This window comes from Aquarana catesbeiana, linkage group LG12 (genome assembly GCF_042186555.1).
Source record: "Aquarana catesbeiana isolate 2022-GZ linkage group LG12, ASM4218655v1, whole genome shotgun sequence".
In the NCBI taxonomy this organism is placed as follows: Eukaryota; Metazoa; Chordata; class Amphibia; order Anura; family Ranidae; genus Aquarana; species Aquarana catesbeiana.
In genome coordinates, this window is record NC_133335.1 from 80678007 (window position 1) to 80750095 (window position 72089).

At 42.9% G+C, this 72089-nt stretch overlaps 1 protein-coding gene across 1 annotated transcript; it reads left to right on the forward strand.

The window, feature by feature from the left end:
• Nucleotides 1–33495: 33495 nt before the first annotated feature.
• Nucleotides 33496–38242, forward strand: LOC141113348 (avidin-like). Its single transcript, XM_073606410.1, has 4 exons — nt 33496–33561; nt 36856–37072; nt 37775–37889; nt 38197–38242. Exons 1-4 carry the CDS (start codon nt 33496–33498, stop codon nt 38240–38242), a joined length of 444 nt encoding a protein of 147 aa, XP_073462511.1.
• Nucleotides 38243–72089: the final 33847 nt, after the last annotated feature.

The window sequence follows — 72089 nt, forward strand, 5'->3', positions numbered from 1 at the left end:
CTGTCCATTATTCCACGCAGCGTGTGCTCCAACAGGTGGACGGGGGGACAGTGTCACTGATGCATGCACTATCACTGCTCACCATCCTTGTGGCCTCCTCAAATGGTGACAGGACAGTGCATGCCTCTCTGATCATGGCCCACTAGCGTGGGGAAAAAAAAACAAGCTCCCCTGACCCTGTCCTGGTGCCATAGTCGCACAGGTACTCATTGATGGCCCTCTGCTGCATGTGCAGCCGCTGCAGCATGGCCAACGTTGAGTTTCAGCTGGTGGGTATGTCACAGATTAGGCGGTTCTTGGGCAGGGTAAATTCTTTTGGAGGTCAGCCAGCCGAGCACTGGCATTATATGACCTGTGGAAATGCACACAGACTTTCCTGGCCTTCCTCAGGACATCCTGTAAGCCCGGGTACCTGCCCAAGAACCACTGCACCACCACATTAAGGATGTGAGCCAAACAGGGCACATGGGTCAGTTGTCCCTGTCGGAGGGCGGAGAGGAGGTTGGTGCCATTGTCGCAAACCACCATTCCTGGCTGAAGCTGGCGTGGTGTCAACCACCTCTGAGCCGGCCCCTGCAGAGCTGATAGAATCTCTGCCCCAGTGTGGCTCCTGTCCCCCAAGCACACCCGTTTAAGCACCGCATGGCATCTTTTGGCCTGCGTACTTGCGTAGCCCCTTGAACGCCGCAGCACCGCTGGTTCCGAGGACAAAGCACAGGAAGAGGCCATGGAGGAAGAAGAAGAGGAGGGGGTGGAGGAGAGAGGTGTGTCAGAATCACCAGTAGTAGCATTTTGGAGGCATGGTGGCGGAACAACCTCCAACACTACTGCACCTTGTCCTGCATCCTTCCCAGCTGCCAGAAGAGTCACCCAATGCGTCGTGAAGATAGGTAACGTCCCTGTCCATGCCTGCTGGACCATGAGTCAGCGGTAATATGCACCTTACCGCTGATGGCCCTGTCCAGCGTGGCCAAGACATTGCCTTCCACATGCCGGTGGAGAGACGGAATCGCCTTCCTTGAGAAAAAGTGGCGTTTGGGAACCTGCCACTGAGGAACCGCACATTCAACAAACTCACGGAAGGGGGCAGAGTCTACCAACTGAAAAGGCAGCAGTTGAAGTGCTAGCAGTTTAGCCAAGCTAGCATTCAACCGCTGGGCATGTGGATGGCTGGGAATGCAGGGAAATTTGCCTGGCACAATCTGACATCGGTGTACCGATAGCAGATTTCCCACAAGTACTTGGCTGTGACACACCTAATTCTACACCTTCATTCCTCTCAGTGCAGGTCTCAGAGAGGACTGAAGGTATAGTGGGGTTGGAGATCCCAGCTGATGAGGAGCAAGGAGAGGTCCTCTTTGTTCTTTGGTGTGGGTCTTTTAGGTACACTTGCCAACGAACTGCATGGCAGGTCAACATATGTCTGGTCAAGCATGTGGTGCCCAAGCGGGTGATGCTTTGGCCACGCGAGATACGCTTGAGACATATGTTGCAAATAGCAGCGGTGGGATCTGATGCACTTGTCTCAAAAAAGGCCCACACCAAAGAACTTTTGGAATAACGTACAGAGACAGCAGCGCCCTGCCCATGCAGAGCTCTGCGGTGTGATGCAGTCGGTGTGCTGCCCTTAAGCTGGCCCCTGGGGGGCATCCTGCCTCGTTGGTGATGTGCCTCCTCCTCCTCCTCTCTCCTATCAGGCGCCCACGTGGAGTCAGTGACCTCATCATCCCCTCCTCATCACTGGAGCAAAGCTGGCAGTATGCTTGAGCTGGGGGAACATGACTGCCAGATTGCTGTCCTTCTTGGGCACACCCTCTGTCTGGGCTCACATTACTGCCTTCCTCTAGCTGAGTACCATCATCGGAGCCTTCAAAATGCTGGGCATCCTCTTGGAGCATGTACCCAACACTGCGGTCAAACAATTCGGGGGACTCCTCAGGGAGACATGGTGGGGCTAGGGAAGGAGTGACTGATGCCATTGAGCCGAGGGAAAAGGCAGCGTTTGAAGCTGCTTTGCCAGACAACCTACCCTGAGCCTGGGTGAGAGAGTATGAGGAGGATGAGGATGGCTTGGTCATCCACTCTACCAAGTCTTCAGCATGTTGGGGCTCAACACGGCCAACTGCTGATGAGGATGCACCGTGTCCACGATCAGCACTGTTGCCTCTAGACACAGAGCCTGCTTACCCTCTTTTATTGGCTTGTGACTGTCTGCCTCTCCTTGTTGGCCTTCCAGACATACTAATGGCCTGCACTGCAGTGAGATGTAGCTGCACAAAACTGGGATTTATATATATACGGATTATACAGCAGCTAGCAGAATGCCTGCCTGTGGTATTAATAGGATCAGAAGAAGCACACCAGCACTTGTCTTCATGTAGCTATAGGTGCAACTGTGCAGGGTACACAGTACACTAACTGTAAATACTTCAAGAGCCTGCCTGTGCTATTAATAGGATCAGAAGAAGCATACAAGCACTTGTCTTCAGGTAGCTATAGGTGCAACTGTGCAGGGTACACAGTACACTAACTGTAAATACTTCAAGAGCCTGCCTGTGCTATTAATAGGATCAGAAGAAGCACACAAGCACTTGTCTTCAGGTAGCTATAGGTGCAACTGTGCAGGATACACAGTGCACTAACTGTAAATACTTCAAGAGCCTGCCTGTGCTATTAATAGGATCAGAAGAAGCACAGAAGCACTTGTCTTCAGGTAGCTATAGGTGCAACTGTGCAGGGTACACAGTACACTAACTGTAAATACTTCAAGAGCCTGCCTGTGCTATTAATAGGATCAGAAGAACAGAAGCACTTGTCTTCAGGTAGCTATACTGTAGGTGCAACTGTGCAGGGTACACAGTACACAAACTGTAAATACCGTAAAAACACCTGCCTGCCTGTCAGTATATTAGGAAGAGAATAACAGGAACAGATCTAGTTAAACTGAATACAGTGTATATATATATATATATATATATATATATATATATATATATATATACACAACACCTGGGATGCATATATACACAATACACTGTGCAGCTAACTGACTCGACCTGCCTACTCTATCTAACTTAAATCAAATGACACTGTCTCTCTGTCTATCTATCTCTCCGCTGCCACAACACACTAAACAAGGCCGCCACTCAGGCGGCCTTATATAGTGGGGGGCGTGTACTAAACCCCCTGAGCCATAATTGGACAAAGCCACCCTGGCTTTGGCAAATTACAGCTCTCTGTACACACGGCGCTGTGATTGGCCAAGCATGCGGGTCATAGTGCATGCTTGGCCAATCATCAGCCAGCAATGCACTGCGATGCCGCAGTTAATTATGGGCCGTGACGTGCCACTCGAATTTGGCGCGAACGGCCCATATCATTCTCAATTCGACGAACGGTCAAACAGGCGATGTTCGAGTCGAACATGGGTTCGACTCGAACTCGAAGCTCATCCCTACTTTCTACCCTTCCCTGCAGCCTTCCCTCCACCCTTCCCTCCACCCTTCCCTCAACCCCAGCAGAGGCTGATGAGGAACAACCTGGGCCGTTCATCCTGGAAGAAGTAGATGCTCCCAGCGGGAGCGAGGTATATTATTTTTATACATATTTATTGTCCTAATATTAATGATGTTAATTAGATGTTATAATTATTAACAAATTAATGATTTAAAAAAAAGTGATTTACATCAGTGATTTAGACAGTAGTGGCCAAAAATGTTTGGGACAAGAATGAAAAATGCTGGGGTCAGAATGATAGTCTTTTCTATTTATTAGTAAGTTAGGGGGTTATTCCCGCGCTATCAAATATGGAAGCAGCTAGGAGTGCATGCACCGATATGGTGAACACCAGACCTTTTGGGTAAATGATAAAAGTGGGTGGTGCTGCGCTAATCCAAAGCAATTAAAATTGGATAAAAGTGTGTGTGAATGAATAGATAAATACGTGTATCACAAATTCCGTGCAATTTCTTAAAAGAAAGTATATATGTGTAAAATAGTCAATTACTTAGATGACTGGTGCGAAAGTGGCATACATACATTATAGATAAATAATCACTTAGAGAGAAAAAAAAAAAAAGTTGGTATAATTATAAATACAAAAACGTGATTAATGAGACTACCTAAACAACAGTAGCTAAGATTCAGTTAAACATAAATAAAGTGCAAATGTAAACAACGTGCATCTACAATAAAACTAGCAAAGTGTATAGTGCAAACACAAAAGTGCAATGTGCAACCTTAAGAGGTAATATCTAACTCTTATTCATATAATGCATGTGTGTAGAAATGACATCAAAGAATAAAAAGGAAAAAATGACAAAAAAAAGCGCATACAAAAAATGCATAAAAGAGTCTGTTTATAAAATTGTGACAGCAACGTCCTGGCATGCACACGTTGCAATTAAAGTGCTGAAGTGAACCACATCAAGTGTTTTCTTCGTGTACAAAAACCACTCGGATAGGTAATGGCCCCTTACCTTAAGGTAATAGGGCAAAAGCATGTGTCAGGATAGTTGTTAGGGCGTCCACCTATAGGCTCCAAACACATCCCTCACTGTCCTAGATCCAAGGATGAAGTTCCCTCAAGTAGGATGCGGGGGGGTTGTATGTATAGGGGGTAATCGGCAAAAGAAAAGCCAATAGTGTAATCCTGTTTGGTGAATGATTTTCTCTTTATTAATAAATAATATAGGTACTCACATAAAGATTAAAAAACAGCGGTATCAATCCGACGAGTGGCGAGCTCGTATGCCTCTGTTAGTGTATTCAGCCTGTCTCGTCCCTACGCGTGACATCACACCTCGTGACTTCATCAGGGGATAAACACTGGCTGAAATCATGTCCTTAAATAGTCTAATATTAGCCAATATGGGGCGGCCATTTTCCCGGAGTTTAATTGAATTGATGCGGCGGCCATTTTCCAATAGATTTTTTCATTTCCGCCGTTAGTTCCGCCTTAGATGTGTGTCTGTGTGGAGGTGTCAGCTGACATAATGGGGCCAATAAGCACCATCTCGCTTAGTTGTTAGGTAAGGTGCTGTCAGCAAAGGGAGTCACACCATCTCTTATGCACAGATAATAGAGGGGGGGAAGACTGGAGGGGAATATTACAAATTAATAGATGGAACTAGCATAATTGCTAACAATAGAATTTTGCCTTAATGGTTAAGAACTACGGGGCCCGGGGAACGGGAACAGAGAGGCAGCAGACACTGACAGTGCTGGTAATAAACATTGTAAATGGTGGAAAAAAAAATTAATTTAAAAAAATATATAAAAAATGTATACAATATATATTTAACATGGATTATGGCCACAGCCGATGTATCAGCCTTATACACCATTATTCCCCACCACAGGGCGTGTGAAGCAGTTAAATGGGGTTTAAGGAAATATACTGAACTCCCATGCTCACAAAGGAAGTTTCTGATCAAATGTTTAGAATTTAGTCTTAAAAACAACTATTTTTGGTACGATGGATCCTACTACCATCAGCAAACCGGGGTAGCCATGGGCGCCAAGTTTGCCCCGAGTATAGCTGGCATATTTATGGCACAGTGGGAAGAATACAATGTTTTTGGTGATCGCCCTAGTCAACTCATCATATATAAAAGATATATAGATGATATTTTCATTCTATGGGATGGAGAAGAAAAAGATCTAATCAAATTCTTTGAAAAACTTAATGATAACGACAGAAATATCGCATTAACCTGGGACATCAGTAAAGAAGAAATCAACTTCTTAGACCTAGAGATTTCACTAGACGAATCAGGATTTAGTACTAAAACGCACTTCAAAGAAGTTGACAGAAACAGCTATCTCCCCACCACAAGTTGCCATCACCAAAATTGGATTTTTAATATTCCAAAGGGACAACTGATGAGAATAAAAAGAAACTGTACCAAAATTGAAACATATTTTGAACAAGCAGAAAAACTAGGTGAAAGATTCAAGTCAAAAGGCTATGATCACAAATTTATTAAGGCTAAAATTGCCGAAATTTCCACACTCGATCGGAACCAATTGATCAAAGAGAAAACCATACAACAAAGAAATACAGTTGAAGGAATACCTCTTATCCTGGATTTCAACGTGCAATATAAAAAGATTGAAAGGATAATCAAGGATCATTGGCACATTTTACTGGCAGACAAGCAACTACAAGACTTCCTCCCTAAGAAACCAAAGTTCATATATAAGAGGGCACCTACTATTAGAGATATAGTAGTTAAAAACATAGTAGATCCCCCCAAAAAACAGCTTTCCTTTTTTACTGGTAATGGTTTTTATCCTTGTAAAAGGTGTTTCGCCTGCCTCAGAACGAAACGACCAAATAAGAAGGTACTTAATTTCAGTTCAACCAGCACAGGAGAAAATCATGTGATTAAAGATTTCATCTGTTGCAACACTGAGGGGGCAGTTTACGCATTAGAATGCAGTTGCAGCCTCCAATATGTAGGCCGCACAAAAAGACCCCTGAGAACCCGCATTAAGGAACATGTCCAAAATATACTTAAAGGCTATGACAAACATTGTGTGTCCAAACACTTTTTAACCTGCCATAATAAGGATCCCACACAGTTGAGGTTTTGGGGTATCACCCCATACACCAGACATTGGCGGGGGGGCCACAAGGTGAGAACTCTAAGCAAATTAGAATCCAAATGGATCTTTACCTTAGACACCTTCTGGCCCCGTGGCCTAAACATTGAGTTTGACCTAAACTGCTTCCTAAGTGACTTTTAATTTCCATCATTTTCAACAGAATCTTATCTCCTAATTTTTTAGAGCTTTTCTCTTTCCTTTAATAAATATGCACTATATCCGGTCTATTCGATGCAATATCTTTTGCTAGGGCCTATACGATCAGATTCTCTATGCGCCACCTAATAGTTATAGAACTAGCATATACTCTGTGGCAGGATACCCCAACCAAAAGATCTTGGCTATTCCTGCACACATATACCTCATATATTTAAACCCATTAGAAATATATATTTTATACTAGTAATATTTACTATATGCTATGTGTATTTTTTAAGTGCCTTTTAATACCTTTATTAATTTTTTTTTTTTATTTATATTTTTTACATATTTTTATATATATTTTTGTTTTTCTGGTTCCTCTGCTATTTTTATCTAGTATAAGCCTACTACCATTATTTTATATCATTATGGATCAACCTGCCTTTTAATAGGCTTAATATAAGTTTTTTGGTTAAATATATATTGTATACATTTTTTATATATTTTTTTGAATTAATTTTTTTATCCACCATTTACAATATGTTTATTACCAGCACTGTCAGTGTCTGCTGCCTCTCTGTTCCCGTTCCCCGGGCCCCGTAGTTCTTAACCATTAAGGCAAAATTCTATTGTTAGCAATTATGCTAGTTCCATCTATTAATTTGTAATATTCCCCTCCAGGCTTCCCCCCCCGCTATTATCTGTGCATAAGAGATGATGTGACTCCCTTTGCTGACAGCACCTTACCTAACAACTAAGCGAGATGGTGCTTATTGGCCCCATTATGTCAGCTGACACCTCCACACAGACACACATCTAAGGCGGAACTAACGGCGGAAATGAAAAAATCTATTGGAAAATGGCCGCCGCATCAATTCAATTAAACTCCGGGAAAATGGCCGCCCCATATTGGCTAATATTAGACTATTTAAGGACATGATTTCAGCCAGTGTTTATCCCCTGATGAAGTCACGAGGTGTGACGTCACGCGTAGGGACAAAACAGGCTGAATACACTAACAGAGGCATACGAGCTCGCCGCTCGTCGGATTGATACCGCTGTTTTTTAATCTTTATGTGAGTACCTATATTATTTATTAATAAAGAGAAAATCATTCACCAAACGGGATTACACTATTGGCTTTTCTTTTGCTGATTACCCCCTATACATACAACCCCCCCGCATCCTACTTGAGGGAACTTCATCCTTGGATCTAGGACAGTGAGGGATGTGTTTGGAGCCTATAGGTGGATGCCCTAACAACTATCCTGACACATGCTTTTGCCCTATTACCTTAAGGTAAGGGGCCATTACCTATCCGAGTGGTTTTTGTACACGAAGAAAACACTTGATGTGGTTCACTTCAGCACTTTAATTGCAACGTGTGCATGCCAGGACGTTGCTGTCACAATTTTATAAACGGACTCTTTTATGCATTTTTTGTATGCGCTTTTTTTTGTCATTTTTCCTTTTTATTCTTTGATGTCATTTCTACACACATGCATTATATGAATAAGAGTTAGATATTACCTCTTAAGGTTGCACATTGCACTTTTGTGTTTGCACTATACACTTTGCTAGTTTTATTGTAGATGCACGTTGTTTACATTTGCACTTTATTTATGTTTAACTGAATCTTAGCTACTGTTGTTTAGGTAGTCTCATTAATCACGTTTTTGTATTTATAATTATACCAACTTTTTTTTTTTTTCTCTCTAAGTGATTATTTATCTATAATGTATGTATGCCACTTTCGCACCAGTCATCTAAGTAATTGACTATTTTACACATATATACTTTCTTTTAAGAAATTGCACGGAATTTGTGATACACGTATTTATCTATTCATTCACACACACTTTTATCCAATTTTAATTGCTTTGGATTAGCGCAGCACCACCCACTTTTATCTTTTCTATTTATTAACATTCAATTTGCAAGTCATGAGCTGAAAATTGTGTGTGATTGAACCAAAAACTAAAACTATGTCCCTTTTTTATACACAGGATGAGCTCAGCCAAGAGGAGGGTCTGGAAAGTGTCAGCCAGGAGGTGGGCGGGCCCAGTGTCAGCCAGGGTATGGGCCCAGTGTCAGCCAGGAGGTGGGCAGGCCCAGTGGCCTCACCCTATAACAGGTGGCTCCCCTCCGCCTTACAACAAAAAGGCCCAGGAAGGGGACGATCACAGAGGAGGCAGCACTGGGCCTCATTAAGGAAGCAAGTGATGTCCTCAGAAGCCCCCCCGACACTGAAGAGGCCTATAGCTGCTATCTAGCCACTAGATTGCAGAAATTGAAGGAGGGCCAATGCTTCCTCTGTGAGGGAAGTTTTGCTCAGGCCCTTCAGAAGGGGTTGAGGGGCCAACTGAATGAGAACAGCCACGTAAGTGAGCTCGCTCATCCTCCTCCTCCTCCTGCCACAAGTCCACCACCAGAGCTACAGCCTCCAAAGACGGCTGCAGGGAAGGGTGCAGGGAAGCGTGGAGGGAAGGCTGCAGTGAAGAGAATAAAGTGATGACCTTTGTTCAGTCTGGTCTGACAGAAGACACAGGCTGGTGTAGTACCACAGCCTGGGGACATAGATATCATCTGCTGCTGGTCCTGATCTCTGGGAGTCCTGGACCAGATTGGGCTCCAAATTATATGGACTCCTCAAGCTAACAATTTTATTTTCCACAGACTTGATGTCTGCCCTGGGGTACAAAGGCTTCGCAAATTCCAAAAGTTTCTCCAGGGTTGCCTTCCTCTTTATTTTGTTACCCAGAATAAATGGAGATTTTATTTTATGAAAATACTTGCCTAGTGTTTTTCTACAAAAAGGACAGTATGTTTGTGAGTAGGCAGGTACATTTCAAAAAGACAATGTCAAATTAACAAGATACACCAACCAACCGCCTTGAGGTTAAAAAATAAAAGAAAATAATGCTACTGTGGTAACTTGACACACAAAAAAAAAAAAAATTATTAGAAAATAATTTTTCAATAATCCAAAAAAAAAAGGAGATCTTGATGAAATTAAAAAAAAAAAAAGATGACTATAAAAAATAATTGTAAACATTATTATGGAGATCTGGCTTTAAAAAAATAAAAGATTATTCATGAGATCACGAGAAATAATAAAGAAATCAGTTTGTCAGAACTCTGTGTGAATATCAGCAGCAAAACAACTTCATTATTCTAGCATTATAAAGCACAAAAGAATGCGCTGCATTAAAAGATCACAGAATTTGCAGCATGAAGAATGTGCTATCTCCATTACGAACGCTAGTTTTACCAGACCGAGCGCTTCCGTCTCGTACTTGCTTCAGAGCATGCGTCGTTTTTGGTGTGTCGGAACAGCATACAGACAAGCGGTTTTTCCGATAGTAATTTTTTCCGTCAGAAAAATATAAAACATGTTCTCTATCTAAGTATGTCTGAATTTTCGACTGAAAAAGTCCAATAGGGCATACACAAGGTCGGAATATATGATGAAAAGCTCCCATCGGACTTTTTCTGTCGGAAATTCCGAGCGTGTGTACGCGGCATAACAAATCTCTGAAAAGGATTTATAATGCCCATATCTTGTCTGAAAGGCCATCTTCCATTCATCTCCAGGTCGGATGCGAACAAGATTATATGCACCCCGCAGATCAAGCTTGGTAAAAATCTTTGCTGTTCTTAGTTTCTCGAATAGTTCTGGAATTAATGGAAGTGGGTATCGATTCTTGACTGTCATTTTATTTAATTCTCTGTAATCAATGCATGGACGCAGGGTTCCATCTTTCTTTTCAACAAAGAATAGCGGGGCTCCAGCAGGGGAAGTTGAAGTGTGGATAAACCCCTTGGGCAGATTTTCTTGTAGAAAGTCCCTTAATGCTTTCAGTTCTGGCTCAGAAAGGTTGTAGAGGAGACCAAAGGGAATTGGGGCACCTGGTACAAGCTCTATTGGGCAATCATAGGCTCGGTGCAGTGGCAATTGGTCTGCATTTTTCTTATCACAAGTTTCTTTAAAAGTCTTGGTACTGGGGGAGCAAGCTTTCCAGGTTAGTCAATGTCACTACGATAACAGTGGGTGAGATGTCCTTTTTTAGATAGTGTAACTGACAATGTTCAGAAGAAAAGGCAAGGTTTCTGGCCTGCCAGTCAACAGTGGGGTTATGAACTGATAGCAATGGTATTCCTAAAATAACAGGAAATTGAGGAGAAGAAATCAGGTTGAAAGATATTAACTCTTGATGTCTAGGCTTGATACTTAACTGCAGAGGAACAGTCTCATGAATGATTAATCCGGAGGGGAGTAGAGAGCTATCCACTTTCTCCATATTTACTGGGGATGGTTTAGGTATTTGGGGAAGGCAATTTTCTTCAGAAAACTTCAAATCCATAATGTTACCACCAGCCCCGGAATCCAGCATTGCTGAGGTGGAGAATAACTGGTCTTTATCTTTAAGAGTGACGCTTAAAGTAAAATGCGGGCGATGACAGACAATCTCGTTTTCTCCTTGTGTTATGGAAGACAGGGTTGTGTAATGGATCCTACTTGTTCTCTAGATGCGGGCAATTCTCTTTGACCGGCTGTTGCAATGGTTTGTCTTGGTCGTCTTGTTTATTTTGGACACCTGAGGGTGTAGTGATCTGACTGACAGCAATAGAGGCAAAGATTCAGTTCATGTCTGCGTCTCTTTTCAGCAAAGCTGAGAGCTCCAATCTACATAGGTTCGGGTTCAGGTTCATAGCTGGCAAACGATTTAGCTGTTGGTTGATGATTGAATGGGGAACTAAAGTCAACAGATCTTTGTTTCTCAAATCGTCTCTCCATAAATCATCTATCGATCTTAATGCTCAATTTAATAAAGTCATCAAGACCATTGGGCGTATCTATTCTGGAAAGTTCATCTTTTATTTTCTCAGAAAGTCCTTTTCTAAAGTGAACGTGCTTCGCACTGTTGTTCCAGGTGATATCAGTTACCCATCGGCAGCATATTCAGCAACAGGACGTCTTCCTTGGCGCAAGTTCAGTAAAACAGTTTCAGCAGTTGTGCTGTGATTCGAAACATGGAAAATTAAACTCGCACTGTCGTTCCAGGTGATATCAGTTACCCATCGGCAGCATATTCAGCAACAGGACGTCTTCCTTGGCGCAAGTTCAGTAAAACAGTTTCAGCAGTTGTGCTGCGATTCGAATCATCGAAAATTAAACTCATGGTTGTCACAATCCCCTCAATCTCCTATAATCTCATGCTCTTGCTCCAAGTATGGGAAAACCCATGCCATGGCCTCATCAACAAACAGAGATATAATAAAGCCTGTCATAGAGTGTGGGGTTGCAAATCGGTAAGGTTGCAGCTGAAAGTGCAGTGACATTAAATCAGGAAGCCTCTATAGAGTTTAGGATCCCCATTGAATTTATCAGGCAAAGGGAAGTGGTTTGAATCACTGTTAGTAGCTGTCTGTTGGCGTTGCTGCGCAAGCTGTGTTTGCAAATCAATTTCCTTGTAACTCTTGCACTCATTCTTGTAAGCTTTGAACAACCTCAGTTAGCAGGACAACATGTTCATTCAGGGATCGTGGAGGTGCGGCTGTCTCCATGTTGTGGCCAGATTATTCTGTTAGGAGAATACCTGTAATGAGTGGAGACCAATGGCCTACAACGTCAGACAAGCGCAGTTCTCAGGTCTGCGAGAGATAGGGAAGTCTGAATAGCTAGACCAATAATCAGTGTTGGGGTCACAAGCCAAGATCAGTGCAGGAGAGAGCACTGTAATCGAGGTCACAAGCCAAGGTCAATGCAGGAGCATAGTCGGGGTCACAAGCCAAGGTCGATGAAGGAGGAGAGTTTTGTAGTTGGGGTTACAAGCCAAAGTAGTTTCCAAACAGCAATGGAAGTCACTCAAGTAGTAAGCAGGATCAAACCACAATAATCTGGCGACTGGAAGTGCAGAGGCAAGGCTTATATAGGAAGTTCATGGGAGGAGCAAGGAGTTCAGGAGAAGGTTCAACAGCAATCAAGACAAGACATTGTCCAATGGATTAGGCAGGATTGTCCAATAGATCAGGCAGAGGGTTGTCCAGCATCCCAGATAGTTCATCAGGAAGGATCAATGCCAGACACAGAAGAAATCCCAGGTTCGAGCCCAGGTCCTGACAACTACTGTGTCCTGTTTTTATTAGTGATGCCCCGTAGCGACTTAGGAGGTCTGCGGATGGAACCACAGCATAGAGAGAGGAGCCATAGTGCCAACCCATCGGAAAGTGTGATCTCATCTTTGTGTGGCATCAGGCATCATCTTAGGACAAAATGTACTTCCTGTCTCTGTTTTTCTGACAGCTTTCTTTGGGTGCTGATTGGATTCAATTATCTATTTAATTTCATAGTGTGCTGCTATTTGGAAAAAGGTTTTTTAAAGAGTAGACATTAAAGTTGTAAAAGTGGTTTGCATGTGCTGTTGAATATTTTATAATGCAATTATTGCTTAAGTGGACCGTGACAGAAGCAGCTTGTTCACAGTTATCTTTAAAGAAACCTATGTGTCTAGTTCTTTCTGAAACCCTCAATGATTTAACCTCAAATTTAATATTTTATTTACTCTATTATTTCATGGCATTTCACAGGGTCATGTACGTCTTAGATACTGTAAATAGCTATACTACAGTAAAAGGATATAAGTCACCATAAATATATGGGTTATGAATTGCAAGTACTATGCATGTACAAAGCATCCCGTGAATAAAACCCACAGTTAGAAACAGTTAAAACACCCTGAAACACCCTGTAAGGGTGTTTTAAGTGTTTTCAATTGTGGGTTTCATTCATGACATGCTTTGAACATGCATAGATGATTTGTTTTATTTTTAATTTTGATTTTTAATTTTAATTACTGTTGTGGTGGGGACATTTGTGTAGACATGGTTTATTTTTGTGTGTTCACTATTCTATATTGGTGGCGCTCTATCTGCACACTCAGTGGTGTTAACAAGACATCTTAGCTTAAAACAGAAGCTTTATTGCAGCCTTTAACTAAGGCTAAGCTTTGTTATTTCTTCAAATGGCATGACAAAGTATTGGAATAAATAGGTGCTTAATTATTATCTGAGAAGACGTGCCACCTCATACTTGTCAGGGCATATTATAATGCAAATACGAAAATCATAAACGAGAGATGAGCTTGAGCCTTCTCTTTCCACCTTCCATTTCTTAGTATAGAACTGTGAAACTGCTACTGCAGTGGGCTAATGGTAAGGGCAGAGGGTTAGGGGGGACCAAGGGTGGCAGGCCTGAGTTCAACTTCTTCAATGATAATGAAGCTGGCATTGCACCCACCTCCTTCTGTGCCTTCCTATAAACTCATTGCTGTGAGACATAAGTAAGGATTCAACTTATGGTCTGCTGCCTTGGTGGTTTTAAAACCATTACTCCAATTTCTTCTTAGTAAATCACACTTGCAGAAGTGTGGTTTTCAATATCAATGGTCAATGGTTATTAATATGTATTATATACTATTGTGAACATCACTACCTTTTTCAAACATGCATTGCTCAGCTTTGTTAAATAATTTGGGTAAGCCAAATTATTCTGCAGCCAACCAGTTCTTTGTTCTTATAGGGCGTACACACGGTCGGACTTTGTTCGGACATTCCGACAACAAAATCCTAGGATTTTTTCCGACGGATGTTGGCTCAAACTTGTTTTGCCTACACACGGTCGCACAAAGTTGTTGGAATTTCCGATCGCCAACTACGTGGTCACGTACACCACGTACGACGAGACTAGAAAAGGCCGGTTCAGAACCAAGCGCGGCACCCTTTGGGCTCCTTTTGCTAATCTCGTGTTAGTAAAAGTTTGGTGAGAGACGATTCGCACTTTTTCAGACTCGTGGCTTTCAGATCGTTTTCTGACGTTCAGTTTGTGCTTGTGGGTTTGTATCTGCTCTTCAGTGCGTGCAGTCAGTTCGTATCAGAGTTTTCTGTGTGATCTTGCCTGCTCGTTGCTGTTTTTCAGGTCGCTCTTCACAGGCCTTGCTGTTCTTCAGTGCATTCTGTTACTTCGTTCTGAGCAGCCATGTTTCGTATGCGTACTCCTCGTAGAGTTCGTGCTGTGCGGGGGCTTGGTGTTGGGGTCCTGACCTTGACACAAGTCCAGTCCATGAACAGGGTGGGGAGGAGTTCATGGACCAAGAATTGGTTGCTTCAGCGTGACCAGTTCTGTCATATGCCTTTGCTCCGTGAGATCCGTAAGAATAATCCTGATGATTTCAGGAACTTTCTCAGGATGACGGATCCCGTGTTTCACCGTTTGTTGGCTTCGCTGACCCCCTATATCAGCAGGCAGGATACCTGCATGAGGCAAGCCATCACTCCGGAGCAGAGGTTGGTCGCTACCCTGCGGTATTTGGCCACAGGGAGAAGTCTGCAGGACTTGAAGTTCTCGACAGGCATCTCCCCCCAGGCTCTGGGGATCATTATCCCAGAGACCTGTTCTGCCATCATACAGGTCCTGCAGAAGGAGTATATGAAGGTAAGATTTTTATCCTTTTATATCACATTTTATTGTCTTTAATGTTTGATAATATATTGCTAATTACCATGCTTGTAATATGCTGTGAATGCCCCCTTTGTCCTCATGCATGCTGGATTTTTATGTAATTATTATTTAAGGTCCTTCATACATATTTGCCCTTCAATAACCTCCCCAGCATGGTGTCTCCTGCCCTATATTCACCTCATGTAGTCACTTAACAATGTATTTTATCAGCTCCATAGTAGTGCTTTACCCCAAACACCCCCTAAAATGTTTGGTAATGTTATTTTTTATTTAAATTCAGGCAGAGTGCCAGAGGCTTTTTTTGTGGTGTCCCCAAATAATTTTTAGTAACCCTCCCTCCCCCAACTGCTAAGTCAGCTGATCCCAATTCTCTATCCTCAATCATCTATCTGCTGACTTTGCCAAACCCATACACACTATACCCATCTCTTTTGTGATCAGATTTATGGCTGAATTACCCAAAGCATGTAGTGCAAGGGCCTGCCTGTATACTTTCCAATGGTACTGTTTAAAGTTTTTGTATCCTATTATTATCTTGATAGGTAATAGCAGAATGTCCAAATGTCCTCAAATGTGTACAGTGTGTATTTATATCTTTGTATTATGACACTTCTTACCTGTCCAGTGGGCTGCCAATAGTGTAACTAAGGAGGGGCTGTTCCAAGTAAGACCCATTATTTAGGCATTCATCTCTCAATGAAGTGAAGAGGGTTACCTGTCCAAGATTTCCACACACCCCATAATGTTAGAAATGGCCCATGAGAGGGGGGGGAGGGGGAATATGATAGGTGTACCTTATACTTTGGCCTTGTTAAATTCCCCTTAATAAATGCTATCTGGAGGTTGCCCCGTAATGTTTGTGTCTAATCTGCTTGCCATGTTTCAGAGTAAAAATAGTAATGTTTATTGTTTTTTCCTCAACAGTTTCCTTCCACGCCACAGGAATGGCAGACTGTGGCCTCCCACTTTGCCCAGCGGTGGGACTTTCCTAACTGCGGAGGGGCAATTGATGGGAAACACGTCCACATCGTCCCACCACCCAACTCGGGGTCGTACTATTATAATTACAAGGGGTTTAATAGTATAGTGATGTTGGCGGTGGTGTCGGCTAATTACGACTTCTTGTATGTGGACGTGGGGAAGAATGGCCGGATGTCCGATGGTGGAGTCATCGTCCAGACGGAGTTCTACAGGCGTCTCCAGAATGGCAGCTTGGACTTAACAGCTCCAGAGGACAATGTGGAAGGACTCCCATTTGTGTTCGTTGCTGATGAAGCATTTGCGCTGGGGGACCACCTGATGCGGCAATTCCCGATGAGGACCCTCACCCCGGAACAGAGGGTTTTTAATTATGGGCTGGCCAGAGCCCGAAGAGTGGTGGAGAACACATTTGGAATCCGCCTATTTCTGACACCTATCCATATGGCAGAGTATAAACTGAACCATATAATACTTGCGTGCTGTGTTCTCCATAACTTTTTATGGAAACATTCGGCCAACTATGCTGGCTCAGTTGGGCCTGAGGCCGGAATCCTACATCAAACCACACTGACGGCGCTTGAAAGTGGCCGTCCTGGCTTGCCCTCCCTGAGTGCCCGTGATGTCCGGTTACGCTACCTGGAGTTCTTTGCGGGTAGGGGGGCTATCAATATGCCAGACAATATGTGAAGCCTTTTTAAAATAAAAAAAAAAGAAAATCTAGGTGGACATTTACTGCTTGTGTTTGTTTTAGCTGACCCTGACAGAAATGTTTTGAGTGCAGAAAATGTCGTGATTGGGTAACCTTATACAAAGCACTGTTGGCTGTTATTTCCTAAATGCAAAAACACATTTCACTACAAGTGCACTTGCAACTGCACTGAAACTGCACTTGTAGTGCAAAGAGGATTTGCCCTTAGGAAATAACCCCCACTTTTGCATAAAACAGCTATTACATCACCCCAAAAGTGTTGTAGTGTTGAGACAATAATCCACACATTCTTGAGTAAGCCACTTTTTTATACCTGCACAATCACATGTGCATTTACCAAAGGTTTTTAAAACAAACCAACATGTTTGTTGTATAACAATTTTTGCAGTAGCATTATCAAAAATTGAAATGTCCATTTCAGATAAAACAGGCCTGTGTAAAACCAACAAGAAAGCCAAAAAACTTGAACTTACAAAGTTCACATTAGGTAAAACCTGAAGGCTATATCAGACATCAGTATTTAGGAACTGGGTTTGATATAGCGTTCAGATGGGGGGAAATCACCCCTGGAAAAACCAAATTTGGAAGATGCACTCCAATTTCCCAATGTCAACATGTGCTATCTGCCATCAGGGGGGATCAAGGGACGTGTTTTGGGGGAGCAAGCCCTTCCTCAACACGACTTTATAATTGAGGAAGGGGTTGCACCCCCAAAACGCGTCCATTGATCTCCCGTGATGGCAGATAGCACATGTTGGCACACTGTGTGCATCCTCCAAATTTGGCTTTTCAAAACATTGCAAAAAAATTTAAAAGATTGAACCACAATACAAAAAGTGATTTTGTGGGGTTTTAAATTCGCCCCAAAACATCAATGATGTTATTATTTTTTTTAATAACATCATGGATTTTTTGCTGGATGTTTTGCAGTTCGGCATTACACCCCATGATCTCCCAGATCAGGATCTGGGCACTTTCTGAAGTAAAGCGTTCTCTATCCCTCACATCACGATCACCTAAAAAGAGATAAAGAAAAAAAATACAGGTCTCAAAAATCTGCCACCATCCATCACTTTTACCTGAGCCTGTGGTCGCAGACACTCACCTGATGTGGTGCCAATCTCCACCACATCTTCTTCATCCTCCTGCTCAGCTTGTGTTGGTGTAAGTTCCCCTTCTTCCAGAGGTGGGGGGTCTGTGGTCTCCTCGGATGAGGGGTGTCCTCCGAGTCTTTTCTCCCCTATGTAAAACAAAAATGGTATAATTAACACACAGATATTTGATGGCAGAACTAGAAATAGGAAACATTGCTTGGAAGTGGGGTACAATTGTCTATTTTAGCCAAGTTCCAAGATGTATTTTTTTTTATTGCCCTTTGTCAAGGTGCAATACTTTACCTGTTTAGTACAAGCTTCACAGATGTAGCCCCCCCTATAGTATACACTGGAGCACCTGTGTGGCCCCCGAATAAAAATGGTGTTCTTGTGTCCCACACTAGTGCTCCAGTGTCCAGATGTGAAAACAGCTGCTCAGTGTCCTCTCCTTACACACAATCTAGTTTGCATTTCATTCTAGTAACAAACCCATCTACACAAACAAATATTTGGCATCCAAGTAGGCCCAAAAAAAATGTGGGAAAATGCATATGGCCTAAACAATGGTGTTCTAGAGGCGGAAAGAAAAATGTTTGATACGAACGAATAATGGGCCCATGAACATTAAAATTGCCCTTTTAAACGTTACAATTAATAAAAGCATATGGAGCAGCACGAACGTAATAAAGACAGAAAGAATAGGAACACAGCACAACTACTTACTTTTTTGCAGCACTCTCCGGATCTTTCGGTACTGCTCTGGCGCTCTCAACTTCAGGTCCGACCACCGCTTCCTGAGCTGATCTTTAGATCTTCGTACCCCGAAATTCCTGTGAAGGCTTTTGACCACTTTCGCCATGATCTTGGCCTTTCTAATGTTGGGGTTGGGGTAAGGCCCATACTTTCCGTTATACTCTGACTTCTTCATGATGTCGACCATCTCCAACATCTCCCCAAAGGACATATTTGTGGCCTTAAAACGTCTCCTTCTGGATCAGGATGTGTCCGGATCCGGGCTTTCCTCCTCCTCCTCCTCGTTGCTAGAATTAGCATGCACCTGTTCTAACTCCGCCATGTGCTCTTCACCCACTGCGCCGAACGAAAAGGGGCGGGGAATAGACTAGAAAGAACGTCAGGGGCGGGCGGAGTTACACGCATGCGCAGTGTGTATAAAGCGCAACACGCGTGCGTATTACGTACAATCTGTTAGCGGAGGAAGGAGCATTGGACGCGCCGATCGTAAGAACGAAGGTAAGAGACAAACCTGTGCCTATACTGCTTCTAGATTGAGGCCTATATTGTAACAAGATTAGGAGAGTTTTGTCTGACATTAGGCTTTGTCTTGTGTTGTGTCTTGCAGTGAACATGGATATGCTACTCAAAGATAATGACTTCATGTCAGTATTCATAGATATGTTACGGGAGCTGCCCTGTCTGTGGGAGATTAACCACTCCCATTTCAAGAACCAAACAAAGAGGAAGGCAGCACTGGTGCAATTGTGTGAAATTGTGAAGCAGGTGATCCCCACGGCAGACATCACCTATTTAAAGATATTAATTGGTTGCCTGAGGAGCACATATCTAAGGGAGCGCAAGAAAGTCCAGGATTCGCAGAGATCCGGAGCAGCAGATGACATCTATGTCCCCAGGATGTTGTACTACGACAGGCTGCATTTTATGGCAGGCCAGACTGAACCCAGGCCATCCCTCTCCAGTCTTCCTTCCACGCTTCCTTCCCCCCCGGCTGAGGCTTCTGACGCCCAACCTGGGCCTTCCAGGCCACATGTGGAGGAGCCCAGATTGAGCCAGGTATAGCATTCCTCGAAATATTTCTGCTTGTCCAATCAATGATGTTAACTAGATGTTAGTTGGGAGTACTAATTTAGGATTGGGATTGATGAAGCAAAACATTACAACCATGTCTCTTTTTCATACACAGGGATGTCTCAGCCAGGAGGTGGCCGGGCCAAGCTGGCTGGCTGATCTGCAGGTCCCTCCACCCCCCCTGAAAAGAGAAAGTGGCAGTAGGAGGAGTGCCCTAGAGGAGGCTGCTATAGGATTCTTTTGGAGGGCTACAGAGGACCTGGGAGCACCCCACACCATGGAGGAGAACATTGCTGCCTTCATTGCATATAAAATGCAGAGGATGGAGGAGGGCCAACAAGTCATGTGTGAGGCCCTCATATTGGAGGCTCTTGAGAAAGGTATGAGGGGCCAAATGACACCTCAGACACACCTTTGTGATGGTCCTCCTCCTCCTCCTGCAGGTCCTCCTCCTCCTCCTCCCTCTCCTCCAGGTCCCCCCAGTCCTCCAGGTCCTCCCAGTCCTCCTCCAGGTCCTACTCCTCCTCCTGCCACATCTCCAACTGCACAGCCACAGCCCGGAAGGAAGCGCGGAAGGAAGACCAGACAGTGATTGCCCTGGGTTCAGTCTGGTCGACCAAAAGATGCAGCCTCTTGTGGTACCACAGCCTGGGGACACAGATGTCATCTGCTGCTATCCGGATTTCTGCGAATTCTGGACCAGACTGCCCTCCCTTACATATGGACTCCTCAGGCCACCAATTTTGATGTTGAAGAATTGATGTCTGCCGTGGGGGTCCCAGGCTTCGATAATTTCTCCTGTTGATCCAGTGTTGCCTTCCTCTTTGTTTGGTTCTGATCCCTTAATAAAGGATTTTTGTTTTGAATTATACTCTCCTATGTGTTTTACTTCAAAAAGGACAGTTTGTTTGTGAGGATTCAGGTACATTTCAAATATACAATGTGAAATGAACAAGGGACACCAACACCAAACAATCTCCTTGAGATTAAATAATAAAAGATATCAATGGTGTTGGGGTAACTTGACACACAAAACACACCCAAAAATATTCTGGAGTAAAAATAAAAATAACATTGAACAAAGATCAGCCTTGGAAAAAATCAAAACATTAAAGAAAAAAAAAGGCTGAAAATCCAAAAAAAAAAAAAATAATAATATAAAACTGTCAGATGTGACAACTAATAACAATATATTCAGGGAATCCCACTAAAAAAACACATATAAAAGTTTGTGAGAAGTGTGTGTGTGAATATGAGCAGCAAAACTACTTAATTCTTGTCACATTATAAAGAAGAAGAGAGTGTGCTGTATTAAACCATTTTTAACATTGCAGCGTGACGAAAGTGCTGTATCCATTGCGAACGCTAAGTTTACCAGAACGAGCTGTCCCGTCTCGGAATTTCTTCTGAGCATGCGTGGCACTTTGTACGTCGGAACAGGCCACACACGGTCGGAATTGACGCGATCGGATTTTGTTGTCGGAAAATTTTATCTCCTGCTGTCCAACTTTGTGTGTCGGAAAATCCGATGGAAAATGTCCGATGGAGCCCACACACGGTCGGAATTTCCGACAACACGCTCCGATCGCACATTTTCCATCGGAAAATCTGACCGTGTGTACGGGGCATTAGTATCGATAGTTCAATTTAGTTATGGCTCACTGTACTCAGTGGAGCTGTAGTTTATTGTTAGGCAAATTTTGTTTATTCTAGTTTGTTCAGTGTTTCACTTTCTGCAGGTTTGATTGCTCTTTCTGTTTTTGTAGAATTGTTCTGGAACATAGGTGTGGAGCAACAGAAATGGGCAGCATGCATATTTATACAGCCCTGGCTAATCCATGGGAGCGTGGCCCAGATGGGTACTGGCAGCCTGTATAAATACCCTGAGACACCAAGCTTCCAGGTCTTTTTCCTTGGAAGGGGATCACAGCCTAAGGGAGACTGCTTGCCCCCTCGGGCCATCCTGCCATGTGCCTGTGGGATGCTGAGTCCTCAAGTGGGCAACCTAAAGGCCTGCTTTGCTGGAAGCTGCAGAAAGCTAACTGAGGGATTGTGGTCTGAGGATCTAGTATGGTATCACAGGTCACATGGATGATGGAAAGAGGCAACCAACTTTCCATGGACATTTGTGAGTACAGACTGGTGAGAGAGATCCTAGAGACTGTGGGTTGCTGCCATCCCTCTGGTGCTAGAGAGTCAGCTGTGAGTGTGGAGAGAAAGGGGACATTGGCTGGTATACTGAAGAGCTCAGTCTATTTAGTTCTTTGTGAAGGGACTCTGCTCAAATTGCTCAATAGAGGAAGCTTTTGTGCTTTTGGCTACTACTACAAAGCCAAGTCCACTGGCCGCTTTTACCAGGACTTTGCTTACAGTTCTACAGTCCAGTGTCCTCGCTTTGTACATACAGTGGGGGCGGAAAGTATTCAGACCCCCTTAAATTTTTCACTCTTTGTTATATTGCAGCCATTTGCTAAAATCATTTAAGTTCATTTTTTTTCCTCATTAATGTACAGCACCCCATATTGACAGAAAAACACAGAATTGTTGAAATTTTTGCAGATTTATTAAAAAAGAAAAACTTAAATATCACATGGTCCTAAGTCTTCAGACCCTTTGCTGTGACACTCATATATTTAACTCAGGTTCTGTCCATTTCTTCTGATCATCCTTGAGATGGTTCTACACCTTCATTTGAGTCCAGCTGTGTTTGATTAAACTGATTGAACTTGATCAGGAAAGCCACACACCTGTCTATATAAGCCCTTATAGCTCACCGTGCATGTCAGAGCAAATGAGAATCATGAGGTCAAAGGGACTGCCTGAAGAGCTCAGAGACAGAATTGTGGCAAGGCACAGATCTGGCCAAGGTTACAAAAAAATTTCTGCTGCACTTAAGGTTCCTAAGAGCACAGTGGTCTCCATAATCCTTAAATCGAAGACATTTGGGATGACCAGAACCCTTCCTAGAGCTGGCTGTCTGGCCAAACTGAGCTATCGGGGGAGAAGAGCCTTGGTGAGAGAGGTAAAGAAGAACCCAAAGATCACTGTGGCTGAACTCCAGAGATGCAGTCGGGAGATGGGAGAAAGTTGCAGAAAGTCAACCATCACTGCAGCCCTCCACCAGTCGGGGGTTTATGGCAGAGTGGCCCGATGGAAACCTCTCCTCAATGCAAGACACATGAAAGCCAGCATGGAGTTTGCTAAAAAACACCTGAAGGACTCCAAGATGGTGAGAAATAAGATTCTCTGGTCTAATGAGACCAAGATAGAAGTTTTTGGCCTTAATTCTAAGCGGTATGTGTGGAGAAAACCAGGCACTGCTCATCACCTGTCCAATACAGTCCCAACAGTGAAGCATGGTGATGGCAGCATCATGCTGTGGGGGTGTTTTTCAGCTGCAGGGACAGGACGACTGGTTGCAATCGAGGGAAAGATGCATGTGGCCAAGTACAGAGATATCCTGGATGAAAACCTTCTCCAGAGTGCTCAGGACCTCAGACTGGGCCGAAGGTTTACCTTCCAACAAGACAATGACCCTAAGCACACAGCTAAAATAACTAAGAAGTGGCTTCACAACAACTCCGTGACTGTTCTTGAATGGCCTAGCCAGAGCCCTGACTTAAACCCAATTGAGCATCTCTGGAGAGACCTAAAAATGGCTGTCCACCAACGTTTACCATCCAACCTGACAGAACTGGAGAGGATCTACAAGGAGGAATGGCAGTGGATCCCCAAATCCAGGTGTGAAAAACTTGTTGCATCTTTCCCAAAAAGACTCATGGCTGTATTAGATCAAAAGGGTGCTTTACTAAATACTGAGCAAAGGGTCTGAATACTTAGGACCATGTGATATTTCAGTTTTTCTTTTTTAATAAATCTGCAAAAATGTCAACAATTCTGTGTTTTTTTGTCAATATGGGGTGCTGTGTGTACATTAATGTGGAAAAAAATGAACTTAAATGATTTTAGCAAATGACTGCAATATAACAAAGACTGAAAAATTTAAGAGGGTCTGAATACTTTCCGTCCCCACTGTAGTTCTTTTATGGAGTATCCCATTCAATTCCCTAACTCTATGTAAGTTACCCAAAAATAAAAACACCAAAAGAACTCCCTAGACTGTTTATTGAGCCAGAGAGAGACTGTGACTGTGTTAGCTGTGGAGCAACTGCTGGGAAAACGAACCCTGGCAGCTTTCTAGCATCTTCGACAGGGGTAGCACTACATGTATACTATGTGTTTCCTTATAACAGATTTGTCTTTTAAAGTGAAATTGAAATCAAAAAGTGAAGATCTGCTTTGTTATAGGGATCCTCTAGAAATGGTAATTGTGCCTAAGCAGTACCCTGAAAAATGTACCTGTTGCCTTGAATTCCCCCTGAAAAACAGCAGTGCGCTTCCAGGTATATGAGGATGCCTAGGCAGTCCTGTGCCTTTGTTAGAAATTCTATTTATAGCCCTACAGAACAGACAGACAGTGCACAGTCCACTTGGGCTTTGCTGCTTGACTGCAGACAGGTTACAAGAACTATTATTATTATACAGAGAAAAGACATGGCGTTTTACCACAGAGATCAGTCATCTACTGGCTAATGTAGATTTTGCACACAATACATAAACAATGTATTCCAACACCCCCTCTCAACAACTACTCCTTATATTAGTCCCATTTCAGATCTCAGTTCTATAGGTCTTTTTCTTTTAAGCGGTTTTGTCAAATGCTGTGATCCACTTTTGTTTCTCATGAGTTGGAAGTCTTTGCATCTAATCCCAAGAATCTGGCTCTGGTTTTAATGCTCCACAAGCAATATGCTTCTGGTGGATTTCCTGATTGAAGCCTCTTGTGGCCTGGTTTCTTCTTTTACAGTGTTTGAATTGTATGCATTAATTTCTATTTCTGTATCACTTTGTTGTTTATCTTCATGTGACACGGATGTGTAATTTCCCTCTGTTTGAAATGTTTGTGTTAGTTCATGAAATTTTAAACGCGCTGTAGTTTCATCGACAATTACACTTCCACTGATGGTTACTTTGTTAGTGCCTTGGTGTAGAATTCTGTATCCCTTTTGAGATTCACTGTGCCCCACAAGTACACCTTCCTTTGCGCAAGCATCCCATTTTGTACATTTTTCTTTTGGGATGTGCCCTTTCATTCAACAGTTCATATGGAGTTTTATCAGTTGATCTTACTGGTAATCAATTGTGGATATAGCATACGATCAGAGGAAAGAGGATAGGAATCACCCTGTGGCCGATCTGGGATTGCCATCTGTGACTAGTGCTGGAGAGGAAATTAAACTTCTTAGCCTGTATGACCTTCCATAATAGAGGGTCCAAGTTCTTTGGTAAGAGTCCATCTCTAATTGTGTTGTCAGTGAATTCACCTGGTGGAGGAATTCTGATTTATTTTGAATGCAAGAGTTTTTTTTACTTCATATGACACATTTGAAATCCATGGTCTAACCAAGAGACTATTGACACTTGCTCTTTTATTTTGTCTTTTTTGTACATGTTGCTCTTCTTTTTTTATATATTAGTAGCACAACACATTTATTGTACATTATCTACTGTGTAAAAATATCTCACGTTAGTAGTACAGCTTTAAATACATTTTTTTTGTTGTTGTTGTTTTGTATCACAAGCGTAATTTTGTTTAGAGCTTTCAAATATTATGCCATGCCTTTTGCGTGCTCTATAATAGATGACTGACATGATTACTATATTCAAGATGAATGGAATTGTAATCGATTTTATATCATATTTGTAAACCACAACCCTTTTGTCTAAAATTAACTTTTTATATTGTTATTGTACACATAGTAATTTATTAAAATATTTAAAAAAAAAACAAAATCCATAGAAATCACTTGTCATCATGAGTGTAGGGGATAAGCCCTAAAAAATTTAACAAAGTTATTAGGATGCATCCCCTATACCAGGAGTAGGTAACCTAGGTCTTAAGTCTTGCAGTACCCTATGGGATTTGTAGCTTCACCTAGATATGGTGAAGCTACAAATCCCATAGGGTACTGCAAGACTTCAGGCAGAGGAATGATGGGATTTGTAGTTTTTAACACATCTGGTTTCCTACCCCTGTTCTATGCCCTACTCTTCTCCCCCTGCTGCCACTATTACTACAAATGCTAAGTACCCCTCCTACTATATAAAACATAGCAAGTCCCAGCATTGTGGCACAGCAGGAGAAGCAGTGGTGGCCCATCCATTAGGGGCGCATGTGCGCCACCCCCCCATCCATGTGTCCGGCCTCCTGATCTGCATGCAGGGTGCTGGACGCATGGATTCTAATCAGGGTTTTTTTTTTTTTTAAGCACATAATTAGAGCCAGAGGCTTTAATAGGCTTCAAAAAAGGGTGGGCTCGGAGTGCAGAGCACTACACCCAAAGCCCAACCAGTTGTGCGGCAATGGCGAATTAATAGTCGCTATTGTAACACTGGTTCTTCTCTCGGCCAATCAGGAAGTGGGCCATGAGATCTGTCACCCGATTGGCCGAAAGGAGATCCAATTGGATTGGCCACTAGAAGGAGGAGGGAGGATACGCAGGGGAACCGAGAAAGCAACCGCCCGCAGCCTGGAGAGAAGCTGCAGCCGCCTGGAGCGTTGGCAGGGGGGGCATTGGAAGGATTGTTTGCCGCCCCCCAAAAGACACAAACACCAGCCACCACTGAGGAGAAGCAGCTGCTCTTGTGTAAAATAACACTTGAAGATAGTGTTTTTTTTTTTGTGAAGAACATAGAGGTAAATTGCAAGATCTGAGCATCTGATAAGAGGTCGGGTTCGAAGCATATCCTGTATCGTGGAACGGAGGTACCGTACTGATTTACCCTGATACTTTCCAGGTCTTCCTGCCTCCCCACTGCCTTGTTAATAGTAAAGACTGTTGGGGGGCTTGTTAAGGGACCCTAGTCGGACTGCAAAATCTAGGAGGGAGATCAGGAAATCTGGGGGTGAGGCTCTGGTGTAGTGTGTGAGCAGAACGTCATAACGTATAAGAGACTTAAATCTGAGTGTAATCTTGTGGCTGAAGAGAAGTGGTGCCAGCCCTTGATCTCTGACGAGTGGTGTGGCAGGGGGTATACCCCCCCTTAAACAGTTTGGCTCCATGTGCTCTCTCTTTTCCTCCCTTTCCTGGCTGAAACAATAATAAAATAATAACTGTAATTAATAATTAACAATGGCTGGTGATGGTGGGACTGTGCAATTGGGTATATCTTGAATGTAGCCATGCAAGTGGTATAAATAATATTTCAGCATTGTGAAAATCAATATGTCAGGGAGAAGAAAGGGAGATGAACACCCCAATCTGGAAAATATGGGAACCCAATCCCTACGGTCTGCTAAGGATAAGGAGAAGGAGAAGGAAAAAGGCCTTCATTCCACTGTGGCGGGGGCAACGGCGGCGGCGGTTGCAGCTTCCACTAAGCTAGAGAGAATGGTCCTCGTAGCGGAGCATACCCCAAATAAAGGGGGGCAGCAAGCCCAGAATAAGTCAGCAATGGATAGAAAAAGCCAAGGACACTCGGGCTTGCCCATAGGTACCTCTAGTACAAAGAATTCCTCTACAAAAGGGTCCGGAGCCACTAGTAAAGAAATGGAGCCCTCGGTTGCCCCAATCCCTACGGTAGAAGGAGAGCCCTCCTTAAAAGACATTCTCTTGGCAATAAATGTATGTAATCAATCTGTGGGGGTATTGGGAGACCAAATGAAGGAGATCAAAGAAGAGCTGACCCTAGTACGACATGACCTTAGGAAACAGCAGAAAGGGTGATGGAAGCGGAAAACAGAATAAGTTTAATAGAAGATGATCTGCTCCTTATGAAACAAGAAGCGAAGATCTGGAGAGAAAAAATTGATAAGCTTGTGGGGAAATTTGATGAATTGGAAAATAGACTTTGCAGTTACAATGTGAGGGTGGTGGGGGTTCCTGAGGGGAGTGAAGACCCAATTGTATTTCTGGAGACCTGGCTGGTGGGGGTATTTGGGGGAGAGACTTTCACTCTGCAGTTTTCAATAGAAAGAGCGCATAGAGTCCCGTTCAGACCCCCCCTCGGGAAGTCACCCAAGACCATTTCTAGTGAAGTTCTTAAATTATAAAGACAAAGTAAGACTCCTACGTAAGGCCCGAGAAATGGGGAAGGTCTTATATAAAGATGTTAGGATATCAATATTCCCCGATTTCTCCCCGGATTGGTGTGTTATGGATGGGTAGGTGGGTATGGGTCGGTCATTAAAAAAGCCCTGAGGGGTAACCTAGAGTGGTATGGGAAGGATGGGGGGGGGGGATTGGGGTGGGTTGGGGAGGAGGGGTGGGGGTAAAGGGTATGGAAGAAGTAGAACACAACATAGGGTACTAAGTCACACACTAAAGGGAAAAAATAATGCATGGCACGCTGGATTATACAATGACACGTAGGATACAGATAAATATGGGTATAATATTAATGTTTGCAGTGAGGTAATTGGTATGTTGGTTAAATATTGGGACACGAATGCCAAAGAAATTTTTTTTTTTTTTTTTTTGTTAAATTGTGGTTATTATTTTCTGAATATGGAAGAGCATCCTTACACCTGGGAAAATGTGGTATAAGGAGAAATGGGGATGGATATGGGTATTATATATGATACGGAGTCCTGCAAGAGTATTAAGTTTAGAGGGTTTTTTTCCCTCAAAGGTACAAAGGGCCTATGTCTGGTCTCTCTTCGTAGTTCTTCTTTCTCTCTGTGATAGCCCCACCACAGAATAATTAATGGGAGTAAAGATAGGTTCATGGAATGTCAGGGGGGTGGGTACTCCCGCCAAAAGAGCATTGGTTTTTGATACGTTAGATACTTTTAAAGTGGATATTGCCTGTCTGCAGGAGACGCACCTGACCAGGGACACTAAAACTCAAATAAGAAATAAAAAATACTGGTGTCAGTTCCATGCGGTACACACCTCTTATTCTAGGGGGGTGTCGGTGCTAATTGGGAGAGAGGTAGTGTTTACCTGCAGAAAGTGCAATATAGATGCTGGGGGTCGGTATATCTTCTTGCACTGCATAATAGGGAACCAGGAATACATACTAGCAAACATTTATAACCCTCCGCCTTTTAAATTAGAAGTTTTATATTGTTTACTGGAGTTTATAGTTGACAAACCGAATATTCTAATCATCGCAGTTGGGGATTTTAATGTGGTAATAAATAAAGAAATAGATAGATTCCCCCCAGGAAAACAGGGACAGGGCTTGCAAGGAATTTGAATGGGCCAGTTTCTTAAAGAGGCCAGGTTGATGGATCTTTGAAGAATAAGTAATCCGGGGGCGCAACAGTTCTCGTGCTACTCTGGTACTCACTCTTCACTCTCAAGAATAGACCTTATACTGGGTAATGACTTGGCTGCTCAAATAGTTAGAGATATAACTCACCAACCCAGGGGGGTATCGGACCATTCATTGGTGACAGCCATGATGTCTACTGGGATTAATAAACGCTGTGGCGTATGCAAGCTGAACCCAATATGGTTTGAGATATTTGAGGACCCAAATGAGATCATAACCATGCTGAGGGAGTTCATAGTCTTAAATGAGGCCTCTACAACAAGAGGGGTAATTTGGGATACCTTGAAGGCTTACTTGAGGGGTTTATTGATCCAGCAGGTTTCAAGAATAAAAAAAGCATCATCGGTTGGGGAAGTGAAGGCCAGGGAGGAGTTAAGAACAGCAGAAAGGGAGAAAAATTTCAAAAACAAATAGTATTCGAAGAGGGGGAAAAAGTGGGGAAGATGTTGGCCCACATTGTTAGATCTGATTCCCCCCCCCCCCCCCCCCCCCTATGATCCCCGCCATTAGAACTACGGACGGTGAGATTACATCCCAATCAGATAAAATTAGTGAAATGTTTAAAAAGTACTATGAAGAATTATATAAATCTCGGGGGATTGTGGAGGGGGCGGAAAGGGATAGCTTCTTTAGGAATATAGAGTTGCCCTCCCTCTCAGGGATGGATTTTGAGGCATTGGAGGCCCCGATCACATTAGAGGATATTAAAACAGCAGTAAAGGAATTGGCCAATCAGAAACCCCCTGGCCCTGATGGCCTCCCTGCGGAGACTTACAAAAACTATGGGGAGATATTAATACCAGAGCTTCTCAGGGTGTTTGAATGGGCATATCAGGAGGGGAAATTACCTGAATCAATGACCGAGGCCACAATTATAATGCTGCTTAAGGAGGGGAAAGATCCCTTAGAACGCGGATCTTATAGACCTATCTCTTTATTATGCTCAGATGCAAAAATCTTGGCAAAGATTCTTGCTACCAGGCTGCAAAAAATAATTCATAAGTTAGTTCACCCGGACCAAACAGGTTTTATTCCTCAAAGATCAACAAGTGAGAATATAAGGAGGCTCTTTTTAAATCTACAAATCCCAATAGAAAATCCGGATTCTAGAGCTGTTATGATGTTAGATGTGGTGAAGGCATTTTACAGTCTTGAATGGGGATTTATTTGGCATGTACTGAAGGTTTTGGGCTTTGGCCCTTCGTTCATTAAATGGGTTAAAATCTTATACAATGACCCTAAGGCAAAGGTCAGAGTCAATAATGTGCTTTCTAGTGAGATCCGTCTTGAGAGAGGCACGAGACAGGGGTGTCCTTTGTCACCTCTGATCTTTGCTTTGGCAATGGAACCAGTGGCCGCCGCAGTGAGGCAAAATAAGTGTATGGAGGGCTTCCGGAGAGGGGCTAGAGAGGAGAGGATCGCGTTATACATGGATGATGTCCTCATTTTCCTGGGAAACACAGATTCTTCACTTAGACAGGTGATGGATATGTTCTCAGTTTTGGGGGGGATCTCTGGTCTCTCCATAAACTGGGAGAAATCTGTTTTATTGCCAGTAGACCCTATCAAGAAAGGCAGTTTCTTAGATGAAACCCCATTAAAGATAGTGGAGAAAACAAAATATTTAGGCATTTACACAACAAAAGACCCGAATGATTTTCTAAGTAATAATCTAGTCCCTCTGGTGGCGAAATTTAAAAAAAAGACTGATATATGGAGGGGACTTCCTTTGTCAGTTGCCGGAAGGTGCAATCTAGTCAAAATGCTGTGGTTGCCCCAGCTATTGTATATATTGCACAATTCGCCAGTTTGGATCTATGGAAAATGGTTTAAAAAAATAGATATGCTGTTTAGAGGTCCCATATGGAAAGGGGGACATTCCAGGATAAGCCTACAAACTTTACAATTAGCAACGTGTGAGGGGGGCATGGCGGTCCCACACCCACGTTGCTATTTTTGGCAGCTCAGTTGCAGCACTTGAGGTCGGGTACTGGCCCTACTGGTAACAATAATTTGGGAATAGTGACTGCGGGAGCACCTCATAAGCTGGTTTTGGAGGTACTTGAGGTGAACACGTTTGCCTACAGGACCCCCACGGTTAAATTAATGATAAAAATTTGGAACTCCATTAAAGGCCTGAAGGATATGGAGGGGGTAGCGAGGTATACCCCTCTCTGGGATAACAAGAACCTACAAAAGCTGACACGAATAGGGAAAATTAAGATATGGGAAATGAAGGGGATAGTTAAACTGGCTCAATTATATAATGGAAATACCTTAAAAACATTTGCCTCTCTAAAGGAGGAATATGGTGTTCCGAGTCAGTCATATTTTAATTACTTACAAATCAGACATGCACTGCAGGCCCAATTTGGGGAACAAGGCCTGAGTTGGTGCCTTTCTCCCATTCCTCAAAGAACAGAGAGTATTGAGGGATCAAGGGGGCTTATAGCAGAATTCTATCAATATATTTGTAAAAACAGTAGGGAGGGGCCAAATAAACTTAAATGTAGAAGGGGGTGGGAAAGGGACCTAGGTATAATATCAGATAACCAATGGAAAGAGATATTGGAGAGGGGACACCAGGTCTCGGTCTCACCTGCCCAGAAATTTTCACATCTAATGCTTCTACATAGGGCATATTATACCCCTAAAAGACTGTTTAAATATGGGAAGGGCAGATGCTAACTGTCCCAGGTGTCAGAACACAGGGGACTTGTTGCATATGCTATGGAAATTTCCCAAGTTATTTCACTATTGGTCGGAAGTTATAGAGATTATAAATAAGATTTTTAATCTAAGTCTTAAAGTAGATCCGACACTGTGTATTCTGGGGGTTGGGGGGAATTTAGGCAGTGGGAGGGGCAAAATTAAAGCAGTGCGGGGATGCCTCTATCAGGCAAGAAAGGTAATAGCAAAAAGATGGCAGGCTGAGAAACCCCCTTCGGTAAATGATTGGTTTAGAACAGTATCAGAAACAATAGGGAATGAAAAGGTAGTCTATGTGAGGGGAGGTAATATAAAGGAGTTTAAAAAAATCTGGAAGCCCTGGTTCGTGAAACTGGATTACCCCATGTTGAAAAAGGTATAAGAAGGGGAAATAAAAATGTGCAGACTCCAAGATAAGAGTAAAGGTGTGCGTGCAATTAATATGATAAAGAGAGGGCTTGGTTCTAGGCTTATGTATTGGGGTAAAGTGGGAGGGTAAAAATGGGAGAAAACCAGAAGTGAACCCTCTGCGGGGTATATATATACATCTCGCAATGTTTTATGATGTCCCTTTTTTGTCTGGATTTTTGTACATTTGGTATTGCGATGTATTTTATATAGATATGAATAAAGATTATTTAAATGGGAAGATAGTGTGTAAAGCTAGGTTCACATATCCGTATTTTGTGTGGGCCGCGTTTGTGCGGGCACGGCAGCCCACCAAATGAATGGGCTGCTGTGCCTGTGCATCCGCAAAAAAAAAAAGCAAAAAACAAGCAGCCGCAGGGATATTTCTTTTTGTCCATGCGATTTCACCGTGGTTCCCACACTGGCAAATGCGCTGCTTGCTGAGATGTGTGGGGTGCTATTCAGAATGAATGGCAGCCTCACGTGTCTCCTAAGAGCAGCGTGATTTAGCTGCGGGTGGTTGCGGGTGCGGGAACAGATGTGATTCCCACACCTGCAGCCACACACAGAAGTGTGAAATTAGCCTAAGTATTTTTTTTCTTATACTTTTTTAAATTTTCTTTTCTTGCCATTAAAGTGGGAGTAAACGCCTTAAAACTTTTTTTCCCTTTTTTTATTCATTCTCAGGGTCACAAAAATGTGCAAACATTTCAAATAGTGCTTTTTTGTTTAAATTGCATCTATTTATCCACTATTTATTTCACAACTAGCGCTGGTTACAAATGAAAAATGTAATTGTGATATGTATTTTTACCAATAGATCACATAGAAAATAAAATAGTTTTTGCAAGACAATGTTGTCAAAATGAAAGCCTTGTTTGTTATAAAAAACAATATATGTAATAAATCATTATATTAAATTATGAAAAATTATTGACCAGTAAATAGGCCCATAGTGGAAATGTAAAAAATTATGTAAAAGCTTGTTGTATAAATCTAATCACAGAAGTGTATTGCTCTGAATCAGCCCTCTTGCCTGCTATAGTAAATTGTCTATTAAATCAGTGATTAGAAACTACTGATGATATAGGCAGCTTCATGATTTAAAAGGGACTTCTCAGGTGTGGTGTTAGTTCTGAACTGCTCAGAGGAGTCACATAATGGTGTTATCTGTGAAAGGAGTTGTGCTCTGTTTGGTGTTATGGAGTGTATACTGCAGTGATGTGGTAGGTTCTTCATTTTCATGATGTGTCTGGTGTTTAAATGGTTGTAATTTAGCTAGCAATCCCTTCTTTGTTTTCCAAACTCCATGGTATACTAGTTGTGGAATGTGAGAACAGCTTGCATGTGATGTTGCATGGCTCCAGAAAGATGGTGGTCATTGGTGCTTATGAAGTAAATTGAGTTCCTTGATTGCACTGTATAGCCTTCTGTGTTACTGATTCTATAATTGGAGAACAACATCCACAAACCAATAGTCTGCATCAGGCTGGATTATAATAAAATGCTGCTTGCCTGGCTTCAGAAATGTTTTGTGGTGCAGGTTATATTTCATGCTGACAGTGGGAATCTCTGCTGTCAGAATTCATTGATCATCAGCTGCACTTGCTGATCAAAGCTTTCCAGCCTGTCTAACAATACAAATTCTGTTTATTAAAGGGGTGGTAAACCCTCTTTCACCTTAATGCATTAGGCTACTTTCACACTGGGGCATTGGGAGTGTCGGTGGTAAAGTGCCGATTATTTTTAGTGGCGCTTTGCTGTTGTTTTAATGGTGCTATTCGGCTGCTAGTGGGGTGCTGTTAACCCCTGCTAGCAGGTGTAAAAAGGGTTAAAACCACCTGCAAAGCACCACTGCAGCCATTGACTTTAATGGGGCAGAGGTGCTTTAGGGGCATTGTGTACACCGCTCTTGCAGGACTCCCCTCCCTGGTAAGCCTTATTATAGGCTTACCTGTAGTAAAAGTTAAAAAATTGACTTTACTACCGCTTTAAGGTGAGAACTTCTGGCAGTGCCCTGCCCCACCTGAGCTGTGTATTTCCCTCGTTGGACGCGCTCTCCCTCTCTGCACGGGGTCCTGGCTCTTGATTGGAAGGATTGATAGCAGTGCAGCCATTGGCTCCCACTGCTGTCAATCAAATCCAATGATGCGGGGCAAAACGTGTGTGTGTGTGTGTGTGTGGGTGGTGTTTTTTTTTTTTTTTTTTTTTTTTTTTTTTATAAAAACACAGGCTTACAATCACTTTAAGGATCATCACACTTGCATCAAAATGTGGCTGGTCTCTGCTAAACCAACCAAATTTAGCTGTATATGGCCAGCATAATAGAGTAAGGATCCTTTTACAGGGGTGGCCTGCTTGGTGGACTCTGCTTTGCTCAGGGGGGATTGCTTTGTTGAACAGGCAGATAACCGGTCTGTCTCTGCTCACTGAAGAGACGGCCCTATCAGAGCCTCGCTCTCTATGGGGAAATCGGGTGAAAATGGACCACCTGTCTGTTTTCATCTGATCTGCCAGATGGATGGAGACCCCGTTTTCCATCCATCTGGATTATTTTGACCAGATCGAATAGCAGTGGGTGTCAGTGGACATGTCACCACTGACATCTGCCACTCCATAGGAGTGACTGGAGGCTCCGATCAGGTGGACCTGATCAGAGAGCCTGTGTGACAAGGGCCTAAGAATTGTCTTTCTAGGACAAGTATGCTACTGGCAGGTTATTAAGTAATTCTGGGGGGGGTTTCTTAGATATGTTGGAGGCCACAATAATGCAGCTACTATTGCTTCTAAGGTGGGTGTGTGTGTGTGTTGGCACTGTGTCCAGGGCTGTCTTTAAGGCAGGGCAAAAGGGGGCATCTGCCCTGGGCCCCATCATTGTTGTGGGGCCCAAAGCAGCTGCCTCATACTTTCCAACTATCCCAGTTCAAATTCCCTTGAGGTTTTAGTCCCGTGCTGTGTTGCTAATGCTGCTCAGCTCTGTCTAATGCCGTGTACAAATGACTCACCTGCAGACCCTGTGTTTACATGTAAATAGCAGCAGCATTAATATGTAAATAGCCACGGACTGGCTGCATTGATATGTATATAGAGGTGGCATTCATATGTATATCATGGCCCCCCTGAGGTAATATCCATCATCACTTCTGCTGAATGCTGCCCACCGGGGAGGTAAAGGGGCATGCTTGAAAGTCCTGCCTACAACTGTGGTCATTAAGCCTAACATGAGCCTGTTCTGCAAAGGTAAGCAAATTTCAGGTGGAACCCTCTTTCAAAATAGCATGGTGCCACAGCACCGTGAATTGTGGTGCATGTGAATATGCACATTTTAGCAGATGCATGAGGGTGTCATTAACAATTTATAGAACTGCTTTGTATCTCAGGGCAGCGCGTTTCAGCAGTGTTACGAAAAGCTTTTCCTTTTTTTTTTTTTTTTTTTTTCATTCCCCACACAAATGTGAACGCATGCTAAAAGTCTGTTACATTAGTGGTCAGTGTAAATATTCTCATTACATTGAGGCTTGGTTTACAATAATTTCATGCACACTACTGGCCAGTGTGAAGGTCCCCCTTACATTAGTGGTTCCTGTGAATGCTCCTATTACATTAGTGGTCAGTGTAAAATCCCCATTACATTGGAGTTATCTGTCTATTGATGGGTCCCCTGATGTGTTATAACCTTTAGCAACCAATCAACAAGCAGAAGTCATGTGCTGTAACCTCTATCAAATAAGTGAATCATAATGTGTGCTGTAACCTCTAGCAGCCAGTCAGCGAGTGGTAATGATACACTGTAACCTCTGGCAACCAATCGTAACTGCTGCCTGATCTGATTCAGTAAACTGAATGAGTCTAGCTGCTTTTTATTGTAGACTCAGAGCAGGTAGAGAGAGAAATTACATGGGGGGGGGGGGGGGGGGGAAATAAAGACGGTCCTGACTGTGTCCAATCTGGAACAAGCATGCTCTAAACAAAAGGCTGCAGTCTGGAAACCACTGCTCTAAATGAACATCAGAATTCAATATGTTTGTCTTTTGTATCTTTCTGCTTTTTACAATTCCAGCAGCATTTAAGCCAAAGCGTTCACATAATAACCTGAAAACTTGCATTCTCTAAGGACTGGTTCACATCTTGTGCAGTCCAATGCATGGGGTGTGAACCAGTCCTTAGAAAGCTATATATTGCATTAAAAAAATGATGGCTAGTGGGTTATGTTTTCCAGTGACATAATTCAGTGTGGTCATTTCCAGTGTGTTCCAGGAAAAGTAGAACATTCTTCTGCACTGTACTGGAATGCAGTAATATGCACATGTCCTTAGTCAAGGTGATAAAGGGGTGGGGGAAGTGCACAGGAAGGCATCAAAAATTTCCATGCAGAAATGCATCTTGCCTGTTTTTCTATGGTGTGAACTGGCCCTAAAGGAGACTTCCGATTTGGCAGTCTCACTTATTCTCTGATGACAGACTTCCTTGAATGTTGCAGTACTAAAATGTGTGGTTTCTTTTTTTGTTTTGCTTTCCAGCAAGGGGTGCACTGTAACATGACTGGTGTGTGGTTGAATACACTGGGGTCAGTGCTCACACTTCATATGGATGGTCCTCATCTTGGTGGTTCTCTGCGCTCTTTTGTGATGCTCTCTCAAGGGGTTCCAGGTGATGAGATGACCGGAAAGCTGGTTGGAGTCGTTGGGAAAGGGAAAGAGCCAACATTTAGCATGTCTATAACCTGGAAAGGAGGAGGTGAGAGAACAAAACAATGTGATTTAAAAATGCTTGTCTATATAGGAAAATTGCTGGTATACAATAGCTTAAACTAGTTTAACTAAAATGTTACCCGGGTTGGAAACTGCAACAAATTGCTCCAGAAGACTGCTGGCGTGACCAAGCCATATTTGATGTACTGAACAAGTGGAAAGAAAGGGGTGGTTATGGGTTAAATATGGCTTCCAAATGTCCCTGATTTGGCACAAAGTCCCTCTCATTTGTCCCTCATTTTGGTCTGATCTATATAATTTGTATAAAAAAATGCACAATTTAGCTTTCAAAATGTTTCACTGCTAAACATTTTATCCAATTTCTATATTGCTGCATTTGTAAATGCCAGAATAAAGAATAGTAGTGGTAAAAAAACGGACTTGTGGGGTGTTTGTTTTTCTTAAAAAAAAAAAAAAAAAAAAACTCCAGCTAAAACCTGGATAAACACACCCACATATTTTGTGCTTTTTAGATTGTGTATATTTGGAGTAATCCACCCATAATGTATGAATAACTATGGGGCTGGCTTTGAGCAATGTCAACCACAAAGTTTCCTCCTTGAATTTGAAAGAACCCTAATGAAATATCCTCACTCTTGCTCCATTGGTTTTGACTAACCATGCCTTGTTCAATACACACCATAGTGCTTGTTTTTTCTCTGGTTTAACAATGCCAATGTCTTTGCAGAAACTGTCACTGCATGGGTTGGCCAGTGCTTCGTAAAACCTCATTGCCCTTATCTGCAATCCATGTGGCTACTAAGATCACAAAGTACAGAAGAAGATGACTGGAAAGCTACCAGGTAATTGTCACCACTGAAATAGTTTGTTAAATTGCTAATTGGGCAGTCTTGCTATATTAGAGCATGGGGTAAGTTTTGGTGATATGCAGACCATTCTGTCCATGGAGACTTGGTTCTTGCCATTAAGACAAAACAAAGCTTCACCAATGGTACAGAAATGGCAATTACACTTGACTGGATATAATGTATGTAAAATTCACTAATTTTGAAGTCTCCAAATATGTATGGAGTATCTCACAACTTTAAGTGGGGTGGGGAATGGGATGTGGACCATATACAGTAAATAACATGTGGTTTCTTGTTTCAGGATTGGTGAAGACTACTTTTATCCTAAACATTGTGATGTAAAATGAACTGTCATAAAATAAATATTGTAATGAAATGGAGATTGCATGGATTTTTCTTTTTTGCTCTCCTATTACAATGTAGTACCTGTGTGCTGTATACACATCCAGACCAATGATATGTGCTGACCCTTGTGTTGGGCTTGTCCAATATTGGTATATCGTTTTGATAAATGTGCAAAGCATGCTAATCACAGAAAACTAATTGAAAGCCCCGTACACGGGCTGAATGTCGGGCAATATCGGCCAGTTCAATAAAAACCGACACTCAGCCCATATGTATGGCACCCAGTTCAACAGAAGCCAGCTGAGCATGCTGGAAAACCAGCAGCCGCTCCGCCAATGGCAGAGTGCCCCTGCCAGAACACAACAGCTCAGCAGGGGAGATCGCTGTACGAACGTCAAATCATTAATACAGCGGCTCCGACTGGAGGTGTGTGTGTGTGTGTGTCAGGCATTACTCTGGTGAGGTTTCTTCCTGTGGGTGGGACTTGGCACACCCAATTGAGCACTTGCTAATGCATACATTCACAGGCGGAGGCTGCTGTCATGTGAAATAATTAAGGTGACACTCCAACTTGGAATCAAGCATGCTTTACTTGCAGTTTAGCCCTTTCTGTACTTTCCTGCCTATGGTGCACACCTCCTAATGGGGGGGGGGTTCTGTAACTTCTCCCAATGGATGCAGCATTTTCCAAGTGGGTACTCCACAATAAAATCCATGGAAATGGATCCCCATGGTCGTGATGGCACAGGGAGAGGCTGTAGCAGACCTACCAGAAGGGAGTGTGTTACTTTGTGTTGGGCACAGGTTTCACATGAGAACAGGGACGATCCTGGCCGGGGTGCACCGCACCCCAGCGCTGGATTTCTTTTCAGAAGAGGGGCGCCCAGCTAGAATCGCCGGCTGCTTGGCCGGCGTCTAGCTGTGCAACAGAGTGCCACAGCTGACGTGGCTTCATTATATACAGTGATAGATCATAGTGATGTGATTGAAGCATCCAAATGGGCTATGGAAACATTTAGCAATCTCATTTCCAAACAAAAAAGATTCATCCTGAGAAGTCTGGCTTTCAGGCTACAACACAATTACTTAAGGCACAATGCAGATTATTACAGACAACTGACAGGCATTGGGATGGGTGCAAAATATGCCCCAAGTGTTGCCAATATCTTTATGGCTAAATGGGAGGAGGAAGCTATATACTCTGATGTCCCAGAAAATCTAATACTCTATAAAAGATTTATAGATGACTGCATTGTGATTTGGAAAGGAGATGAAACAAGCCTAATTCAGATGTTTGATCGATTAAATGAAAACCAGAAGAATATCAAGCTTGAGTATGAAATTAGTGACAGGGCTGTTCATTTTTTAGATTTAGAAATACAGATAGAGAAAGGGCTCATGACCACCAAAACTTTTTTCAAACCAGTCGAAAGATAGCTATATACCAACGGACAGCTGTCATTATGAACCATGGCTGATAAATATCCCGAAAGGACAAATGATATGTCTGAGGAGAAATTGTTCTGATAACAAAGACTATCTTGCACAGGCACAATGGATGGGTAAAAGGTTAAAGGGTATAGTAAAATATTTATCGAAGAAAAATGCAAGAAGTTCACCAGATACTAAGGGATATATTGATCCAAGATAGGAATAAAGGATTGTAAATCAAATTATGATATTCCCTTGATAATGAATTTCAGTGTCCAACATAAACAGGTGGAGAACATCATTAAAAAACATTGGCCACTGTTAAAAGCTGATAAAACCCTTTGTAGTGCCCTGCCCGATCAACCTTGTTTTATTTATAGACGAGTACCGACATTAAGAGACCTGGTAGCAAAAAACGTCCCGGATCCACCTAGAAGGGTGACCGAATTGTGTTTGGTTTTTTTTTTTTTTTTTTTTTTTTTTTTTTTTTTTTTTTTTTTTTTTTTTCAGGGCAAGGGTTTCTTTCCGTGTAAGAGGTTTTATGCTTGTCAAAACACTAATTTTAATGGACAAAAATGTACGAAGTTTAAATCAACCAGTATGAATAAAGAATACGAAATTAAGGATTTTATTTTGTGCAGAACAGAATGTGTAGTCTATGTTCTACAGTGTTCATGTTTACTACAATACATGGGTAGAACAAAAAGGCCCATGTGGAAGCGTATTAGGGAGCATATCCAAAATATTAGGAACGCTTTCCCTAAACATAGCGTTTCTAGGCATTTTTCAACACACCATAATAGAGATCCCACATGCTTAAAATTTTGGGCTATTCAGAGATACAAAACGCACTGGAGGGGCTCAAACAAAATAAGAGAATTAAGCAAAAACGAATCCAGATGGATATTTGAGATGGGTACGCTCGCACCGAGGGGTTTAAATATTGATTTTGACATTAATTGTTTTATATCAGATTATTAAACATTTTTATACTTTTTATATATTTCCTATAATATAAATGGTTTTAAAGCGTTCTAACCACATATACAACATCAATATCTTATTAAGTTCCTAATCATTTGATCTTGGCTTATTTATGAAATTATTTTTGTATTTATAATGCTTTCTGTATAGATTTGCTGATAATATAATGAGTAATATGGCATTAAATAGCCGGGATGTGCAATGTTAGTAATCACCACTTGATGGAGTATGAATGATTAGTACCATCACCTTAGTAAGGCTTTATTCGGGGTTGTGCAATGTGCATTACCACTAACCACCACTTGAGTGAGTCTGCATGAATATCTAACATTTTAAATCTTGTGGTTTTTAGCTTCTTTTATCTTTCTACTAATTAATTTTAATTATTTTTGTTAATAAAACATTATATGAAACTATATTTGTTTAGCATAAAGGGAAGCAATATGATGAACCGCTGTCACTATGGGAACCCGGATGCCATCTGACATAAATACGGAGGCTATGGCATCTCAGGGATATCCTTGAGAAAGTCACGTGGTCTGTGATGTAACGCGTGGGAGGAGCTAGTGACGCAAACTACTGCTGTGACTCAACAGCATGACAGCAGTGACTCTCTGAAAGAGCTTTGTTCACAGCTGCTGATTGCAACCTTTAGCGCCGAACGTATACAGGGCCTTGTGAGTGTATCACTATGGTGCTTACTCTTCTCTTGTTTTATTTAGTTCACTGCACAATGATACATTTTTGCTTTTTGTTTTGCATATCCATCTCCTGCTGAGATTAACATATAGTGAAACAAAGCGCAACTGATCACTTATTTATCTGGGAAGGGAATTGGAAATAAAGTCCCAATGCCTGAAGTTACTAAAAGGACTGCTAATTGCCACATAATTTAACCTGTTGTTTCAATGATGGATGGACTGTTGGGTTAATAATATTATCAGTCTTATTTAGAGAAATTGTGATTAATTCATTTTCCAATTTGTATGGCTCATGTAAATGTTAATAGCTGACAATTGCTAACACACTTGTTGATTTTAGGGTATTTATCACATGTAATTTTATGCTAATTATGTAATTCATTTTTATTGGCAATATTTTGAATGCACAGTTAAGCACTTTTTTTGTGGATTTATCACTGGTCATATTCTCATGCACGTTTATGTTGGTTATATTCGCACATATTTGAATATAAGTTGGAGTGAGTTGTGCACTGATTGAGAAGTAATTAGAACGCATCAATAATTTAATATTTTTATTCATCAATAGGGTGTCTGAATACCTAATGCTTAATTGTAATTTTTTCAATCATTTTTTACGTATTTATTAGTTTTCATTTCAGCGCTTTTTTTTTTTTTTTTTTTTTTTTTTTTTTAATATTACACTTATGTTTATTTTAGCTGTCTCCTAGGTTCTCCAATGGCCTTTTTATTTTAAGCAATTTTCTTCAATAGTGCAAACGTAACTTATTCGATATATGAGGTGACAATCTCTTCTTCAGCTAACTATTTTGTTGCGCTATTTGTCTGCTACACACCTTGTTTTTGATGTTAATGTATGTAATGCATTAATGATTTTTTTTTTCTTTTCAACTCCATGAATTAATCGCTTGCAATCCCGAAAATAGCATGATTGAGGCAAAGTTTACAGCACATTGGGGGTTATTTACCAAAGGCAAATCCACGTTGCACTACAAGTGTACTCAAGTGCACTGAAACTGCACTTGGAGTACAATGTGGATTTGCCTTTAGTAAATAACCCCAATTGTCCCTGTAATTACACCAGCTTTTTACTCCAAAAACTGGTATTGAGCATTGAAAGAAGAAGCCACATATTGTTGAGTATAAAACATTTTACTGCAAGCACATTCACATGTACATTTATAAAAGGGTATTTTAACAAACCAACATCTTTGGTGTATACACATTATGTGTACCAGTATATAGCCTTTTTGTGGCTAAACAGGCATGTTTAAAACCATAACCTACACAACTCAGGAACTTACAAAGTTCAACTTTGATAAAGTGAAGTCAATATGAGACATTAGTGTGTCAAAACTGTGTTGATTTTATCAGATGGGGTGATGTCACCCCTGTAAAAGCCAAATTTTGAAGATGTACACAAATTGAGACTCAAAAAATGTGTATTTCCATCATGATCTCATGCCTAAAATGTGTGTCTTTTCCCTAAATCTATTTTGATAGGTGTAAGGAAAAGAGACGCAGTTTGCCATCATGGGATATCAATGTACGCGTTTTGTGGGTGCAACCCCTTCCTCGCAACTAAAGAAGATGAGAGGAAGGGGTTGCACCCACAAAATGCGTACATTGATATCCCATGATGGCTGATAGCACATGTTGACACACTGTGTGCATCTTCAAAATTTGGCTTTCAAATTACTTTAAAATTTTGATAAAAACGTAAAAAAATAACAAAAAACATTGGCTTTTTTTTGGTTATCTTTTTGGCTAAAACATCAGTGATGTTGGTGAGTCTTTTGTCAACATCATTGATGCTTTCCTTGACCTTCACGATTGCACACCATTATTTAGCTAATCAGGATCTGTGCACTTGCACTGTTGAAATGAGTTTCTTCTTCCACAACATCCACATCACCAAAAAAATAATAAAAAAATAATAATACACCATGTATGTAGATCTCTACTGTGCCGACACCCTCCACGCTTTACATTTCATGCCCACAGGCACAATCATTATTTCCCTCTTTCAACCCCACCACTACAGACGAAGTTGCTAAACTACTTGCTAACCCACATCTTCAATCTCTCCCTCTCTTCTGGCATCTTCCCTAACGCTCTAAAACATGCACTTGTCAGACCCCTACTTAAAAAGCCCTCACTGGACCCATCCAATCTTAACAATCTACGCCCCATCTCCTTGCTCCCCTTCTTATCCAAACTCCTCGAACGTCTGGTCTACAACCGACTGTGCGTCCACCTTGCTGATAATGGCCTTCTTGATCCCCTTCAGTCTGGATTTTGTCCTCAACACTCCACAGAAACTGCTCTCCTAAAACTAATAAACGATCTACTAACGACAAAACCAATCAACGCTATTCTGTACTCCTAATCCTGGACCTCTCTGCTGCCTTTGATACGGTTGACCACCCCCTCCTCCTCAAAAAACTACACGCCTTTGGTCTCCGTGACTGTACACTTCGCTGGTTCTCTTCCTACTTATCCAACCGCACCTTTAGCGTTTCTTATAACTCTACTTCCTCCTCTCCTCTTCCTTTCTCTGTTGGGGTCCCTCAGGGTTCTGTTCTTGGACCTCCTACTATTTTCAATCTACACCGCCTCCCTGGATCAAGCCTCCCATGGCTTCCAATACCACCTCTACGCTGACTACACCCAAATCTATTTCTCTACCCCTCAGCTCACTCCCTCTGTCTCCTCACGTATCACTAATTTACTCTCAGATTTATCAGTCTGGATGTCAAACCACTTCCTCAAACTCAATCAAGCCAAAACCGAACTTATAATTTTTCCTCCCCCATATGCCTCTTCCCCTGATCTCTGTCAAAATCGATGGCACATGAACTCTCTTAACTCCTTCAAGAAACACATCCAATCACTGTCCAAATCCTGCCGCCTCAACCTCCGCAACATCTCCAAAATACACCCCTTTCTAACCAATGACACAACAAAGCTCTTAATTCACTTGCTGGTCATCTCTCGCCTCGACTACTGCAACTCCCTTCTCATTGGCTTACCTCTACATAGTCTATCACCTCTTCAATCCATTATGAATGCCGCTGCCAGACTCATCCACCTTGCCAATCGCTCTGTGTCTGCCACTCCTCTCTGTCAATCCCTCCATTGGCTTCCACTCGGCCAAAGAATTAAATTCAAAATTCTAACAACTACGTACAAAGCCATCCACAATTTCGCCCCCAGCTACATCACTAGCTTAGTCTCTAAATACCAACCTACTTGCTCTCCTAGTTCCTCTCAAGACCTCCTGCTCTCTAGCTCCCTTGTCACCTCCTCCCATGCTCGCCTCCAGGCCTTTTCCAAAGCCTCTCCAATCCTATGGAATGCCCTACCCCAATCTGTCCACTTATCTCCTACTTTATTAGCTTTCAGACAATCCCTGAAAACTAAAGATTTTTTCTAAAGATTTTTTCTATTTGCTTATGTTGCAAACTATAATCCATCACTAATGGTACAGAGTTCATAGGGTCAATTTTTTTACTAGAATCCTCACTAAAAGTATGGGGAATTGAGAAATATAAACCCCATTGGAGGGGTGATAACAAAGTGATAAAATTGAGTCAGGCAGAATCTCGTTGGATACATGAGCTCCGTACTTTAACGCCTCTGGGTCATAATGTTGAATTTGATCTTAATTGCTTCATCTCTAATTATTAGAAGTGTTGTTTTACAAATATCCTTTCTTTGGCCATTTATTTTAACAATGGGTATTATGATCCCTTCTGTGTTTATTGCTGAACTAGATCCTTGATTTTTTAGAGTTATTTTAGAGTTAGATTCCTTTATGTGTTGCAGGCCCTTATATTTTAATTAATTTTGAAGTTTTAATCAGTTTGACGGTTCTATCTCCTCATTGCCTATATTATCTCATTTTGATCTGCAATCTGATGATGGACCACTAGAGGGAGTTTTTCCATTCCTCCCCTTACTATTTTTTCATATAATGTTTTTAGTTTATTTATATACATTGTAATATCTTTTAATCAACTATTGAATTATTTTTTATATAAGCTAACTTGTTTATGTATGGAAACATATTTAGGAATGAGAGATTTGTGTAGTAAAAACATGTATTTTATTTATATTGTGCACAAGGAGCGCCGTATGGTATACTGATACGCTTGTGGCAGAGGGGTTGTCATGGTTACCTCTCTCCCATAAGAACGATCCGTGTCCGCCTTCCTTCATACCCTTTGAGAAAGTGACGTGACAGTCACGCAACGCGTCAGAAGAGAGAGGCGGATCTTTTCGGCTGCAGCTTGTCTCTCCGATCACGGCCGGGATCGTTGAGCTGAGAGCAGCCTGAGAGCTTTTTGTGTTACCCAGTTTTCTATGTAAGTGGAATATTATTGAAATAAATATTGAAATTACTTGCTACACTATGGAGCCCTTTCCTTTCTTTTGAGCTGAACCTGAAAGCAGCATTCTGGAGACCTCTGGTAACAAGGAGACTGGGAAGCCGGTGTTTCATCTGTTACATGCTAAATAGGCTGTGATCGTTCAGCCGGGAGGTGAGAGGCTGGGGGAACCGCTACCATTACACACTATATCTATCACTGAATATCTTTGGAACAACTTTGTTTGGCACGTTTTTTTTCAATTATTTGTCACAATGGAGATCTTATCTTCTATGGGACTTTTTTGAGACTGTTTATTTATATTACTTCTTTTCCTAAGTATTATTCATTCATTTACACTCTGTGTGATCACATATGTTGCAAATATTTTTTTCACTTGATACTTTTATTGATTGATTAGTTTCCTTTTTTTGGATGGGACGTTTTGGAGACTGTTTTATTTAAATTTATTGCTTTCGCAGTATTATTCATGTACACCCTGTGACATCACTTATGTTGCAATTTATGGTCTATTTTTTCATTGGACACTTTTAGTCACTTTTTTATTTATAGTTTTGGTATTATTAGATCGTGATCTTTATTTATGCTGTGTTAACTACACTTATTGTTTCACTAGTCATTTTTCATCTAATTACTTATTTATTTTTTGATTGCTGCACTAATTATCACAATTGCAGATATTTTATAAGGATATGTTTTAATTTGGATTTATTTATTTGAGTAGTGGTTTGAAGATCTTTTTAAGCTGTGGAGCTTGTGGATATATATATTTTTTTTCAATATATTTTTTCACTGTTTATTCATTTCAGTGGACTTTTTATTTAGATATTTATGTACATCTATATGGGCTATTTAGAAATGGCGACCCATTATTCCCATTCTGTTTAATTATATAGTTTTGTTTTAGTTATTTCATTTTTTGATGCAATACTGGCTTTCTGTGACCTTTGATTGCACAAATTAGTGGAAGATCAAGCAATTAGACATTATCGATACCTGGAGATCTGGCTTTATTACCTCTTGGTATGGTTTGGTGGTTTTACATTATTTATTTAAATTAGCGCCGCAGATTTACCCCCCTTTTTTTTTCACACAAGGAGAGACCCCTAGTATCTGCTGGAGCACCTGCGTGGGACACCATAAAAAGGCTGTTCTGGTGTCCCACACTAGTGCTCCTGCGTCCAGATGTGTAAACAGCTGCTGAGTGTCCTTCCCTTACACTGAATTAAGTTTGCATTTCATTATATTACAAATCCATCTAGACAACAATGTACTAAACTTCTTTTCATATAAATAGGCATGAACAAATGTAGTTAACCTGCATCTATCTGCCAAAAACGTTGTATTAGTGGTCAAACGAACAATGTTTAATACGAACTATTACTGTGCCCACGAACCTCAAACTTGCCATTTTAAACTGTACAACAGTAAAGAAAAGCACATGGAGCAGCACGAAAGTAATAATAATAATAATAGGAACACAGGACAAATACTTACTTTTTAGAAGCATTTTCCTGATCCTTCTGTACTGATCGTGCTCCCTCAATTTCAGGTCTGACCAGCGTTTCCTCAATTGGTCCTTGGATCATTGTACCCCAAAATTCCTGTGCAGATTTCTCACAACTTTAGTCATAATCTTGGCTTTTCTCACATTTGGGTTTGGGTAAGGTCCATACTTCCCATCATAGTCTGCCCTCTTCAAGATGTCCACCATCTCTACAAAGGACATATTTGAGGCCTTATATCTCCTGGATCGGAAACTGCCTTGCTCCGGGCGTTCGTCATTGCTGCTCTCTGCACGCACCTGCTCTGTCTTTGCCATGTGCTCTCCCACTGCGCCGAAAGAGAAGGGGCGGGGAATACACTAGAAAGATGGTCAGGGGCGGAGTTTCACGCATGAGCAGTGTATATAAAGCATAACACGCATGCATTGTACATACCATCTCCGAGCGGAGGACGGAGTAACGTAAGCGCCGATTGTGCAAACAAAGGTACAATTTGAACTTGGGGCATCAGTGGTTAGTGGCCTATACTACTGCTTATAGATTGAGGCCTATATTGAGACAGGATTAGGAGAGTTTAGCCTGACATTTAGGGTTTGTCTTGTGTTGTGTCTTGCAGAGAAAATGGATAAATTTACTGACCCGGACTTCCTGCCAAAATTTATAGACAGGTACAGGGAGCTGCCATGTCTGTGGCAAGTCAAAAACAGTGACTACTCCAACAAGCTAAAGAGGAAGGCAGCGCTGAAGTAACTGTTGGAATTGGTGAAGCCTGTGTATCCTACGGCAGACATCAACTATTTGAAGGCCAAAATTGGTGGCCTGAGGAGCACATATAATAGGCAGCGCAAAAAGGTCCAGGATTCCATGAGATCAGGAGCAGCAGCATATGACGTATATGTCCCCAGGTTGTGGTACTACGACAGGTTGCGTTTTTTGTCAGACCAGAGTGAACCCAGGCCATCACTTTCCACACTTCTGTCACACTTCCTTCCACATCAGATTAGGCTCCTGAAGTTCAACCTGGGCCTTCCACCCAGGAAAATGTGGAGGAGCCCAGCTTGAGCCAGGTATAGCATTGTTCAACATATTTCTTGTCAAAAATGTAATGATGTTAACTAGATGTTATTATTGATCACTAATTTCTGATTTAACAAAGTGGTTTACATATCAATAGACAATAGTAGCCAAAAATGATTGGGACAAGAATGAAAAATGCTGGGGTTAGAATGATAGTCTTTTCTATTTGTTAACATTCAATTTGCAACAGTCATGAGCTCAAAGTTGTGTGTGATTGATGACAAAAAACTAAAAGTATGTACCATTTTCATACACAGGAAAGTCTCAGCCAGGAGGAGGCCGTGGAAAGTGGCAGCCAGGAGGTGGCCATGGAAAGCAGCTTGACCAAATCCCAGGTTCCTCCCCTCCACATTCCAACAGAAAGGACCAGGAAGGCGAGGAACCTGGAGGAGTCAGCGACTACTTTGATTCAGCAGGCTACTGTGGTCCTCACAACAACCCCTGGTGTCCCTGAGTCATATGGCTGTCTGACAACCAGTAAACTGGAACAAATGAAGGAGGGCCAACGTTTCATCAGTGAGGAGATAATACTTCAGGCCCTAAACAAGGGGATGAAGGGCCAACTCACAATTAAAAGCCATGTGTGTGAGTTGGACGATATTACTCCTCCACCACCCCCAGCAACACCTCCAACAACACAGCCACCCAACCCACCACAGCAGCCTGGAAGGAAGCGTGGAGGGATGTGTTGAGAGTGATGGCCTGGGTTTGGTGTGGTCTGGCAAAAGACGCAGGCTTTTGTAAGACCACAGCCTCGGGATATATATGTCATCTGCTGCAGCTCCTGACCTCTCGGAATCCTGGACCGTATTGTACTCCCTATTAAATGGACTCCTCAGGTTACCAATTTTGACAGTCAAATAATTGATGTCTGCCCTGGGGTACAAAGGCCTTCCTTTTTTTTTTTTTTTTTTTTTTTTTTTTTTTTTTTTTTCAGGATCCCTAATAAATTTTTAATTTTTGTTTTGAGAAATACTTGGCTATGTGTTTTACTTCAAAAAGGACAATTTGCTTGCGAGTAGGCAGGTACATTTCAAAAATACAATGTCAAATTAACCACTTTAGCCCCAGACCATTATGCTGCCTAAGGACCAGAGGTCTTTTTCCAATTTGGCACTGCGTCGCTTTAACTGCTAATTGCGCAGTCATGCAATGCTGTACCCAAATGAAATTTGCGTCCTTTTCTTCCCACAAATAGAGCTTTCTTTTGATGGTATTTGATTACCCCTGCGGTTTTTATTTTTTGCGCTATAAACAGAAAAAGACCGAAAATTTTGAAAAAAAATGATATTTTCTACTTTTTGTTATAAAAAAAAATCCAATAAACTCAATTTTAGTCATACATTTAGCCCAAAATGTATTCGGCCACATGTCTTTGGTAAAAAAAATGTCAATAAGCGTATATTTATTGGTTTGCGCAAAAGTTATAGCGTCTACAAACTAGGGTACATTTTCTGGAATTTACACAGCTTTTAGTTTATGACCTCCTATGTCATTTCTTGAGGTGCTAAAATGGCAGGGCAGTACAAACCCCCCCCCCCCCCCCCAATTACCTCATTTTGGAAAGTAGACACCCCAAGGAAGAGGCATGTTGAACCCATTGAATATTTTTTTTTTTTTTGTCCCAAGTGATTTGAATAATGACAAAAAAAAAAAAAATATTTACAAAAAGTTGTCACTAAATGATATATTGCTCACACAGGCCATGGGCCTATGTGGAATTGCACCTCAAAATACATTCAGCTGCTTCTCCTGAGTACGAGGATACCACATGTGTGGGACTTTTTGGGAGCCTAGCCACGTACGGGGCCCCGAAAACCAATCACCGCCTTCAGGATTTCTAAGGGCGTAAATTTTTGATTTCACTCCTCACTATCTATCACAGTTTTGAAGGCCATAAAATGCCCAGATGGCACAATTTCCCCCCCCCATGACCCCATTTTGGAAAGTAGACACCCCAAGCTATTTGCTGAGAGGCATGTTGAGTCCATGGAATATTTTATATTTTGACACAAGTTGTGGGAAAGTGACACTTTTTTTTTTTTTTTTTTTGCACAAAGTTGTCACTAAATGATATATTGCTCACACAGGCCATGGGCATATGTGGAATTTCACCCCAAAATACATATAGCTGCTTCTCCTGAGTATGGGGATACCACATGTGTGGGACTTTTTGGGAGCCTAGCCACGTACGGGGCCCCGAAAACCAATCACCGCCTTCAGGATTTCTAAGGGCGTAAATTTTTGATTTCACTCCTCACTATCTATCACAGTTTTGAAGGCCATAAAATGCCCAGATGGCACAATTTCCCCCCCCCCATGACCCCATTTTGGAAAGTAGACACCCCAAGCTATTTGCTGAGAGGCATGTTGAGTCCATGGAATATTTTATATTTTGACACAAGTTGTGGGAAAGTGACACTTTTTTTTTTTTTTTTTTTGCACAAAGTTGTCACTAAATGATATATTGCTCACACAGGCCATGGGCATATGTGGAATTTCACCCCAAAATACATATAGCTGCTTCTCCTGAGTATGGGGATACCACATGTGTGGGACTTTTTGGGAGCCTAGCCACGTACGGGGCCCCGAAAACCAATCACCGCCTTCAGGATTTCTAAGGGCGTAAATTTTTGATTTCACTCCTCACTATCTATCACAGTTTTGAAGGCCATAAAATGCCCAGATGGCACAATTTCCCCCCCCCCATGACCCCATTTTGGAAAGTAGACACCCCAAGCTATTTGCTGAGAGGCATGTTGAGTCCATGGAATATTTTATATTTTGACACAAGTTGTGGGAAAGTGACACTTTTTTTTTTTTTTTTTTTGCACAAAGTTGTCACTAAATGATATATTGCTCACACAGGCCATGGGCATATGTGGAATTTCACCCCAAAATACATATAGCTGCTTCTCCTGAGTATGGGGATACCACATGTGTGGGACTTTTTGGGAGCCTAGCCGCGTACGGGGCCCCGAAAACCAATCACCGCCTTCAGGATTTCTAAGGGTGTAAATTTTTGATTTCACTCTTCACTGCCTATCACAGTTTCGGAGGCCATGGAATGCCCAGGTGGCACAAAACCCCCCCAAATGACCCCATTTTGGAAAGTAGACACCCCAAGCTATTTGCTGAGAGGCATGGTGAGTATTTTGCAGCTCTCATTTGTTTTTGAAAATGAAGAAAGACAAGAAAAAACTTTTTTTTTTTCAATTTTCAAAACTATGTGACAAAAAGTGAGGTCTGCAAAATACTCACTATACCTCTCAGCAAATGCACTAAAACACACTATTTTGCCCAAATGTTTGATGAAATAAGAAAGATGATCTTAGGCCGAGTACATGGATACCAAACATGACATGCTTTACAATTGCGCACAAACGTGCAGTGGCAACAAAATAAATACATTTTTAAAAGCCTTTACAGGTTACCACTTTGGATTTACAGAGGAGGTCTACTGCTAAAATTACTGCCCTCGATCTGACCTTCACGGTGATACCTCACATGCATGGTGCAATTGCTGTTTACATTTGACAACAGACGGCCGCTTGCGTTCGCCTTAACGCGAGAGCAGGGGGCGACAGGGGTGCTTTATTTTATTTTTTTTTTTTTTTATTATTATTTTTTTGCTTTTTTATCTTATTTTTAAACTGTTCCTTTCATTTTTTTTTTTTTTTTTTTTAAATCATTTTTATTGTTATCTCAGGGAATATAAATATCCCCTATGATAGCAATAGGTAGTGACAGGTACTCTTTTTTGTAAAAATTGGGGTCTATTAGACCCTAGATCTCTCCTCTGCCCTCAAAGCATCTGACCACACCAAGATCGGTGTGATAAAATGCTTTCCCAATTTCCCAATGGCGCTGTTTACATCCGGCGAAATCTAAGTCATGAAATGCTCGTAGCTTTCGGTTTCTTAGGCCATAGAGATGTTTGGAGCCACTCTGGTCTCTGATCAGCTCTATGGTCAGCTGGCTGAATCACCGGCTGCATTCTCAGGTTCCCTGTTGAGACAGGAGAGCCAGACAAAAACACGGAAGACGGTGGGGGGGGGGGGGACATTCCCTCCCACGGCTTGTAAAAGCAGTCTAGAGGCTAATTAGCCGCTAGGATTGTTTTTACATGAAAGCCGACCGCTGGCTGAAAAGAATGATAGAATGATACCAAGATGATACCTAAACTTGCAGGCATCATTCTGGTATAACCACTCAAAGTCGTGAATGGCGTACCTGAAGATAAAAAAATGGTTAACAATAAAACACAGTAAACGGTAAAGTATAAAAAATTGCATAGCTGAAAAACAATAAAACATTGCAGAATAGAATACAGTAAAAAAGAGCAGAACAATAGAGAGAGAGAGAACAATAAAACGACAACTATTGTTTTTTCTTTTATATATATATATATATATATATATATATATTTTTTTTTTTACACTTTTTTTGTAACTAACTTTTATAACTGTAACCGGTTCCAGGTTTGGGTCTCTCAAAATGCGATGGCATCTTGGGAGACCCTGTGAAAGTGCGCCTAGTCTGTGGAATGCTGTACCCTACGCTAATACTCAACTAGTGAATGGTAGCGTTCAAAACATTCACCAATGCAAAAACCAGGATTGTCAGGACAGGAAGGAGAATAATAGCGGGTGTCATGCCTATATCCGCGCTTGCTGCAGACACGACATCTTTTTTGGGGGGGTTCGTTGGGTAGGGGTACTCGGGAGGACATAAAGAAAATGCCTCTCATGCAGCCAACTGCATTTGGTTGGGGATGTGAATGGGGGAAGTACGGGCGCTGCAGAAGTGGTGGGTTCCCAATTATTAGGATTGGCGAATGCAGCAGGAAGGGCACTATGGGCACGACGGGCCTGTTTGTCTTCTTCTTGGTGGCAGCGGGACACTACTTGTGCTTGCCACCTCACCAGCTTGAACTGCACTTATGGGACTCGCCACGTCACCAAGTGTTACTGCAGTGCTGGTTTGACTATGACCGGGGTGTACTAGGCCGCTGGTGCTTGCCAGTTCACCAAAACGCTACCAAAAAAACTGTTAGCGATTGCAGGGATCAGGCCTGACTCTGCGAACGCTGTAGTTATGCGTTTAGTGTTTTGTAAGTGACAGTGATCGATCGATACTGCACTTGGGTGGGCTGGGCTGGGCCGGGCCAGGCGGAGGGGCAAAATGCAGGTGCTAGCAGGTATCTGGGCTGATACCGCTAACACTGCATTTTTGGGAACCCTAAACTGCTGGGGACGCTAGTATAGATCTGATCGGATCAGATATTGATCCGATCAGATACTATAACACTAAGGGAGGTGTATGGTGCGTGCGTGGGTGTTAGCGGTACTGGCACTAACCTGACGCTGCCTGGGGCTGGCGCTTGCCAGTTCACCAAAATGCTACCAAAAAAACTGTTAGCGATCGCAGGGATCAGGCCTGACTCTGCGAACGCTGCAGTTATGCGTTTAGTGTTTTGTAAGTGACAGTGATCGATCGATACTGCACTTGGGTGAGCTGGGCTGGGCCGGGCGGAGGGGTAAAACGCAGGTGCTAGCAGGTATCTGGGCTGATCCCGCTAACACTGCGTTTTTGGGAACCCTAAACTGCTGGGGACGCTAGTATAGATCTGATCGGATCAGATATTGATGCGTTCAGATACTATACCACTAAAGAAGGCGTATGCTGCGTGCGTGGGTGTTAGCGGTACTGGCGCTAATCTGACGCTGCCTGGGGCGACGCATATCACCGCCGGGCGATCAGGGGGCTAAACCTTTATTCGGTAATAAACGGCGGGTGCCCTGACACTATAAAAAATAAACAAACTAACCAGCGTCACCCATAACACTTATACGGTGATCAGTGGTGAAAGGGTTAACTAGGGGGCAATCAAGGGGTCAAGGGGTTAAAACATTTATTAGATAGTATATGGGGGTCCCTGTCGCTATAAAACGCTGACGGCGAGCCTAAATATTTACGTCCCTAACTAGCGTCACCAGTGACACTAATACAGCGATCAGAAAAATGATCGCTTAGTGACACTGGCGACGGGGTGATCAAGGGGTTAAAACTTTATTAGGGGGGGTTAGGGGGGTACCCTATACCTAAAGGGGGCTAACAGTAACTGCCCTAACACAGTAACTGTCACAAACTGACACCATGCAGTAATCAGAAAAAAAAAAAAATAAAAAAACCTGCTTGGTGTCAGTGTGACAGGGAGGGGGGATTGGGGGGTGATCGGGGGGCGATCAGGGGGGGTCGGGGGTGTTTTGTGTGCCTGGCATGTTCTACTGTGTGTGTGTGTGTGTGTGTGTGTGTGTGTGTGCGCTTTCACTCACTCGGATGTCTTCTCTCCTCGGCGCCGGAACGAAAAATACAGAGCCGAGGAGAGATGACATCATTTCCTTTGCTGCTGTTTAGCATACAGCAGCAAAGGAATGTTCTGATTGGCCGGCGGCGATTGCGAGGGGGGGGCCACGAACGGATGGCCTCCCCTCACCTCCGATCGCCGGGGGACAAAAGAGGACCGCCTCGGGCACCGGGGGGGGGGGTCCGATCGGACCCCCCCACCCGTAGGAGGCAGATCACGTACATTTACGTGATTTTGCCTGCCCATGCCACCTTACCGACGTATATCGGCGTGAGGCGGTCCTTAAGTGGTTAACAAGAGACACCAACACCAACCAACCTGTTTGAGGTTAAAAAATAAAAGACAATAATGGTGTTGTAGTAACTTGATACACAAAACGACAAAAAATATTATGGAGATCACTATTAAAAAAGAAAAAAAAAAAAAAAAAGATTGTTCTGGAGATCTGGAGAAATAAATATAAAAAAAAGGAGATCACTATAAAAAAGAACATGATTTTTCTGGAGATCTAAAAAACAAAAAAAAACAAAGATTATTCATGAGAAATAATAAAAAATCCGTTTGTCAGAACTCTGTGTGAATATCAGCAGAAAAGCAACTTCATTATTCTAGCAATTTAAAGAAGAAGAGAACGCACTGCATTGAAAGATTTCCAAATTTGCAGCATGACAAATGTGCTACCTCCATTACGAACGCTAGTACCTGATTCTGAGCATGCGTGGAATTTTGTGACTTGTGTACACACGATCGGACTTTCCGACAACAAAGTTTTGTTGTCGGAAAATTTGAGAACCTACTCTCAAACATTTGTGTGCGGAAATTCCGACAGCAAATGCTCGATGGAGCATACACATGGTCGGACTTTCCAACAACAAGCTCACATCGAACATTTCCCATCGGAAAATCCGATCGTGTGTACGTGGCATAAGACTTGCATTGAGGTGTATTCATTTTTGAAACATGGTCTTGAATGAGTTTGTTAGGAAAAATACTTTTTTGTGTGTGCAAATTAACAAATCTTAGTTGCAATCAATGGCCCGCATTTGTGGGAGTATTTTATAGTAAAGTGTCCCAAAGAAAATGTTGATTCGGAAAGGAAAGGAAAGGTTTTCTGACAAATCTGTTGGGGTGTACTCATTTATGCTTAGCAGTGTATATAACTATTTAAAACTCCAATCCATTATATATTTGCATAACAAAATAGTTTTTGTACATATAGACATTTTAATACACATATAATTCAGCTTGCACTCCACTCCAACAGCTGTACAAAAGGATGTTTCTATATATCCACAAATTCACGGCTTTCAGCAACACAAAAATAAAGCTTGAGATTCTCACCGGGTATTGTTTTCACTGTGACACTCCCAGTAGTTAAAATATGTTTGTGCAGAGACGTGATTATACATACCGTAATTGCTGCAACAATTTTAAAACAAACATTTGACTTCAGCAAGCATTGGTTTTTACAATGAGCACACCCTGTGACAAGTAATTATACAGTAAAATCTTTACTACAACAATTTTAAAGGACAAGAAAGGACCTGTGTTTATAGACTTTGGGCTTGTGTCGATGGCATCAGTTTGAGATTTGTCTAAGATCATTCAGAGTTCAGGTGCATCTGACCTTGATTTGATCTTTTTCAAACAGGTTTTGTATTCTCATATATTTGTATAGGGATGCAAAAATCATCTGATGCAAACAAAAGTCCATTGCCACAATGAAGCTTGCAATATGTGTTCGTAAATATCAACTAAAACATCACCTCTCCGGTAAGTACTGGACAAGTTTCAGGCAATGTTGCACAAGGATACACGTTGACAAACTAGTAGCTGGATAAAAATTTTGTTTTTGGATTAGTGTGGAGACAGAAAATAATTTGCAGAAATGCCAAAACTGTAGACAGGGGGGTCTCCAAAGTTTTTTCCATGTGCTTTAAGAGTGTACATCGGAGTTCTTCTTTACACCTATGTGTGCCCAGCAGAGTCCCCCTTAAGTCCATGTGTGCCCAGCAATGGCGGAACTACCAGGGTCATAGGGGTCACACTTGTGACTGGTCCCTGGAGTTCTGCCACTGTGGGGAGGGGGGGGGGGCCCAGACTGTATCTCCCCAGTGGCTACATGGCTCTGAGCTGTGAGTGTCTCTTTCACAGCTCAAAACCAGCACTGACAGTTCCCCCTACCCCCACAGATGAGAGAGGAGAGAGAGAGAGCTGGTCAGCTTCTCCTCCTCCCACCTACTCCTCCTGTGTCTGCCCCACCCAAACTCTCTGAAAGTACTATGTCTCAGAGAAGAGGAAGTTTGAAGCCCAGAAGAGGAAAAGTGCAGGCAGATGCTCACTATCCATCCACTGTGAAGCGTATTCCTGCCTTCCAATGAGTACTAATCTTAGGCTCCATTCACACTAGCGCGTTTTTTGATGCATTTTGCATTTTGCAGAAATGCATGGGAATTTTTTAACATGGGTTCCTATGGAACATGTTCACATCAATGCCTTTTTGTATCTCTGCATTTTTGGAAAGGGTCAGGGACTTTTTTTCATGCAAAATGCAGCGTTTTGCATGTAATACAATTCAATGGACCAGCATCAAAAACGCATGTGCACCGTTTTTGCAGCGTTTTTACAGCATTATTGGTGCGTTTTTGATGCGTTTTTGCCGTTTTTTTTTTTTTAAACCGTAAAAAAAAAAAACGCAAAACGCCGCAAAAATGCTGTAAAAATGCTACAAAAACGCTGCTCAAAAACGTGGCAAGCATAAAAAAAAAAAAAAAAAAAAACTCCAAAAACGCTCAAAAGCAACATGCATAGGTGTGAATCAAGCCTAAGAGGGACTCAGATGTAAGGGTGTTTGTGGACTCTCATGTAAGGGGGGCTTTGGTGAGCAGAGACCCCTTTGCTTCAGAGTTTTCCTTTACACCAGTCCACAGCATTCCCCCTTACATCAGAGCTCACTCTTAAATCGTAGTTCCCGTTTACATTTTAGAGTCCACAAAGATCCCCCTTATAGTGTAAGTGGAAATTCTACAGACTCTCATATAAGGGAGGGGGTTCTGCAGACTTTGATGTAAGGGGTGCTCTGAAGACTCTGATGTAAGGAGAGCCCCGTGGACCCTGATGTAAGGGGTGCTCTCTGGACTTTAATGTAAGGTGTGCTCCGCAGACCTCGATGTAAGGGGGAGCCTGCGGACTCTGAAGTAAGGGGGGCTCTGTGGACTCTGATGTAAGGGGCCCTGCAGACTCTGATGTAAGGGGGCTCTGCGGACTCTGATGTGGATTCCGATGTAAAGGGGGAACTCTTATGATTAAATCTATATAAATAAGAAATGCTTTTTTAATCACAAAATATATGTATAGTGTAAAAAAAAAAATGTTATGTGCTGCTAAAGTGTTTGGGTTTGGCTTGAAGAAAAGGTGGCAACTCTACCCAAAATGACAGGAAGGGCCCCACAATGGGAGTAAAGATCCCCAGGATCAATGGGGAGGGCCCTGGGCTCAGAGGGAACAGGGGGGCTCTTCATGGATTTTTGCACTGGGGTCCTGATGTTCTAGTTACACCTCTGGTGTCAAGTAGAAACCCCCTTTACTGTTCAGGGAGCAGAGCAGCAGGGCAGAAGCCAGGAGATGGAACAAGTTTTGAAGGAGGAAGTCTAGGTCACGTGTAAATGCTGGGGGGAGCGCCAGCAGTCCAAGGAACCAATCGAGGTAAAGGGGGATCTGCACTGGGTACTGCGGGAGGGTTATAACTGTATGGCAGTGCACGAGGCAGCCTCTATATTATGATACACAGACTGGCACATCTACTGCCAGTCAGCTGGGGTATTTTCATGGGCAGTTGCCACGGGTTGTATAAAATCTTGTAAAGGGCCAGATATGGCTGTAGTTTAAAGACCTCTGCTGTAGACAAATCTGCTTCCATGGAACCCACCAATTCAAGTTCAAACCAGTCAATAATAAAAAAAATTGTATACTTCCCAAATGTCTCAGATTATGTCCCACATTCAACCCTAAGGGCAGTTCACACCACATACAGTCCAGTGCGTTTTTTTTTCTGAATCAAAAATGCATGGAAAGTAGGTTATATGGTTCCCAGTGGCATTTTTCACACCAGTGCAGTCAGTTCCAGGGCTTTCCAGTTCCAGAAAAAAAAGTAGAACATGTTACATTTTTCCTTCACTGGACCACAGTAAATTGTATCAAAAACACACCGGAATACACTGGAACACATCAAAAATGCATAAAAATTGCACTGGACACCAGTACAGTGGGAAAAAAACAGGAAAATCTAAGAAAAAAAGTATCTGGAATTCATTTGGAAACGCATTAAAAACGCACCAAAACCCCATTAAAAACACGCATGCAAAAACACATCCAGGACGGATCTGGAGTGCGTTTTTGTGGTGTGAACCAGCCCTGAATCCTGTTGTTCCATGTATGGAAGTTGTGTCTCTATCACACATAGGCTTGCCACCTCATCCCTTTAAACCCAAACACATATGAATGACACAGGTTCTGAGGCTAATTGAATGCAGATAAGGCACCAAGTGAGTTTAATTACCACGATAATCAGCCACAGAACCTGTGTAATTAATATGTGTTCAGTTTTAAAGGGATGAGGTGGCAACCCTAATTCCACATCTGGTGGAGACTACGTAGCTGGGGGGCTTCTCTTACACCTCCTGCTGAATGCTCCTGAAGGTGGAGACAGAAAGTGTGAGGGCACAGAGTGGCACGAGTGCTGAGGTTTGCAGGCTTTGCTGGAACAGTGCTGAAGTCAAAGAAGTAGAGCCAGAAATGGCAGATCTCCTGACAGAGCCTGGAGACATGAATAACTGGTACATTGAGCAGAACAAAGAAGAGGAGTCCAAGCAGCAATCCAAAGTCAGTGTGCTAACAGAATCAGCAGGCAAAGCAAGCAAGGAAGCCAGGGTTGGTAACAGTCAGGCAACCTGGTAACAGAATCAGAAGGCAAAGACAAGTCCAGTAAACAGACATCGGGGCGCATCTAGTGGCAGATGTGCAAAATGCTAGTAGTAAATGAAACTGTCATACAATAATGATGGAATAAGGAATAACAAATAAAAATAAACTGTGAAGGAATGTGATGTAGATAATAATAATAGTAATCTGAAAATGTCTATTTTCTTATGTGCATACATATTTTTCTCCTTACTCATTATATAAGTATACAGATTAGCTCTGTTCCTATATTTTCTCAAGATGGCGGGTACCCCCTACATCCCACACATCAGAAGAACGCGGAACTGGAGATAAAACCAAAGACAGCCAAACCTCGTTATGAACATTCTCCATCTTCTTTACTATCTTAACCAATGAGATGTACTTATTAGACTAACATAGCAATGACGTATTTGTGTGTATAAAACATTAACACCGCCTTGAATAAATTAGAAGTGTAACAGTAACGATACTGAGCGTGTCTCAGAGTGTTTACTTTTATATGCATGCATATCAACACTTTTCAAATTAGAGACAGCAGCAGATAACCTTGGGCTCGATTGGAGCTCTTAATCATTTCCATAACAGATGGTGCCGAAACCCGGGACCTCAGGCTACAGTCGAAGTTATACCGCGACAAGCATTCGGGCGTTAATTGAAAGATAACAGAGGGGGTCTTTGCGCAGCCCTAACAGTACCGGTGAGTTTGATTTATATTCTTACCACTGTACGACTCTCTTATCTTTCGGTTGACGGCTGGATTCTGTCGGTATGCTGAGACTGTCTTAGAGGCAGGTAATTCCTCGCCTGAGGTTGTTTTAACGAACCTGCCAATGGGTTTCTGCTGACTGTATTTTTTGTTCACTGTCTGCCATTCTTTGGGCTACGAAACTCAGCAGTCTAAGGGTGCTACATGTGTGAATGTGTGTTCTCATCTCCAGATGAGCTTTCGGCCTCTGGCATGAGATTGTTTCCCTTGTGGCAAACGTTATAGACGGGTTACTCTGGGTTCGACGAACCTTTGAGGGGAATTTCAGCTGCTGGCTTTGCAGCCTGAAGTGCTACATGTGTGAATGGGTAGTCTCATCTCCAGATGAGCTTTCGGCCTCTGGGATGAGATTGTTTCCCTTGTAGCAAACGTCTATAAACGGGTTTATTTTGCAGGGTAGTCTGCCCTTGTGGTTATTTTAGCCTGCTGAAATTTTGCAGTTCGAAGAGTGGCAGGTGTAATGTCCTGTCCTGAGTGTATTTGTGGTTTATTGTTTGCTATACATGAGAGGAGTTGGGGGCTGGTGAAAGTCAGAGAAGGAGGCTACCCGAAGGATCTGTTGGGTCACAAGCCGTTGCTCCCTACTACCCCTGACGTGCTTGTACTGAGATTAAACGTACATTACCCGGTGACAGGGGGGGTTGGGCAGACCCTCGAAGAGATAGAACAGAGAGCCAGAGAGGAGGGTCATCAAACCATTATTTGTCCTCATTCCCCCTTCAAACCGTCAGCCGAGACTGCGGCAGACAAACAAAACAGAGTTAGAGACCTTGGTTACGTCTTAGGAGGCCCTGAGAGAGGAGGGGGAGATGGGTCAGAACAACTCTAAACCGGAGAAAGGAATTTGTTGATAAGAACGCTGAGAAAAATATTAACCCCTTGGTTGTACGAGAGAAAAGAAAGTGATATTGCAAAGAAGGAGAGAAGCAGATGTTGAAATAGTTAACAAAGTTGAAAGAAGTGGCGAAAGTTATGTTGCTGAAGAAAACAGGGAGAAAAACCCTGTGTGATAAAGAAAATTGGATAAAGGAAGTTAAGAAAGATGGCGATTGTATTATGTATGTGTATCACAGAGCTGATGATATGTTGGAACTTGAAACAAAGGAGGGGAGGGACAGCACTGCCCTCCGTCTAACAACCACTCCTTTCTCACCACCCAAGCACAACCCACTGTGACAACTCAGCCCGGCGGCCATCTTAGTGCACCCATGCCTTCACTTTCTACCCAGTCCAGTGCACTTCCTGCCGGCGGCCATCTTGGTACACCCAGTAAGCTTAAACAGCCTGTACCCAGCCCTCCCTGTTTTAAACCAAGATGGTTCATACCACACACCTGTCTTCCCCACTACGGGAGCATCACATTCCCAGGCCGGATATGTTAATGATGAAGAAGCATCTGAGTGGGAAGCCCGACAGCAGGCAGCAAGGCCACCCACTGATTTAACCCCTAATCCGGCTCCAGACTCTCAGTTCCGAGAGGATCTCAAACACATGCTGGCAACCGTAAAGAACAGTGCCCCTTGCCAGCCCCTGCCCCAACAACAGTCTCGGTTACCAGAAGGGGCACCAGTGATGTATGTCGCTTTTACTCTATCACAAGCCTTAGTGACAAGTCTGCCTGACCCAGAGAAGCAGCCAATTCCCTTCTACCACAGGATAGTGCAGATACAAGAAACTTACTCAGCTGCCTGGAGAGACTTGATCAGCCTATGCCAAATCAAAGCAGGATATGTCTTTTGGCCAGTCATGCAGATGGCCTTCAATGATGCCTGCCTGACAAGTGCCACTTCCTACACCTCAGGAGTGGAGTTCTGTGCACAACTCCACGACTGGGCAAAGGAGAAGTTGACGGATCAGAAGACCACAATCCAAGATATTACCCAAGATAAAGGGGAGTCTGTGAAGAAGTATCATGCTAGACTCATAAAGGCACACACACACATGTTATCAACTGCTTTTGTTTCAGGGCTCAGAGAGGATATCAGAAAAGGCCTGATGGTGGCCCGCCCTGAATACCATTCAATGAAAATGTCTGATTTATTGTTGGTGACCAGAGGTATAGAAAATCAAAAAGGTAAAAAACCAACGCCCCTCATGGTAACCCATGACGAAGATCCCGCCTACACTAGTCCACCACCACTGTCCAATACCAGGGAAAGGATCACCTGTTACAACTGTAGGAAATGGGGTCACTTCAGAAAAGAATGCAGAGCCCCAAGATGTCCCAGACGAAAAACTTACCACTTTCCTCATTGACAGGGGTGCAGCCAAAAGTGTGTTGAGGGCGGTGAACCTGCCTAATAATTCTTTCCTTTCCACTATTGATGTTTCCTGCGTAGGAATGGATGGGGTGCCCCGCTCCAGTCCACTTCCTGATTTGCTTGCCAGATTTGTGGTGTTCTCTACATGTCCCTTGAATCTACTAGGAGCTGATGTGTTGTCCAGACTACAGGCCTCAATCAGGACACGCCTGAAGGGGGGGATGAAGTTACATACTCCCGTATCTTTAGAAGACTAATCTGCGTTGTGTTCTCAGCCTCTCCTGATGACACTTAATGAAGCAAAAACTTCAAGTTCAATACTGCAGGAAGTACTTGACAGAATCCCTGCGTGCCTATGGTCCACAGGACCGGAAGACAACGGTCACTTAAAGGTGCCACCAGTTTCGGTCAAGCTAAAAGAGGGCGCTTCATTGCCCCGGAAACCACAATAACCCCAAGAAGAGAATCCTAAAAAGAGAACCAGGTACCTACTGTGGATGCCTTTGACTGCAAAGTACCTCACAAAGGTGGACCTTACAAACATTTTCTTCAGTGTCCACCCTCACCCCTCCTGCTGGTACCTTTTTGCATTCATCCACGGAAAGAAACGGCAACATACCTAAATAGTTGTGCCACAAGGGGCACAGAACTTTCCAAGCCAGTTTGCAAAAGCTATGGCTATCATCCTTGACACATGACAAGAGGAACACCCGGAAGTGATTCTCTTCCAACATGTTGATGACCTTCTCCTTTGTGCAGCTGACTTACCCCCTGTTGAAGTCACCTCAGAAAGCCTGTTGTGCTATCTTGCCAACCAGGGCTGCAGAGCCTCAAAGCCCAAAATGCAGTGGTGCTCAACACCTGTCATTTTTCTTGGACTAATTTCCTAGTGCAGAGCATGGATTCCAGAAGCCTTCCTACTGATGCTCTGCAATCAGACCCCTTCCAGATGTCTCCTGAAGAAATATCTAAGTTTGAGGCCCTCAAGTGTGCCATCTCAGGCGCTAGGGCTCCCAGACTACGACAAAACGCTCAAGCTTTTTGTATCCGAACGTCTGGGACATGCTGCAGGTGTACTCACCCAATCACACGGCATCAGCCTACGCCCCGTAGGATATTATTCCTGTCGGCTGGATGCGGTAGCAAGAGGAGGCCTATTGTGTCTGTGAGCTGGATTTGCTACACAAGCCTTGCTTGACAAAACTTTGAACTTGGTCCTCGGACACTGCCTCGTTCTGCTTGCTCCCCATGACGTTGTTGCCATATTCAACCAAGATCCAGCCGAAACACTTGTCCACTACCAGACACTTGAGACTCCTGTGTTCCCTCCTACTGGACAGCATTACTCTATTAAGTTGTCAAACACTGAACCCTACCACCCTTCTTCCACTTCTCGAGGGGGGAAAGGAGGAGGAGGAGTAGAGTCTTGACTTGTCACCCCATGACCACACAGGACACGCGGTCACCACTGAAAATACTGTTCTACAAGCTGAAGCCTTACCACCGGTGATGTCTACACAGGAGGCAGAGCTGTAAGCACTTACTACAGCATGTAAATGGGCAGAGGGAAAAAGAGCCAACATTCATATGGACTCAAGATATGCTTTCAGCATTGCCCATGATTATGGTGTTATCTAGGACAGAGGATTCCTAATGGCTGCAGGAACACCTGTGAAAACTTGATTGATGCCTTGCTTCTCCCAACCCAAGTGACTATTCTGAGTAAAGCACACGACAAAATGAACTCAAAGGAAGCTTAAGGCAAGCATCTAGCCAATTCAGCTGCCAAACAGACAGCTGGTGGTCCACGGGAAGTGGACAGCAGGGTGGTAGAAGAAGACCACCCCGTGCTTACCTTACAGACTTTCCCAGTGGACAGAGTTTATCTAAAAGAACTACAGGAAACAACAAGTGCGGATAAGAAGGAAAGCTGGAAACGGAGAGGAGCAACTCTCAGAAATGGACTATTCGAGTGCAACAAGAAGCCTTGTCTACCCAGGAGTATGTACCCAGCCGTGGTGCAATGGGCACATGGAGCTGCCCACTTGACAAAGACTTTTATGAACTCTCTTATCAACAAGTGTTGCACCAAGAGTTACTCCACTGACCGACAGCTTCTGCAGATCATGCATTATCTGCACCAAATGTAACCCAGGAAGCACAGAAGAAGCACCTGGCAAAAGCCCTATACCCCATTCCAGAGGATGCAAATTGATCATTCTCAAGTGCCAAGAAGTGGCAGATTCGAAAACGCCCTAGTGGAAGTGGTCACGACTGCCAGGACCACAGCTAAGAAACTACTGAGTGAGATAGTATGTAGATTTGGGGTCCCAGAGGTGATATTGAGAGATCAGGGACCAGCCGTAACAACAACCCTTACTAAAGAGATTTAGGCAGCACTGGGGGTTCAGTTGGCACTACACATCCCATACCACCCTCAAAGTAGCGGGAAGGTAGAAAGGATGAATGGGACACTAAAAACAGGATGTTAAAGATGGCCCAAGAGACTAACATGAGTTGGCCAGACAGTTAGCCCATTGCCCTGTTCAGTGTCAGACACACCCCCAGGGGAAACATGCCCTATCCCCTTATGAAATTTTGTTTGGTTCAGCTCCCAGACTTGGTTGTTACTTTCCACAACAGTTACAGTTACAGTCTGATGTGTTGACTAATTATGTAACCACATTATCACGAGAATTAACCTGAATGCATGTCCAGGTCTTTTCTTCCATTCCAGATCCTGAATTAGATACAGGAACACACCAACTACTGTCTGGAGATACTTGAGCCAAGTTATGATGGTCCATTCCAAGTTTTGCTGACCACAGCCACCTCAGTCAAGTTGGCCAGGAAGAACACCTGAATGCACGCTTATCACTGCAGGAGAGAGTGTTTTCGGGTGCTGCATATCCTTTTTCTGTTTGATCTAGGGGGGAGGGGCCCAGGAGGTGGCCATCACAAAAATGATAACATAATTCAGGTACACATGTGACCACCTTTACCTTAGATTACTGTGACATAGTACCTTGTCCGTTTGACCCTTCATGGTGATGCCATTGGTACAGTGATATCCCTGACGGTAAGGACATATATGTATGCCACACAGACAGTTACTGGGGACAGAGTTGTGGTTTCTGTGGGGGCCAGTGGGTTGGAACACAGGGCCAGACTGGGCGACCACAGAGTGCATTAGACAAAAAAGATGAAAATAGAAAGCCCCCATATCCTAACCAAAGATACCCCTGATACATACACTGACCCAGCACACAGTCAGAGGAGGAAGCGAACAGCTCTCTCCGGAAGCTTTGATCCTCATGTATACATACATGTCATAGGGGTTACAAGGGGGGTCCCTGATGAGTTTAAAGCCAGGGATCTGGTAAAAGCTGGTTTTGAGTCTTTGATCCCCATAACAACTGTCAGCAAGAATGTAGATTGGATTAACTACATGTCATGGTTATGCAATAGAGTTTGTCGATCAGCATACCTGTCTCCATGTGTTCATCTCTAGAGACCAGCTGACCCTCACCTGACTGCTTTTGTAACCTCTCCTCTAAGCATGACCCCACCCCAGGCCCTATCAGGGAACCCTATATTAACCTGTGCACTGCAAGCCAGCAGTGCTGATCAACCACTGTGTGTTAGCCTCTGTGTGTTCTTGCTGTGTTTCCTACATCTGATTCCGGTTACCGACCTTGGCTTGTACCTTACTTTCCTTGTTGTTCCAGTCTGCTGCCTCCTTCCTCTTCTCCTGTAGTGTGAGCGTGAGCTGTGAGACCCCGGGGGCCGCGACCTGGAGCCAGACTGCAGCGCAGTCCATCCTCACCACTAGAGGCTCTGGTGAACACCTGCTGGCTCTTAGACTCCGCGCCCTGGGGAATCTATGCTCTAGCTCCCAGTGGGATCTGTGTCAGTGATCCAGTAGACCTGCTTCCTGAACCTCCCAGGGTACAATCCGCAGCAGTCAGCCATAGGGTCCACTACCTTGCGGTGCATTCCTGATCCCAACGGTGTGCATCTGTCACCCAGCCTCTAGGTGACATGACACTACACATATTATAACCAACAGAGATTTGTAAATTACTCTAAAGATGCCCTCCAGGGAATTGCTGACCAGTTATCCCCCACTTCCTACATGACATTCCAGGACCTGATGGCCTTAGACATGGTGCTAGCTGGGAAAGGAGGTGTTTTGTAAAATCATAGGAAAAAACAGGAACCTGTTGTACATACATTCCTGATAATATTGGCCCAAATGGTAAGGTTACTCTAGCTATAAAGAAATTAGAAGATCTGTCACTGGAGTTGAAGAAGAACTCAGGTATCACAGACCCATGGGACCAATATTTTAGCTGGATGAGTGGGTGGCAGAAGGTGCTCGTCCAGATACAGGTAAGGGTATTAATAATCCTGGTTCTTTTAACCCTGATTGTATGCTGTATTCTACCTTTCGTACAAAGTTAATGAGCAAGGCTGTAGACAATAGCACACCTACATTTCTCCACCAAGAAGAAGAGGACCTCCTTATGATGGAAGATGACAAACCCTTCACTCCCCTACAGTCACTCCCTGTCCATAATCTCACAATCCTATAGGGTTTTAGGGATAGATAGCGCCTGACTGCACCTCTCCAGCTGTATCGAGGAGGGAAGTGAACAGTTGCTGCCCAATTCTATATACAGCCTAAAAGAGTTGCTGAGGAGAAGGGCCAGGCCAAAGTGGGACCTTTAGTATTAGGGACAGAAAAGAGAAAATAGTCATTTTAGGGGGGATTGTGAAGGAATGTGATGTAGATAATAATAATAGTAATCTGAAAATGTCTATTTTCTTATGTGCATACATATTTTTCTCCTTACTCATTATATAAGTATACAGATTAGCTCTGTTCCTATATTTTCTCAAGATGGCGGGTACCCCCTACATCCCACACATCAGAAGAACGCGGAACTGGAGATAAAACCAAAGACAGCCAAAAGCGGCGCTGCCCTCTGAAAATTAATGAGTATCAGGCAAAAATATCACAAGCTCTGCACTGAGTACAGATGACTCCAATACGTAAAAACACCACCAGTATCAAAACGTACTATAGGCAATATAGCATTACAAACCATCAGTGCTTAAAAATTGCTAAATAAAATGTGTTCCCCCAGCGGGGCATAAGTGTCATCCAAAGTGAAATATATAATACCTGAGTGAGAAATTTGAGTGAAGAGAATAGTGCGTTGTACAGTATAGATGCAAATAGGTGTATAAAGGAAATATTTTGGAAATTATATTGAAAAAAGGTTATTTCCTAAAATTCATAAATATTGGGACAAGATGGCACCAAAGGGAACCTAGTTCCTATAATGGGTATATGTGCTTAGTGATATCAAAGTGATGTCTGTGTGTCCCCTTACATATTTGTGTGCAGTGATAATAAAATAGAGTAGTGTTTGACTACAGTATTCAAAAGTATTGGGACAATAATAAATAAAATAAATATTAAACGGATGAGTGTACTAATTGTAGTCTGTGTGGTGATTGTGTATCCCCTTACATGTTCAAATCCAATGGAAAAATTTTAAAATATAAGGATGTTAGGCCCCAATATCCAAAAGTATTGGGACAGTATGGCGCTATGGGACGTGAGACGTGAAATATCCTTAAACGTGAATTATCCTCCTATGTAATAACTCAGGTAATGATCACCCACTCCCAATATTAAATTACATTTCATATACAGTTATTTCTAATTAGTTCAGATTACTCATGTTTAAAACAGGTAGTGTGGTTAAAAAAGTCCATATATAAAATCCATGCAGAACAAATGTTATTAGCCAGGTGGGAAAAACAGAGTTCAGCTGAAATGCTGTTTGTTTCATCCAAGAGAGTGCAACGTAGTGACTTCTGTGCGGTTTTTTTTTTTTCCATAAGGTGACTTGAAGTGACTTGCAGTGCTCGCCCCCCTATGCTACCCCACTCACCAGAAATAATCACCCCTGCAGGGGTACCAAGCGACAAAGTGGGTGCCTCAGGGTGGATGTTGTTCACTTCCAAAGTGCTTCCATTCCTCTGCTGCGTGCGATCCTTATGGCTGTTCCTGGTAAGTTGTATACTCTGACCTGACCGTACTACTCCAGCAGTGTAACCTTAAGTTGTTAACCACTCCAGATATCCAGAGAAAAAGAGAAACACAAGGGGCCAAAATTATGGCCCTCTGAACTTTAGTGCCCTCTTGCTAGTCTGTTTGTGAATTAGACTAGCAAGAGGGCACTAAAGTTCAGAGGGCCATAATTTTGGCCCCTTGTGTTTCTCTTTTTCTCTGGATATCTGGAGTGGTTAACAACTTAAGGTTACACTGCTGGAGTAGTACGGTCAGGTCAGAGTATACAACTTACCAGGAACAGCCATAAGGATCGCACGCAGCAGAGGAATGGAAGCACTTTGGAAGTGAACAACATCCACCCTGAGGCACCCACTTTGTCGCTTGGTACCCCTGCAGGGGTGATTATTTCTGGTGAGTGGGGTAGCATAGGGGGGCGAGCACTGCAAGTCACTTCAAGTCACCTTATGGAAAAAAAAAAAACCGCACAGAAGTCACTACGTTGCACTCTCTTGGATGAAACAAACAGCATTTCAGCTGAACTCTGTTTTTCCCACCTGGCTAATAACATTTGTTCTGCATGGATTTTATATATGGACTTTTTTAACCACACTACCTGTTTTAAACATGAGTAATCTGAACTAATTAGAAATAACTGTATATGAAATGTAATTTAATATTGGGAGTGGGTGATCATTACCTGAGTTATTACATAGGAGGATAATTCACGTTTAAGGATATTTCACGTCTCACGTCCCATAGCGCCATACTGTCCCAATACTTTTGGATATTGGGGCCTAACATCCTTATATTTTAAAATTTTTCCATTGGATTTGAACATGTAAGGGGATACACAATCACCACACAGACTACAATTAGTACACTCATCCGTTTAATATTTATTTTATTTATTATTGTCCCAATACTTTTGAATACTGTAGTCAAACACTACTCTATTTTATTATCACTGCACACAAATATGTAAGGGGACACACAGACATCACTTTGATATCACTAAGCACATATACCCATTATAGGAACTAGGTTCCCTTTGGTGCCATCTTGTCCCAATATTTATGAATTTTAGGAAATAACCTTTTTTCAATATAATTTCCAAAATATTTCCTTTATACACCTATTTGCATCTATACTGTACAACGCACTATTCTCTTCACTCAAATTTCTCACTCAGGTATTATATATTTCACTTTGGATGACACTTATGCCCCGCTGGGGGAACACATTTTATTTAGCAATTTTTAAGCACTGATGGTTTGTGATGCTATATTGCCTATAGTACGTTTTGATACTGGTGGTGTTTTTACGTATTGGAGTCATCTGTACTCAGTGCAGAGCTTGTGATATTTTTGCCTGATACTCATTAATTTTCAGAGGGCAGCGCCGCTTATGGTCTCATTCTACTTATCTACTGTGCAATTAGATCCTTAGGGGTACTAATTAGAGATAGGCAGCAGCCCTTACTCTGTCCTAAGCGCGGATTTACTCTCTTACAAAGACAGCCAAACCTCGTTATGAACATTCTCCATCTTCTTTACTATCTTAACCAATGAGATGTACCTATTAGACTAACATAGCAATGACGTATTTGTGTGTATAAAACATTAACACCGCCTTGAATAAATTAGAAGTGTAACAGTAACGATACTGAGCGTGTCTCAGAGTGTTTACTTTTATATGCATGCATATCAACACTTTTCAAATTAGAGACAGCAGCAGATAACCTTGGGCTCGATTGGAGCTCTTAATCATTTCCATAACAAAACAACTGAGGACCAGTACAACATTAGAAAAAGCTAGAAAAAGCTAAAAACATATACAATGTGCCTGAATGGCAAATCAATGCACAGAGAAAATAAAGAGATATATGTACAAAAATATATATAGACATGTTGTTTATATATATATATATATATATATATATATATATATATATATATATATATATATATATATACAGTGCTGTGTTTTGGCCTAGGCCAACAAGGCCCAGGCCTAGGGCGGCACTTTGTGGGGGGCGGCAAAAAGCCGCCCCCCCCCCCCCAAAACGGCACCCGCTCTCCTCCCGCACAGCAGGGCACATCAAGAGAGTACAGCTTGGGAGTGCAGCGGCTGCAGATGGGGCCAGGAAGCAGTTAAATCAGGAGCTGTCAAGCCGCCCCTGTAAAGCTGTGATTCTCTCTCTCTGATGTGGTCAATCATGGGGAGGGAAACAGCAGGGAGGAAGCTGGGCGGCAGCATGACAAAACCAATTAGAGCCGCTCTCTCTCTTTCTTCTCTCTTCTCCGTTCAGCTGACAGAAAGGGGAGGGGGGGCGAGCGGGGGAGTTCTCTGGTAAATTGAGCAGCGCTGTGACAGGGAGAGGAGAGACGCGGGCTGTCTGTGTATCTCCCCCGCTCGCCCCCCTCCTCTTTCTGTCAGCCGAAGAGAGAAGAGAGAGAGAGCGTCTCTAATTGGTTTCCCTGTGCCGCTGTCCAGCTTCCTGACTGCTGTTTCTCACCCCATAATTGGCCACAGCAGAGGGCCAATCAGAAGACACTGGGGGGCATCATGGGAAGAGTAATCCCTGAAGAATGGCAGCCCTGTGTGTCCACAGACATCGTGCTACAGCCCCCAGCATGAATGCACTCTGCTGGGGGGGTTACAGGAGGAGAAAAAGAGAGTACTGTGCTGGGGGAAGCCAGATAGGGAGCCACGCTGTACCCGCACCACCAGAGCCACGCTGTACCCGCACCACCAGAGCCACGCTGTACCCGCACCACCAGAGACACGCTGTACCCGCACCACCAGAAAGCCACGCTGTACCCGCACCACCAGAGCCACGCTGTACCCGCACCACCAGAGCCACGCTGTACCTGCACCACCAGAAAGCCACGCTGTACCCGCACCACCAGAGACACGCTGTACCTGCACCACCAGAGACACGCTGTACCTGCACCACCAGAAAGCCACGCTGTACCCGCACCACCAGAGCCACGCTGTACCTGCACCACCAGAGCCATGCTGTACCCGCACCACCAGAGCCACGCTGTACCCGTACCACCAGAGCCACGCTGTACCCGCACCACCAGAAAGCCACGCTGTACCTGCACCACCAGAGACACGCTGTACCTGCACCACCAGAAAGCCACGCTGTACCCGCACCACCAGAGCCACGCTGTACCTGCACCACCAGAGCCACGCTGTACCTGCACCACCAGAAAGCCACGCTGTACCCGCACCACCAGAGCCACGCTGTACCTGCACCACCAGAAAGCCACGCTGTACCCGCACCACCAGAAAGCCACGCTGTACCTGC

Coding starts and splice junctions, on each gene's coding strand:
- LOC141113348 (XM_073606410.1), top strand. CDS start 33,496: ATGGTGTTATCTGTGAAAGGAGTTGTGCTCTGTTTGGTGTTATGGAGT. Junction 33,562..36,855: donor GTGTATACTGCAGTGATGTG/GTAGGTTCTTCA, acceptor TTTGCTTTCCAG/CAAGGGGTGCACTGTAACAT. Junction 37,073..37,774: donor TATAACCTGGAAAGGAGGAG/GTGAGAGAACAA, acceptor ATGTCTTTGCAG/AAACTGTCACTGCATGGGTT.